Source organism: Littorina saxatilis, linkage group LG13, assembly GCF_037325665.1.
Source record: "Littorina saxatilis isolate snail1 linkage group LG13, US_GU_Lsax_2.0, whole genome shotgun sequence".
In the NCBI taxonomy this organism is placed as follows: Eukaryota; Metazoa; Mollusca; class Gastropoda; order Littorinimorpha; family Littorinidae; genus Littorina; species Littorina saxatilis.
In genome coordinates, this window is record NC_090257.1 from 42,201,984 (window position 1) to 42,269,333 (window position 67,350).

The 67,350-nt window shown below is 41.9% G+C and overlaps 1 protein-coding gene across 1 annotated transcript; it reads left to right on the forward strand.

The window, feature by feature from the left end:
* Positions 1-14,036: 14,036 nt before the first annotated feature.
* Positions 14,037-59,966, forward strand: LOC138945903 (uncharacterized). Its single transcript, XM_070317422.1, has 11 exons — positions 14,037-14,056; positions 14,702-15,124; positions 18,809-18,996; positions 19,082-19,224; positions 19,724-19,934; positions 28,079-28,224; positions 28,414-28,906; positions 29,327-29,451; positions 33,505-33,601; positions 34,447-34,614; positions 58,419-59,966. The coding sequence occupies exons 1-11, from the start codon at positions 14,037-14,039 to the stop codon at positions 58,673-58,675; spliced, it is 2,271 nt and encodes a 756-aa protein (XP_070173523.1). The 3' UTR covers positions 58,676-59,966.
* Positions 59,967-67,350: the final 7,384 nt, after the last annotated feature.

The window sequence follows — 67,350 nt, forward strand, 5'->3', positions numbered from 1 at the left end:
TCTTATCTTCTAGTTTTCTTTTTTAAGTATGAGCGTCCTGGTACGACCTTTGTTTTTGTTGTACTGACATTAAATATTGTAACGAACAAATTTATAAACGAGAGTGTGGCCGGCGTTTTTCTGATATTGATTTCATGTGCCTGTATGGCTCACGCTGGACAGCCTATGGAGTTTTCCCCGGAGAGCACGGGACGCATGTTTTGCAACAGTAATATTGTAGTAACGCGCAGTATTTTTAGTTCACCTCTGTGGTGGATAGCCTGTATTCGTCGTCACTTACTGGGAAGCCGTTCACGGAACAAGATGTTTTAGGATAGATAGATTTTTTTGCTCTGTTCCGGGGCCCAGTGTTTTCTGCCAGCCTCCAGTTTTGTTTTAAGTTATTTTGTAGTTCAGGTTCAGTTGCTCGCCTTGAGTCTGTTTTAGATTATTGATGCTGTCAAAGTTTCCACCGCTCCGCGCTTCTCGCTCCGCGCTTCTCGCTCACCGCTCCGCGCTTCTCGCTCCATGCTCCACGCTTCACACTCTACTGTTCTGCACTCTCACTCAAACTAGTCCTTTCTACTTCACATTTTAGCTTTAATTCACTTTCTAAACTTAGATTAGTTTTTCCGCCACGCTCCGATATAGGTTACTTAGCCTCTCCATAGATTTATGTTTAGCCTTTTATATATTGATATTATGAGCTGATTCCGAATTACCATGACATCGACAAGTATTCAATAAACTTTAATTAATTTTCCAATTCTAGTGTTCGTTTTGTTTTGTGAGCGCGTCGGTTCTTTATAGCACCAAAATTACATCCTCCAGAATTTATATAAGCCATCACAGAATCTTACAGCTACTCAAGGGCAAGCACAGTGGAAACTATGATATTTTTTGGAACATTTTGGATTGTTTTCGACAAAGAGCTTTATGAACTTTTGTAGGCCTGTGATTAGGGCCACTGACTTTTGAACTTCTTATCCTTACGAATCTTGTGAAGAGATCATGAACCTTTTGTCTTAAAGGAACTGTGTTTCGTATCTAGCGAACAATATTTTAATTTATTTTTGTCGGGCCCAGAGCAGAGCAACTTAGGCATTATTTTAGGTTTGTTGACCATAGCATTGCACACTTCGTACTTCGTATTTTCTTCCCCTCTAGTGAGTGACCCGAGGTGTGCCGTTTTGAATTTTGTTTCTCTATATTTCGCAAGTCTTTGTTAACCTCTACGTTTTCACTTGACTTAAAGTATGGATGAGAAATTACCTTCTCATGAGAGTGCCGAGCTATCCCCTTACACTTTGAAGTTAGAGAGGGATGAACATTTTGCTTCGGACACTGATAGTCGTAAGAATGAAGGCGACCGTGATGGCGCTCAGGGAGAGTCTCTAGCTGAACCCACTCAGACCCAAGACACTTTGAATTCAGATAACTTTCCCTCTCAAGCTGAACATTCTCCTAGACAGGAAGGTTTAGGTACTGAGCCTTCTCAACAGGCTGCAAGTGCAGAGCATCTCGCTCAACGAAGTAGAGAAGAAAGAGGCCCCGCCATTGTTAGGGCTAGACTTAATGCTGAGGTGAGGGAACTGTCAGACAAGTACTGGGCCATAAGCCGAGCTCATAAGAATATGATCAGCGAGTTGTGCACAGCTTTTAGGGAAACACCAGACCAAAGAAGAGCCCTTAAAGCTCATAAAATAGTCCTCTGTGAGCACCTAAACAAGCTGAATGTAGCGAACTCGAGGCTTTGTCAAGTGGCTGAAAGTGATGTAGCTATAGAAGAGGATCTGAGCGATATGCACATGCAAACGGAGACGCTCAAAGAACAATATCACAGACTCTTTCCCAAGTTAGACCCGTACGCCTCCAGCTCGGACTTGACTTCCACAGTCGCTTCTGGAGGTGCTAGAGAGGTTTCTCTAGATGCTTCTTTGGCGGTTAGCGCAGCAAGATTTAGGTCCCAGCAAATGGTCGCAGATGAAAGGGCTAGACAAGAAGAGACTCTTTTGCTTTTAGAGGAGAAGGCTTCTAGGTCTAAAGCTTTGGCGGCAGAGAAGAAGGCAGAGTTGGAAAGAGAGTGTGCTGAGAAGAAGGCAGAGATGGAAAGAGAGTGTGCTCGTTTAGAGAGAGAAGCTCAAGATGAAAAGTCAGCTTTGAAGAAAAAAGGAAAAGAAGTGCAGACTGCACTAGAGAGGGTGGAGAGAGAAGGCAAGATGCAAGAAGAGCATGACGTTTTTAAGATCCTTAAAACTGACATAGAAGACCAGCAAAGGGCTAGAGAAAGATTCATGCCCCAACTACCTCGTGACAGCCCCATTGATAGGTACCTAGGTACTCACAACACCCTGCATGTAGGTACACACATAGAGAGCATAGGAGATGTGGCGGTAGGGTATGATAGGCACACACAGCACACACAAGATACATATAAGCCTGCGACAGCCGACACCTACGCACGCCCGCGTCACCCGCCGGGAGCCAACACCCTCGTCTCTGCGCAACACCAGCCTGCGGCAGCCAAGCCTGGACTCCCGCCACTTCAGAAGCCCACGGAGGTCAGGGCTTATGCCCCTTCGCATCTCCAGTCGGCCGCCGAGGATATCCGCGACACTCTTCGAGGCATCTCCAGGACCCTTGCCCAACCTGTCTCCGCTTTTCACCCACTTCCAGCAGCAGTCACAGCCACGGCTCCTACCACTACGACGATGACTACAGCAACCACGATGACGACAAGAGTCGGAGGCCAATTCGCGACCTCCTTTCGGCCTCAGTTTGTCAAAGCTGAGATTCCAAGCCACGAAGATCGTCCTCGCCAGATCTACGCGCCTTCCCGTTTCCCTCACAAATCCCTCAATCCCTCAGCGAGACCTTTTCCCGGGCCTTTCCCTGGTCCTTTTCCTGCCATGACCTCCCGAGAGTCTCCGACCTATGTGCCAAACTTTGCATATGGGCCTTCTGTCATGCATCCTCCCATGCAAACACAGCAATATGACCACGCTGCAAGCTTTGCTCCTGACACTGACTACACACAGCATGGTTTTCAAGAGACTCCGGTCACGAGTCCTTCAGACGTCTACTACGGGCAAGATGCATACCTTCCTCAGATGCAAGGCCAGCCAGCGCTCTCCGAGGGTTCTGCCCTAGCTCGTACTCTAGCTGAGGCTCTCCTGATCAACAGGTTACCGACGCAGGAGCCCACTACGTTTTCAGGAGATCCTTTGACGTACCCTCTCTGGAGGTCCTCATTCACTCTTTTGATTGAGCGGCAGGGCGTTTCTGCAGAGGAAAAGCTCCTCTACTTGGAGAAGTACTTGGACGGTCCGGCGAAGGATGCGGTCAAGGGACTCTTTCTGATCAGGGATGCCCAGGCCTATCAGCAGGCCCTTCAGACGCTGGAGGAAAGATTCGGCAGTTCTTTCGTCGTTGCCAGAGCCTTCCGAGAGAAACTAGATGCATGGCCGGTAATCAAACCCAAAGATGGACAAGCCCTCCGCGCCTTCTCGGACTTTCTTGGACAATGCCTTGTGGCGAGCCGAGTGATAGGCCAGCTACAGAATCTGGAAGACCAAGCCTATCACAAGACACTCATGAGCAAGCTTCCAGATTGGTGAGAAACTGGGTGCGGAAAGTAAACAAGACCAAGAACGAGAAGAAACGCTACCCTACCTTTGAGGAGTTGTCAGCTTTCATCAAGACAGAGGCAGACATCCTTTGCAAGCCCCTTTTCTCCTCCAGCAAATCTGCCGCCTCTTCCACCTCACAGACCGCCAGTTCAGCAGTCCCCAAGAAAACATCGTACAGTACGGATTGTTCTACTACATCTACATGTCAAGAGTGTGACAGATGTCAGCACCACGCTAAAACTGTCCTGAGTACGAACTGCGACGAAGTCTGTCCCTTTTGTACCGTTCGTTTTCCGACCAGCTCTTCTTCTCATCCTCTACTCAGATGCCAGAGGTTCGATGAGATTCCCGTTGAGGACAGGAAACACTTCATGTACGAAACGTCCTTGTGCTTCTCCTGTGCCAGAAAGACTGACCATAGAAGTGTAGACTGCACTACCAGGGCGATATGCGGCAAGTGCCAAGGCCCACATCTCACTATGCTGCATGGAGCGCCTAGCTACAGGAAGAAGATTCCCAATCAGCAACGGAATGCACGGGGACCGCCAGATTCTTCAAGGTTTGTCTGTCTCAGTCAAGATGCCCGTGTTTCTGCCTCTGGATCAGCATTCGCGACGACCAACAAGTCAGACAGACCAGTCAGAGCTACCATGATTGTTCCGGTCAGAGTTTCAACGAAAGAGAATCCCACGGTAGAGCATACGACATACGCGCTGCTTGACACCATGTCTTGCATCTCCTTCGTTACTGAATCTTTGAGTGACAAGCTGAACACTCATTCCGAGCCAGCGTCATTGAGGCTGAACACTATGACTTCTCAGAACACTCATATCGAATGTCAGAGAGTGACCGGATTGTGTGTTAAGGCCCTCAACTCCAATGTTTCCCACAACCTGAAAACGCTCTACACGACGGACCATCTCACCAATGACACTGAGAACATACCAACATCAGAGACCGCTCGTAACATCAAGCATTTGAGTCATATTGCCAGCGAGATTCCCCCGTTGCTCGAAGGCTGCACTCCCGGGTTGTTGATTGGCTACGATCATGCAGAGCTATTCATGCCAGAGAGAGTCATCAAGGGAGACCCATACGCCGTTCTCACACCGTTGGGTTGGACCATACTGGGACAAGTGTCGCCAAAACAGTCTGTCCATGACGTGATGCACGTGTCTCTAACAGAACATTGTCTCAGCGAGTACGAAGGTGAATCAGTCGCTTCCGTATATCGCACGACACTCGCCGAACCCAGAATCTCCGACGCCCTCCATGTCATGGAAAGGACGAAGAAGACCAGTACGAAGAAGACCACGACGAAGAAGACCACGACGAAGAAGACCACGACGAAGAAGACCAGTACCAGAAGACCAGTACGAAGAAGACCACAACGAAGAAGACCACGACGAAGAAGACCAGGATGGAGAAGAGTTCAGCGACTTGCAGACGAGTTCTTGAGACTGTGGAGGCTAGACTTTTTGGCCTCTTTGCGACGAAGAAGAAAGTGGCTTCTTCCCCAACGTAACGTTGCTGTCGGAGATGTCGTCGTGCTACGTGACGAAGCCGTATGCAGAGCAGATTGGCCTCTTGGGCTCGTGACGGAGGTTCGCCCCAGCGACGATGGACTCGTGCGAACCTGCAAGCTCAAGACTGTCAAGGTCACCTCGAAGACGAGCCATTCCACTTTCTACTACTGGCGCCCCATCGCTAAGCTGACCGTGCTGGTGAAGGCAGACCCGGACACTCAATGACTTTCCCAGTGAACTTTACTGTTTCCGACAGACCGTTTGTGCATGTTTTGGTCTGACGTAATCCGTTCGCCTTTTTGACAGGTGGCGCTGTTTTGATTTGGGGAGAAAATTTCGTCTTAATGCAAATATTTTTTGTGACTTTGTGGTTTCTCTCCATTTTGTATATATGTTTTTGGTTCCGCATTTTGGAACGAAAGCTCTTGACAGAGGCAAGCGCTTAATGAATCGGTTTTGTTTAGTCCTTCCCGCGTGCGGATGCCTGTGCTTATGATTAAGACGACTGAAGATGTTTTTCTTTTGTATTTTGTAGGTTGCGACTACAGTCTTTTATACTGAGTTGCGGGTTATGTAAAGGTGTAAGAATAGTGTTGACACGATATGTTGACAGTGACGGACTGACGAAATATGATGTTACATTTGTTGAAAGAACACGTGTGATTTTTAGATTGAGACTCATAGAGAGTGCGTTTCGAACAGCTACGTTTTGGATAATGCCGAAAGGATTCTGTAACGTTTCGGATTTTTTTGTATTTTGAACCACGTATGAGAGTGCGTTTCGAACAGCTACGTTTTGGATAATGCCAAAAGGATTCTGTAATGTTTCGGATTTTGTTTTTGAACCACGCATGTATTCGATGATTTTTGTTGATTTTTTATGTCGACTTTTGTAAAGACTAAGATGTCTTCGAGGGGGGAATGTGAATGCCCCTGCTAAGGAGCCTTCTGTGTATTTAGATTCTTTTTGTTTTGCTTGTGTTTTTTAGTCATGCTTCTAGCTTGACTCGCATGCGACTTTCCGTGGTGGTGGCTTCCCCTTTTTCTGATCTCCTTCTCACCTCTTTTCTTTCACTTTTATTTCCTTATCTCACTTTTGCCCCTATTTGTTCCCATTTTGTAGCCACCTCTGTTGGTTCGCGTGCGGGTCTAGCTCGCTCTTATCTTCTAGTTTTCTTTTTTAAGTATGAGCGTCCTGGTACGACCTTTGTTTTTGTTGTACTGACATTAAATATTGTAACGAACAAATTTATAAACGAGAGTGTGGCCGGCGTTTTTCTGATATTGATTTCATGTGCCTGTATGGCTCACGCTGGACAGCCTATGGAGTTTTCCCCGGAGAGCACGGGACGCATGTTTTGCAACAGTAATATTGTAGTAACGCGCAGTATTTTTAGTTCACCTCTGTGGTGGATAGCCTGTATTCGTCGTCACTTACTGGGAAGCCGTTCACGGAACAAGATGTTTTAGGATAGATAGATTTTTTTGCTCTGTTCCGGGGCCCAGTGTTTTCTGCCAGCCTCCAGTTTTGTTTTAAGTTATTTTGTAGTTCAGGTTCAGTTGCTCGCCTTGAGTCTGTTTTAGATTATTGATGCTGTCAAAGTTTCCACCGCTCCGCGCTTCTCGCTCCGCGCTTCTCGCTCACCGCTCCGCGCTTCTCGCTCCATGCTCCACGCTTCACACTCTACTGTTCTGCACTCTCACTCAAACTAGTCCTTTCTACTTCACATTTTAGCTTTAATTCACTTTCTAAACTTAGATTAGTTTTTCCGCCACGCTCCGATATAGGTTACTTAGCCTCTCCATAGATTTATGTTTAGCCTTTTATATATTGATATTATGAGCTGATTCCGAATTACCATGACATCGACAAGTATTCAATAAACTTTAATTAATTTTCCAATTCTAGTGTTCGTTTTGTTTTGTGAGCGCGTCGGTTCTTTATAGCACCAAAATTACATCCTCCAGAATTTATATAAGCCATCACAGAATCTTACAGCTACTCAAGGGCAAGCACAGTCGCTTTAACTCACTCTGTCTCTCGCAAAGATGTATTTTTTTTAAACACATTTTTGTTTAAAACAAGAATATAATGTTATATCCCATGACCTCCCTTCTTTGTCTCTGTTACTTCAGTATGGGTATATATGTTGTATTTTTATAGCTCAATAAATACATCATGGACTCAAAAAAATATATGATAGTGCAGATTCCGATTTGGGCGAAGAACTACTTTGCTCCCGACCTTTGACCTCGCGCCGAACAATGTGACACATTTGTATGAAGTTCCAAAATCGTATTGCACGGCTCAGAAAACCATATCAGTTGCACGCAAAAATGAATCTCAGAACTGATCTGATGTATGAGATGCAATAAGCAAACGTTTCTTTCATTATGAAAGCAATGCAGGTGGGAAAAAACGAACATTCAACTTACAAGATAACCAGATGCTAGCGAACCAAAACAAAAACACGAGTACCCTCCCCTTGCTTCGTTAGCAGACGACTTTTGAGAATCTGTCAGACCGTCCTTACCTGGCACGGTTGGGCTTCGCTATCATCAGCTGTTTCACGTGTTTTGCGAGCAAGTCTACTCTTTTGCCTGGCTCTGCAGTAAGTCCACATTGGCGATGAAGGTATCTAAGAACTTAACATGTGTGTATTTTTCCGTAATCCAGTCATATTCTTTCAAAATGCAATCAAGCGGCGGTGACAGACTTGGGTCCTTTTTTCCTCGCACCCATACCAGTTTAGGTTCATGCAAACACACTCGCAAAACATGTAGATACATTTCAAATAGGGAGCAAATGGTTAAATCTACATATGTGTTCCCTAAAATTTGCATCTCTGTCAATAAGACTAATTGTATAATAATGCGTTCGAAAAAAACAACGTGGAATCGATTCTGAATCGAGTCGAGTAAGCCAAATGGGGGCCAAACCGGTTTCCCCGTTCCGCCGACCTGAAACGCAAAAGAATTGTGCGCTTCAACTAAATGGATTTCTATACGACTTCATTACTTTCTTGCAACTTATGAACCTTTACTTAAAGCTTTTAAACGGTCTGAAAGTAGTGTTACCGCGTACTTATAGATGCACTCATTCGTTTTATTTTTTCAGCGACGGTCACTTAGTTTAAGGTTGCAAAAAGGCCAAGTCTCGCTGAAAACACTGTTTCACACTCCACAGATCGCAACAGTGCCGCTAGTAGTCTACACTTTGTGTTTGATGGTAGAATGGGATATACAGATTACAACACTCGTGGTTTTTTATATGGCTTGTATTTCAGTCAAGACCCAGCGGGAATATCAATCGAGAGCCACTCGCCAAAGGCTCGTGTCTCCCGATGATATTCATCCGCTGGGTCTTGACTGAAATACAAGCCATATAAAAAACCACTCGTGTTGTAACCTATACATATATATATATAAATATAGAAGAGGTCATGTAGTCACGTTTTCAAAAAGCCACGTAAGCATTGATTTATATAAAACCAGGTGGGCGTTTTCACCCTCTTGTAATTCTTGACCATGTGGGGCTTATGTTTAAGGACGAACATTTAAAAAATCATTCATGTTTGATGTCACCGGTGATTGTTTTCGTGGCATGTCTGGTACGCGCTGAATACATGTTACTCGGTACTTTCTTTTTGTTTGACATTACCGCTTTGATTCTCTGAATTGTTAGGGTGTGGTTGTTTTTGACAAGGTGGGTTGGTTTAAACAAGATTTTATTAAAGAAATACAGGGTGGCATGTAGATGCGATACAGACATTTGTGACCACACAACAAGCTAAGCTTATATTAAGTGTGGTTATAAATATGTACATCTAGATAGGAAATATTATTTCACGTGATGTCAAGGTCAGAGAATTGCTCATACCCTTATTAGAAGTGTAAAACAGACAAGATACATTTTTTACCAAAACAAAAAAGAGAAAAAATACAACAAAAGAATTATTAGGGAGATATGAGTCGGTAAGGGTGGTATACAGTGGAGGGGGGGGGGGGGGTCAGAGAGACGATGACTGTCACAGACTTGCCAATTAAATGTTTCTGCAGCAGCAATAATTTCGTCCAAAGTGTTGTCCAAACTAATTAAGCTGAGGTTAGTCATGTGATACACTGAAAAAAACCTTAAACAAAATTCACTCAAGCTTGACTTTCAGTAAAATCGTTAAACAACATGACCTACCAATAATCAGATACTGGATCATTAACATGGTGACCACTGGGAAGTCAAAATCTATCACTTAACCTTATAAAACTATGTACCTTTTCGAATATTTCAATGTTTTCCGTAAGACGTAGGTTTGGCAGACCAAATAATAAACATTGTACATTTTGATAATCATTCGGTAATGTGTGTATTGTTAGCCTTCGGACATCATCGTAATTGTCACAAAATAATAAATAATGTTCAACATCTTCATTACGATATCCGCACTCACAAGTCGGGTTATCACTTAAATGGCGTTTCATCATATCATCATTTAAATCGCTAATTTCTAATCTTAATCTACAGTGTATAATTCCTTACCATATTTTCTCTTACCATAATAATATTGAGGAGGAACTTTACTATCTGAACGACCAAGAAAATGTTTAAACTGGCTAATTGATTTTGTTGATTTGATATTGTCTGGTAGAGAATTCCATGTTCGGGTAGTGCTGAGAACAAATGACTTGTTATACAGTTCAGTTCTGTGTGGTGGTACGACCCGTTCAAGTGGGTTTCGTCTATGATAGGGGTTTACAGTCGAGACAAGAGGAGGCAATAAATCAGCTACGTTCTGTGAACATTTCCCGTGTACCATTTTGTGATACAAAATTAATTTATGTCTTTCCCGTCTTAGTTTTAAACTACTGAAGCCTGATTCGTCATATAATTTTTGGTGGCTTGTTCCTTTAACTGCTCCGACAATTACCCTTAAGGCCTCGAGGTGGAGCTGTTCCAAAATGTTTGATAACCCTTCTGTACAACTGTCCCAGACGACATCGGCGTAATCAAAGTGTGGTAATACGTAAGATTTATACATAATTTCTAAAGATTTTCTACTGAGCCTGTGCTTGTAAAATTTCAAACAGTTAATCAATAACATTACTTTACTTGCAATATTGTTAATATGAACATTCCACTTACAATCATTTTGTAAAACAACGCCCAAGTGTTTGTGGTGGGCAGTGTCCTGAACATCAATGTCATTAAATGTCAAACAATCAAAATCACTATCACGTCGTTTAAAATTTAACAGTTCAGTTTTTCCATTATTAAATTTTACCTTCCAGTCATTGGCCCATCTACTTAATTCCTGTAAATCCGAGTTCAAAATGTCTTTACGCAATTGGGAATCGTTCATTGACAGGTACATACTTGTGTCATCTGCGAACAATTTTACAGTGGATTGAACATTTAAGACAATATCGTTTATATATATCAAAAACAATAGTGGCCCCAGCACAGATCCCTGGGGAACTCCAGCTGGTACAGTCTGTGGGGCCGACATGTGCCCTTTAACAACAACACTCTGTGATCTATCATTTAAATAACTTCTAATCCAACATAATAAGCGTCCTCTTATGCCAATGGCCTCTAATTTGTATAATAGGCCTTGCCACACACGGTCGAAGGCTTTTGATATATCAAAAAAAATGGCTTGTGTTGGGAGTCCCTTATCAGCAGCTATGCATTGTAGGTGCAGAGTAATTGGTTTACAGTCGAGTCACCTGGGTTTGGACATACTTTTCTCAATCTCTCAATGCCGCCAGTACCCAGCATTGATTTATTTAAAACCAGGTTGGCGTTTTCACCCTCTGTAATTCATTAACATGTTGGGATTATATTGTTATTTAGTACAAAACGTGGTACATAAGACAGCGTTGTTTACTTGATTTCACATGAACTACGTCTCCATCTTTCTCATATACATTGCTTATTCTGTCACCCTCGTAAAATAAAGTTGGTTTAAGCGTGTTTATTCAAATTCTCATACACACGTTTCAAACAATAACAACATTAAGAACGTTAACAAGCAGATTGCTTATGGACACGTTCTTGAAATTATAATCAATACACATTCAGATAGAAAAACATGGCGAACAAGTGATAGCTTCAACACTTATCTTGATAATCTTTAATTATATTTTATACAAATAGGGTAAAGAGAGAGACAGGGAGAGAGAGAGAGAGAGAGAGAGAGAGAAAGAGAGAGAGAGACAGAGAGAGACAGAGAGAGACAGAGAGAGACAGAGAGGGAGAGATGCACCCATTGCACACCGGTACGACCGAACTAAGGTAACGTTAAATTACTGTTGTGCAGCGGGTTGAAAGAATACCCTATACCTCGGAGATATAATACCTTCACTCGGTCTCAACGACGTCACGTGACATGTTATGTGGTACGTGGAAGAGAATGCTGTCGCTTATTTTCCTTTTGAGGATGAGGGTTTAACATGGATCGGGAACTTACAGGACAACCGCGGCTGTGCTTGCAAGTTTGGATAGTTCTTTCCGTGACTGAGCATCGTTTCAGTCTTACCGAACTGAGGGTGGAAAATAAGCGACAGCATTCTCTTCCACCATATAACATGTCACGTGACGTCGTTGAGACCGAGTGAAGGTATATCTCCGAGGTATAGGGTATTCTTTCAACCCGCTGCACAACAGTAATTTATTGATACCTTAGTTCGGTCGTACCGGTGTGTAAGAGAGAGAGAGAGAGAGAGAGAGAGAGAGAGAGAGAGAGAGAGAGAGAGAGAGAGAGAGAGAGAGAGAGAGTGAGAGAGAGAGAGAGAGTGAGAGAGAGAGAGAGTGAGAGAGAGAGAGAGAGAGAGAGAGAGGGAGAGAGAGAGAGAAAGAGAGAGATGAAGAGGGAGAGAGAGAGAATAAGAATAAGAATAAGAATACTTTATTATCTCATAGAGAAATTCAGGCGTGGTACATAACAATAGTACAAACAAGACATTGATTTTACATAAAACATATAGCACTATATAACAGGGCAGGTTATAGAAACACCTTCCACATACCTCTCTGGACATTCCTTGCATTGTTCTTACGCATTCAGACATGAACACATCCATGTCTCATTTACACATCGCACACATGGACATTCTTATACGCTCAACTTACCCATTCACACATGGACATTCCACCACGCTCCACTTACACATTCTTATACGCTCCACTTACACATTCACACATGGGCATTCTTATATGCTCCACTCCCACATGGACATTCGACTACGCCCACTTACACGTTCACACATGGACATCTTTAAAGCACTGCGCTTACATTCTCGCACACCTACGCGTATAACGAACTATGGCTAAACATCATTGCAAAATATCATAGCATACAATATATCAGAGAGAGAGAGAGAGAGAGAGAGAGAGAGAGAGAGAGAGAGAGAGAGAGAGAGAGAGAGAGAGAGAGAGAGAGAGAGAGAGAGAGAGAGAGAGAGAGAGAGAGAGAGAGAGAGAGAGAGAGAGAAAAAAGTCATAAGACAACACACACTAAAACATCAGACAAACAAAAACTCCATTGTGCTATGGAAACACCCAGGCTCTTAAACTTCTGATACGTTTTGTTTTAAACAATTGTATACGCAAGTGCAACAATATTTGACGATCGTGCATACTTCATGCCCAATAGATTATTATATTCGCTTCATTCCACAAACATTCAGTGACACACAATTTTTGCACCATGCAGTCATTGCCGCTTGATTACTCAATTACACAATTTCTCTCGCCGAAACTGTGTTAGTTGTGGCAGTCGACTTCCAATTAGAGCAATTTTCTGCCCTTATTCATGCCGCGAGCTTGTATGATGATGGCTGTCAAATCGGTCATGACATTCTGGCCATTAATACAATGACTTCCGTTTCTGCGCAGAACACAGGACCTTCGCATTTGATGTTGAAGGTAGCCTACAGGGGTCTGAAATTGATTGCTTGTCAACGCTTGATGCGTTTACAATGCCTCGTAGTACCTGTTGGTGTTGGTCGAGTTGTTCTTACTGTTGTTCTTACTGTTGTTGTTGTTGTTGTTGTTGTTGTAACCCCCCCCCCAAAATGCTAATAACTTCTACATCTGTTGACCAGATTGTTTCATGTTTGGTGTACATTGACTTCAGCCTATGCATGGCCTGTTCGCAGAGTGGTAGTTTTGTAGATTGAGTGGTCTGACCTTCGTGCGATTTGAAATGTGTTTGCCAAATTCGGGGGTCGACTCAACAGAACGAGGTTTGACATTGAGCAGTGGCCATGCTTGCCTGATTTAAATTCTTCAGACTTTTACCCTTTAAATTCTTTTTTTATTTGAATGTCTGAGTATACAAAAACACCTCCTTCACCCCCCAAAAAAATTGGTGACCCGAAGAAAGCAGCTACAGCTAGGTTCAAGGCAATCCCTAGACGTTTGTGTCATTGACAATTTCTGAGGTGTAATTTGGAACACATTTTGGAGAGAAAGTAAAAGTCGGACCATTTTACCTACATACTGGAAACTTTGTGGAATGGTCGTGAACAAACGGAAGTTCATGTACAGAAACTTTGAAGATATTAGCTAAACTCAAATGACTTGACAAATCACCCCCTTCGTTGTAAAGTTACACTTGCGCAATGACGGTCAAATTCATCAATGACATGAACGCATTCCCAATGAAAATGGCCCTGATACTGTCATTAATTACTGTATTAAAGTCACTCACTGTCTAATGTTGGTTATGGTGTACTAGGTCATTCGAATAAACCCAGAGGTAACAATCTAGAGGGCTTGAATCGGGTTGGTTTGGCCACCGCTCAATGTCAGTCCTCGATCCCCAAGATTGGAGACTTTTTTTTTAGATGGCACAAACCTCGGGGCATTTGGACTACACAATTGCCACTCTGTGCAATGGTCATGCATGGGCTGAAACAAAGGTACATTAGATATAAAGTTGTTCGGTCAACAGATGTAGAAATAATTAGCATTTTTTGGAGTGGCATGTTTTTGGGGTCACCCTGTGTGACCGTTTTAATAAGTTCATGTACATAGTGACAAGATCTGTAAGAACGCCATTCAAAGGATTTGTTTGAAAAGATTTCTTTTGCAATAAAAAAAAATAATAAAAAAAAGAAAGAGAGAGAGAAACACCAATCACTGCAAAAATCAAGCTATCAGAAGTTAAATTTCAAAAGAATGTTTAATGATAATAACTGCAAGATACATTAGTTTTGCCACCAATTCCTAAACCCGAAATATGCATGAAGCATGACACGTTATGCGTTAGTCTTACACAAGCAACACCAGCAAATCAGTTCTATGCATGCAGCACAAGGATAATTATACTAAATGGGTAAATGATTGTGTGTGTGTGTGTGTGTGTGTGTGTGTGTGTGTGTGTGTGTGTGTGTGTGTGTGTGTGTCTCACTCTGTCTATGACTGAGAAAATGTGTGTAACTTTAGTCTACACACACACACTCACACACGCGCGCGCGTGTGTTATAGTTCTCAAAGCCGCGTACAGCTCAAACATGGCTCCCTGCCAACATTCTTAGAGAAAAACACGGTGCAACGTCTGACAGACTCAGAAGCGTTGCCAACATTCTCAGAGAAAAACACGGTGCAACGTCTGACAAACTCAGAAGCGTTGCCAACATTCTCAGAGAAAAACACGGTGCAACGTCTGACAAACTCAGAAGCGTTGCCAACATTCTCAGAGAAAAACACGGTGCAACGTCTGACAAACTCAGAAGCGTTGCCAACATTCTCAGAGAAAAACACGGTGCAACGTCTGACAAACTCAGAAGCGTTGCCAACATTCTCAGAGAAAAACACGGTGCAACGTCTGACAAACTCAGAAACGTTGCCAACATTCTCAGAGAAAAACACGGTGCAACGTCTGACAAACTCAGAAGCGTTGCCAACATTCTCAGAGAAAAACACGGTGCAACGTCTGACAAACTCAGAAGCGTTGCCAACATTCTCAGAGAAAAACACGGTGCAACGTCCGACAAAGTTAGAACCTTCGCTATATCTGTGCAGAGCTTTCCATTTTTTTCTCTCCGTGGATTTGGTAACTTTTCATCATGCATAAGTGCGGTCTTGTTTTACCTCTTCTCACCTTTGGCTTCTGCTCGGGTGAGTTTCTATTGCATTTATTATTGTAGTGCTCACATTAAAGATGGTAAGTGAGCCTTGACTGTGATCAAGACAATACTGTGTTGCGTGTTTCACAATGTTCTTTGTCAATGATGGTGTGCTAAAAAATGCTTCTGTGGATGGCTTAAAAAGGCATATGTAGAGGTTAAATGCCGAGTCTCAGTGAATACTAAAAATAGTGGTCGAAGTTTGCAGATCATGAAAAATGCAGCGAGTTTTATCATTACCGCAATCTGAGACCATTATTTTTAATATTCACTGAGACGAGGTATGTACGAGGATAACCTCTTTATTCCTCCTTTCTTCAGTTATTCAAAGAAAAAAAGGAGGTTCTGTGCTAAAGTTTGATCGATACCTATTCATTCAACATGTCAACCTGCGCAGGTGATTGATAAATGCGCGGTTGTATAGTTCCGTGAAAACTATTCAATTCTGTTAACACTTCATGTCAGTTTCCCCGTTTTGGACTAAAATCAAGTACACAGATATGTTGTTATTCTGCTGTGGCGGTAAAGGCAGATAGTGTGTGTTCTATTCATGTTTTGGTTTGTTTGTTTGTTTGTTTGTTTATTTGTTGCTTAACGTCCAGCCGACTACGCAGAGCCATATCAGGACGAGGAAGGGGGGGATGAAGGGGGCCACTTGTCAAGCGATTCCTGTTTACAAATGCACTAACCCATTACTTGTGTCCCAGCAGGCTTTAGTAAAACTAAATTAATACCTACTGGAAGATTACCAGTTTCCAGTATGTTAAAATAGGCTTAACCTATCTACTGCTGGACTTACATCAGAACACTAACAGATTAAACTATACATGAATCGCGAGACAAGCGGCAAGAGAAGAGATTTTTGGAAAAAATATAGGTGAATGAGCAAGAAGGCAGAAAAAAAAGAATTCATGAAGAAAAAGAGAGCATGACAGGAAAGAGGAACCAAAAATCTACCTAACAGCAAACTAGAAAGCTCCTGCGGTTCCAAAAACAGGAGGGGCCTTTAATTTCATAACCGCAGTGCCCCACTGCGGGACATGTTTTGGTATCGCTAAGGAAATGTTCTTGCGTCAAATAGAAGGAGCAGACGTACTTTTGCACCCTCGACCCTTTTCTTTCCTCGACCTTTTGTCCACTCGACCTTTTGTCCACTCGACCTTTTGTCCACTCGATCTTTTGTCCACTCGACCTTTTGTCTACTCGACCTTTTGTCCACTCGACCTTTTGTCCACTCGACCTTTTGTCCACTCGACCTTTTGCTGTCGACCTTTTGTCCACTCGACCTTTTGTCCACTCGACCTTTTGTCCACTCGACCTTTTGTCTACTCGACCTTTTGTCCACTCGACCTTTTGTCCACTCGACCTATTGTCCACTCGACCTTTTATCCACTCGACCTTTTGTCCACTCGACCTTTTGTCCACTCGACCTTTCGTCCACTCGACCTTTTGTCCACTCGACCTTTTGCTGTCGACCTTTTGTCCACTCGACCTTTTGTCCACTCGACCTTTTGTCCACTCGACCTTTTGTCCACTCGACCTTTTGTCCACTCGACCTATTGTCCACTCGACCTTTTGTCCACTCCACCTTTTGTCCACTCGACCTTTTGTCCACTCGACGTTTTGCTGTCGACATTTTGTCCACTCGACCTTTTGTCTACTCGACCTTTTTGTCCACTCGACCTTTTGTCTACTCGACCTTTTGTCCAGTCGACCTTTTGTCTACTCGACCTTTTGTCTACTCGACCTTTTGTCCACTCGACCTTTTGTCCACTCGACCTTTTGTTCACTCGACCTTGTGTCCACTCGACCTTTTGTCCACTCGACCTTTTGTCCACTCGACCTTTTGTCCACTCGACCTTTTGTCCACTCGACCTTTTGTCCACTCGACCTTTTGTCCACTCGACGTTTTGTCCACTCGACGTTTTGCTGTCGACATTTTGTCCACTCGACCTTTTGTCTACTCGACCTTTTGTCCACTCGACCTTTTGTCTACTCGACCTTTTGTCCAGTCGACCTTTTGTCCAGTCGACCTTTTGTCCACTCGACCTTTTGTCTACTCGACCTTTTGTCCAGTCGACCTTTTGTCCAGTCGACCTTTTGTCTACTCGACCTTTTGTCCACTCGACCTTTTGTCCACTCGACCTTTTGTCCTCTCGACGTTTTGCTGTCGACATTTTGTCCACTCGACCTATTGTCTACTCGACCTTTTGTCCACTCGACCTTTTGTCCACTCGACCTTTTGTGCACTCGACGTTTTGTCTACTCGACCTTTTGTGCACTCGACCTTTTGTCTACTCGACCTTTTGTCCACTCGACCTTTTGTGCACCCGACGTTTTGTCTACTCGACCTTTTGTCCACTCGACCTTTTGTCTACTCGACATTTTGTCCACTCGACCTTTTGTCCACTCGACCTTTTGTGCACTCGACGTTTTGTCCACTCGACGTTTTGTCCACTCGACCTTTTGTCCACTCCACCTTTTGTCCACTCCACCTTTTGTCCACTCGACCTTTTGTCCACTCGACCTTTTGTCCACTCGACCTTTCGTCCACTCGACCTTTTGTCCACTCCACCTTTTGTCCACTCGACCTTTCGTCCACTCGACCTTTTGTCCACTCGACCTTTTGTCCACTCGACCTTTTGTCCACTCGACCTTTCGTCCACTCGACCTTTTGTCCACTCGACCTTTCGTCCACTCGACCTTTTGTCCACTCCACCTTTTGTCCACTCCACCTTTTGTCCACTCGACCTTTTGTCCACTCCACCTTTTGTCCACTCGACCTTTTGTCCACTCCACCTTTTGTCCACTCGACGTTTTGCTGTGTACAGTTTGTCAAACTCGACCTTTTGTCGTACTCGATATTATGACCCTCGACCTAAAATGTCCTCAACCTTTTGTACCTCGACCTTTCGGTTCTCACCCGTGCAGTTGACTGACCCACACCCTGCCCTCATGGCTGCCATATGACCCCCAGCTCCCACTCTCTGTCTCTTTCTGATTTTCTGTCTTCCCCTCTTTATGTCTCATTCTCTGTCTCTTTCTCATTTTCTGTCTTCCACTCTATATGTCTCATTCTATGTCTCTTTCTCACTTTCTGTCTACCCCTCTATATGTCTCATTCTATGTCTCTTTCTCACTTTCTGTCTACCCCTCTATATGTCTCATTCTATGTCTCTTTCTCATTTTCTGTCTTCCCCTCTATATGTCTCATTCTATGTCTCTTTCTCATTTTCTGTCTTCCCCTCTATATGTCTCATTCTCTGTCTCTTTCTCATTTTCTGTCTACCCCCCTATATGTCTCATTCTATGTCTCTTTCTCATTTTCTGTCTTCCCCTCTATATGTCTCACTCAATGTCTCTTGTTTGTCCCTGCATCTGTGTGTCCGTGTGTCTGTGTGTGTGTCTCTCATTCTGTCTATCTACCCGCCCATTCTCTGTGGGATGTTCGTCTTCTGAGCTTGACGAACAACAACAAAAGATAGTCCGAAAGTTTATTCATTCTATTCATTTCCTCCTTCTCCTCCTCGTCGTCGTCGACAGAGTCATCGTCGTCGTCGGAGTCGTCATCCTGCTGCCCTCCTCCTCCTCCTCCTCCTTCTCCTCCACCTCCTCCTCCTCATCATCATCATCATCATCGTCATCATCATCATCGTCGTCATCATCATCATCATCATCATCATCATCATCATCATCATCATCACCATCATCAGCTCTTGCGTACCGTCAAGGCCAGTGGTAAGGGCAACATCAACTCCCAACAGAAAACTGTTAAATGTCAGTCATGTCGTCAGCCTCCCCCGCTTTGTGTTGCAGTACTTCAGGCCTACAGATGGTCCCCCAAACTAGAGGACAACGCGCATGTCAGCGCATGCGTAGACAGCAACGTGTTTTTTCCGTGGTACATGGTAACGGAGGGAACGGGATTCAAGATACTGGACATTGACTGGTTGTTTCAAGTGAGTTCACGACTTTCACTTGAGTAATGCAACATACATTTCAAGATTTTCTTTTCAATTTCAAACTCGATCGAGCAAACATTGGAAAATGGAACTATATTATAAATTTATATTATAACTATTCTATAAGCATTCTATTACTACATAACTATACTATAACGTACGATTTTTTCTGTCCGTCTGCACGTTAGTATGTCTACCTGTCTAAAGTTTGGCATGTTGAAAAAAACAAAAACACGAATATTATCTTAATGGAAAATAAAGCGGTAAACAGTGTTGCACGCGTACGCAAGGCTTAATAAACAACACAACAACAACAAATACAAAACGCATAAGAATGGAGAGGACAGACATTCAGTAGGCATGTGTGCAAGTAAGTGTCGTCAGTCAGGGTGTGTGCTATCAAAGTGTGCACAAACATACGAACATTTCACGTATAAAATCACACACACTTCGCTATAACCAGATTCACAGCATGGTTATCGTTCTCATCTCAAAGGAACACGGGAAAGAAAACGTGTCGTTCGCCACCTACGTGGACGGCAACTTTCTGACCACCAAAGATCGCTTCACCTTCATCCCTAACGCGGGACTCTTTCTGCACGGCGCGCAGACACATGACGCTGGCCGTTATTACGTCATAGTCAGTGTGCAAGACCCCAAGTGCCGCCTGACGTCAGCACAGAGGATGGTGACGTTAACAGTGGCAGGTACAGTACAGACCAAGATTTGATTTAAGGATTTTGCTTCAGGTAGGAAATACGGCGTAAAATGCGTCACCCTAGGGAATCATCGGACATGTTTTCCATACCTTAGGTCCAAGACAAATACGAAGATCTCATAGAATAACGTGATGAACAATTGGCTAAATGTACACTGAGCACAAAAAGTTAAGGATTTTTTTTAGTGGTACAGCCCAGATGTTAAACAGCAGTTTTTTGGTCAGAAATACACGTGTATTTGAAGATCAGTCTTTCTTCTGCTCAAAAATGTGTTTCTGGAATCTGAGTAATATTTGGGTATGACGTCACAGGCCCGTGACCACGCCTACCCTCATAAACGGCGTTTTTCGATGGCATGATTCACGGACTTCATGGACTCGGCCTCCATCTGTTTAAAACTCTCAGTGTTGCGGTGGGAACCATCCTGTCGGTGCGTAAGCTCCCTGGTGGTCGCGTACTGGTAGGGTGTGTTTCCCCCGCCCAGCAACAAAAACTGATCGCACGGTCCAAGATCGGCGGAATAACCATAAACTGTTTTGCCCCCGAGGCCACTACCGAGGGGGTAATCAAAAGAGTCCCCCTCTCCCACTCGGACGGGGAACTCATGGAGATGAACATCTCTGTCCGAGTCAGGTCAGACACAGGTGGCATCATAGAAAAAGGAAAAAACACAGTTAAAAACATGACCAGACTAAAAACAAAGGATCAGAAACCATCCACAGCAGTACGCATAGTTTTTAAAGCTGCAGTCCTTCCCGAGTGTATCGTACTCGAGGGGGAGATATATGGTGTAGAACCATACTCAATGCCAGCCAGACGATGTGGCAAGTGCCAAAGACTAGGCCATCTGAAGTTTCAATGCCGGAGCAAGAAACCCACCTGCGCCCGGTGTGGTACCCTCGGTCACGAGGGTAAAGACTGTGTGAGAGACAGACACTGTATCAACTGTCAAGGAGAACACTCTGCCGCCTATCAGGGTTGCCCCGAAATTAGGCTGAGAGTTGAGGCAAACAGAATAAGGGCCTCCTCCTATATCCCGTACGCTGAGGCTCTGCTAAGAGCCCGTAAGCAGAAGGAACAAAAACTAGTAAAACAGCAAGGTCCGACCCTCCCCTCGGAGAAGAGGGATGACTACTGGCGGGCGCCTGTCACCCGAGCCTCCACACCGCGCGAGGGCTACGCCTTCGCTGCGAAACGCGGCCAGGCGATAGACCACGCCCCCCTACTAGAGTCGATAGGCGGTGAGGCGGCGATACCGCCTTTCTCCCAACGGCCGCGCCCCCGACCTAAACCCAGAACCCTTAAGCCAAACATCAAACAAAAGCACCCGAAAGACACACACACACAGACAGAACAGTACACCAATACAGAACCAACACAAACACTCCCGTACACGGACACGCAGAAAGACGACCTCACTACACAAATACTCACTAGGGTCATGAAAGAAGTGGAGGAGGGGATACTTAGCAAGATCCAAGCAGACAGACGTAAAGCAGAAGAAGAATTAGCGCAGACACTCATACAGAAAATCTACACCACAAAGAAACACGTCCCACAAGAGCAATCAGAACTCCAAGCATTCTTGGAACAAACTTTGATTTTTATGATGCAGGCAAAACAACAACAAAACCCAAACGCACTGATAGACTCACTAACCACAATCTACAACTCCATCACAAAGTTAAATATCACCCCCATCAAACCTGATGACACAATGTTGGCCCTAGGCTCGCTGGCTGGGGCAAGAGATCTGACAATAAAGGAAATCTTACAGTACAAAATGACCCTATAATGGAGCACACCAGATACCAAGTTTTAACCGTTTTATTTTTAACCTCCCTAATTCACCCTTCAATGGAAGGACCAGGCACAGGAAAAACTCAAAACCTGAGAATCATGCAGTGGAACTGCAGAAGTATCAATACTACAATCAGTTATCTGAAAGATTTCTATATAATGAATCATGTGATATATTGGCCCTGCAGTCAACCAATGTCCACTACAGCAAATTACCCAAACTAGATGGCTTTTATTACCCACCAGTAATTGACATTAAAAACAAAGGGAAATTAATAAAGGTCGCCACTTATATTAGATGTGGACTATCCTATGACGTTGAGACTTCACCAGTCTCATCTGAAGAAAATGTATGGTCCTGCCTGGTTCAGGTGCATATGAAAGGCAGCAAAAACCTAAATGTCTTAAATATTTATTATCCTACAGGCTGTGCGAAGAGTGGTCGAACCGCTTGGATCAGTAACATCTCTCACAAAAACAAAAACTGGCTGATAGCTGGAGACTTCAATGACAGGCACGTAATGTGGGAACGAGATTACCCCCCAGGGAAAAAAAGCTACCTAGCAGACTGTATTATGGACTCGGGCTTTCAACTGTTAAACGACGGGGAGATAACTAGAATACCGGACAGTCACGTCTGTAAAGCTTCGGCGATTGATCTGACTCTCATTAGCAATTCCCTATTCTTGCAGACAGACTGGCATGCCTTCCCTGACACGCTTCACTCGGACCACATAGTCATCTTAACCTCTATTCATAGCTCCGAACCAGACAAAATAAACACCCTCCCACAACAACCATATTCCTATAATAAAGCCGACTGGCAACATTTCCAACAAGTATTGAGTGAAACTAAATTGGAAGACGTTAAAAACGAAGACATTAACATTTTTTATGAAAACATACGGACTAAAGTATTAACAGCAGTCGACCTATGTATTCCAAAGAAGGTAAATAAAGTTTTTAACGAAGCTAAGGTATCTTCGTGGTGGAACGAAGAATGCAGCAAAGTGGTAGAGGCTAAGAGAGCACGCATTAAGGCCTTTTCACGAAACCAGAACAGTATAAATTATAACCTCATGAAAGAGGCGGAGAGTACGTGTGCCCTGACCATAGCTAAAGCTAAACTGTCCCACTGGGAGGAGTTTGTAGACTCATCCGTCAAAGATTATAAGGATTCTGGTAAAGTTTGGAAAAAATTAAAACGTCACAAGAGGCGGACTAGACTACCGGAGAAACCCCTGACTGTAAACGGAACTAAAACAGCTACCGATTTAGACAAGGCACATTTGTGTTAGCAGAGACTTTTTCTAAAGCCAGCCAATCAGCCCACCTAAATCCGGATGATTTATTTTTCCGCACACAAATGGAGGAGGAATTCAGCGATCCCCCCAGTGACAACTCCAATCCTATAAATAGTCCCATTACGTCAAGGGAGTGTGGCAGGGCAATAAAAGAAATAAAGGACGTTAAAAAAGCATCAGGAGTAGACATTATATCTTACAGATTAATAAGTAAGTTCCCACAATCGTTTATTAACATTTTAGCAGATTTTTATAACTTTATTTGGATTAAAAACACTATTCCCCAAGCCTGGAAACACGCACAGGTCGTAGCTATTCATAAACAAGGTAAACCTAAGGATGTGCCAGGTAGTTACCGCCCCATATCATTAACTCCCCACCTAGGTAAACTGTATGAAAAAGTTATAAAAGAAAGATTAGAGTTTTACCTGGATAAACATAAAATCATCCCCTCATGTCAGGCGGGCTTCAGGAAAGGCCGATCCTGTACAGACCATATTGTCAAACTAGTGGAAACTATGAAAAAAGCATTAGTGCATAAAAGCCACGCCCTTCTTGCCACCTTCTTTGACATACAAAAAGCTTATGACTCAGTGTGGCACGCTCGCCTCCTAACTAAATTACAGCGTATTGGTGTCACCGGGCGCCTGTACCACTTCATAAAGAGTTTTATCTCTGATCGTGAAATTTCAGTTAGAGTTGGCTCCGCTACATCAGCCCCACAGAAGATAGATATGGGGGTGCCCCAGGGTAGTGTGATTGCCCCAACTTTATTCATGATAATGTTACACGACATAGATCTTGTGGACGTGGGAGGAGCCACCATTATGCTATATGCCGATGACTTAGCCCTGGTTGACAACACAAAACCACGTATCCTAAGTAATAAAAAACCAAATATGACCCCCTATCAAACTAAAATAGATAACCTGGTAGAGTACATGAACCTAAACGGATTCCTACTGGCAGCAGAAAAAACGGTCTTTATGGTAGTCTCAAGGCAACAAAAACTGGATAAATGTAAATTAAACATAGGCGAAACAATCCTATCCCCCAGTAAACAGGTGAAATTCCTAGGCGTCATTATCGAGCGGAACCTATGCTGGTCACCCCACATTCTACACCTAGTAAATAAGGCGAATAAAACAATCAGCCTAATCAAACTTTTAAGAGCAGAGCCGTGGGCTTGTGGCAAAAAGATCATGACAGACATAGTTAGAGCCCTCGTCAGGTCTAGGCTCACTTATGGCCAGGAGGCTTTCTTCACGGCACCGAAATCTGTTTTAAAAAAACTAGATACAGTAGAACTAAAGGCACTGAAACTGGCCCTCGGCACATGTAAACACGCTAAAAACAAACTTGTTTACAAAGAGGTAGGCTGGACAACACTACAAGAAGAAAGGACACTGCGCGCCGCTCAATACGGTGTGCGCTCATACACCACTGACAACCCCACAAGTGAAGTCGTACGAGAATCCTTCACCAAAAACACTCGTATTCACATGGACACATTAAAAAAAAAACTAAAACCATCTATGATAAGACCACACCTCTCTGTGATTTTGTTAAACCACTACTTACTGGTAGTAACATCACCCCGGAAAACATAGTAAAAAAAACCCCACAGGTATACCCCCCTGGTTACTGGAGGCCCCAATTATAACAGGCTCCCTTCACCCAACAGCCACTAAAGTAGACAACCCCCTTTTATTAAAGTCAATCGCCCAACAAGAACTTAAAACAACATATGTCAATTATTTACAGATTTATACAGACGGATCTAAACTACAGGACGGCACCGTCGGCTGTGCCTTCGTTATCCCCGATATGAACACTGTAAAACATTACAAATTGAACCCCAACATCTCAATCTTTTCCGCTGAACTATTCGCCATTATTATGGCACTTACGTTTGTTAAGGATTTACATAACAAACCAGTTGCCGCGGTGATTTGCACCGATTCCAAATCGTCTTTACAAGCCATGCAAGGAAAAACTAACAACCGTCTAGAACTCCAAAACGAAGCACTCTTCCTATCACATCAAATTATAACAGCTGGGACAGACCTGAGATTCCTATACGTTCCGTCCCATACGGGCATAAGAGGAAATGATTTAGCCGACCAGGCAGCCAAAACAGCTACAGAGCTACCGGATGACTTTATCATCAACATTAAATTTTCCAAATCTGAAGCTTACGCTAAAATAAAAAAGACATTTTTTGCGGCCTCGCGAGTCAGCCTGACGGGGGATCATTTCCCCCCCTCCCTCCCGGCCTCCTGAGAATGTTCCACAGAACCCGCACCGAGGGCTGTATCCATAACCTCTTCCTGCACCACTGCGAGTGCGGAGAAGTTTTTAGCTTTGAACACATCTTTCATAACTGTCATTTTAACAAAGTAAATTTTAACACAGTGCATGAATACCAACACACCCACAAGCTCACACCAACACAATTTCTGCATCACCACACAGAACTAGGCTGGAAACACAGTTCCCTGCTTCTTAAGTGTATTTACAAGTCAAACATAGCTAGATGGTTTTAACCAGTGCAAATAATTTTAAGAGAACTCAATTTTTTCTCGGTATTGGGATGCTGTTTCCCAATACGGATACCTGCTTTTAACCGGTATTAATCAAATGTGGCTCTGACTTTTATAACTTTTAAACATCAATTGGATGAAATAAACACTCGTTTTTATCGTCCCATCCCCCCAGAATACGTATGTGGATCCCACCTATATTCAGGTGATACAAAGTACTCGACCTTGTCCAATCTTAACAGATCCTCTTAAATATCTTATCACCCCCACTCCCGTCATCCTCCCTCTTTTAACCAGCCCCACCTTTTTTTTTGTTTGTTTTTTTTTGTTTGTTGTTGATCGTATAAACCAATTCATGTCCAATATAGGCAATTAAGACCTGACGGACAATAAGCCCCTTAAATTTCTTCTCTTCTTCTTTGCATGATTCACTTTGAACCGTCGAAACAGTGACTTAAACTGAATGATAATTTACATTGTTTACACCAAAAAGTTTATTTGGTGTCCTCTGACATCATACCCAAATATTGTTCAGATCCAAGAAACACATTTTTGAGCAGAAGAAAGACTGATCTTTAAAGATATAAATACACGTATATTTTTTCTGCTGTTTAACATCTGGGCTATATCACTGAAAAAATATCCTTAACTTTTTGTGCTTAGTGTACGTATGCTGAGTAAGTCCATTTTGTCAAAAATGAGATTTTTTCGTTTATCAAAAAGTAGAAATCAAGGCGCAGCTTGTATGAGTATGTAAATGTTGGCTTTGTAAAGTGCTTACATAAGGAGATATGAACAAGTAAGTCAACTACTTAAAAACTCATTGAGTACATGAATGTTATGGCAAAACCTAGCAAGTCCAAGGGGTTCACAATCCTCGTATTATGCTGACACTCCACCTTGTCGGATTATGTACCAGTTTGCTGGTAAAACCAAGCAACGCCGTCCGCCAATCACAGCAACCTTTAGGACGCTAAAACCAATCAGAATGTTAGTTTCAAAACAATTGTCCGACGACTCATAAAACAAAGAACGCCATATCAAGTCTGGAACAGGATAATGACGTCATTTTGAAAGGTGAGAGATTATGATGTCACGTATTGTTCAAGCAAAATAAAGCCTCGGCCTTAAATATTTTTTCTCCAAATTCTTCTTATGATCTCCCCCTCCCCTTTCTCTCTCTCTCTCTCTGTCCCCCCTATCTTTTTTCAAGGAATGATATGACATCGTGCGTGCGTGCGTGATGTAACTAGCTTGTGTACGCTGTACGCGTGTGTGTGTGTGTGTGTGTGTGTGTGTGTGTGTGTGTGTGTGTGTCTCTCTCTCTCTCTCTCTCTCTCTCTCTCTCTCTCTCTCTCTCTTCATAAAGAGACAGTTTCATACATTTCAAGGAATATCTGCATTTTAAGAAAATGTTCAGCACCAAACACCATAAACTATATATTTTTGAAATCAGCAAATGAGAAGGAAAAGAGGAATGATCATTTTATGTGTCTTTTTCCAACAATAAAGAGAGTCGCTATTAAACGGTTTTCCTAATTTTAAGCCCATTTTTCAATCAAACACAACAAAACTATAAAACTATTTTCGAATCCAAGAGGCAATACAGAATACAACAATGTCACCATTGTGATTCAAATATTGAGATTTAAGAAATCGAAAAAATTGGCTAATTTTTAGTGAACATTACCCTAAACGAATTTTTAAGGAAAAACCAAGTAAGTCCACACAATTCCCAACAAAACCAAACCCATCCATCAGGTGATTATAAAACTCGGTTTGTAAACGTAATTATTCCCCCCTCTGCTTCTTTACAAATGTAAGCTGCAATGGCTAGTTATTTTTCGGTAACTACCCAACAACCAAACAAATAACTAGCCAGCAACAGCACGAATATTCGATAGCTCACGGGTTGAGAAGCTACTCTTTGTCGGCACTGCTGAAAAGTTCCGAACGCTCTAATGTACGAAATATACATATCTGGCGTGGTCAGTGTGTGTGTGTGTGTACGTGTGTGTGTGTGCGCGCGCGCGCGCGCGCGTGTGTGTGTGTGTGTCGCCAAGAATATGAGAAAGAGAGAGAGATAGAGAGAAGCTCGCATTTTTCATGATCTGCTAAACTTGGACCATTATTTTTCATGATCCGCTAAACTTGGACCATTATTTTTCATGATCCGCTAAACTTGGACCATTATTTTTCATGATCCGCTAAAACTTGGACCATTATTTTTCATATTCACTGAGACTCGGCATGTAACATCAATGTTATTTATTTTATCATTTCTGTAATTTGATCGAGATAATCGTCACTGTTGAGACATTTACTCCAACAGAAAAATTCGTTTTCTCGGAAGTAGCTTTGGTGGACATGGTCGGTTTTGTCAACACACAGCAGATCTAAAAAGAACACTTGATTCACACGTGAGGTAGGACGTCGATCCAGAGTAACTCATTGATAGAATGTGTGCATGCCATACCTTTACCAGACAGATCACCAGCCACACAGGATGGCGCCCTCCACGTCACGCTCCGTGACGCAGTACGAGATGACGTCACAGAGGACTGGACTCTGCAGCTAAACTGTGGTCTGTTTGTGGACTTTGGTCATCCCCCTGCTGATGTCGTCTGGACGGTCAGTGTGCAAGACAGAGAGAGAGAGAGAAAGAGAGAGAGAGAGAGAGAGAGAGAGAGAGAGTGTGTGTGTGGGGGGGTGTGTGCGTGCGTGCGTGTGTGTGTGTGTGTGTGTGTGTGTGTGTGTGTGTGTGTGTGTGTGTGTGTGTGTGTTTGCTGTCACAGTTGATTTTCTTCACTTATCTGACAGACGCCATCTGGTGAAGTCTTGAACAGCAGCTACGAGGTCAATGGCACGTTCGTCCTGTCTGTGTCCAGCCCTGTCCAGGGAGGTAACTATTCCTGCCAACTGCCCCCCTCCGCCCCCGCTGCCCGCTGTCTGACCGCAACCTCCCCGCTTAACGCTGCAGCCCAGCTCTACGTGGACGACAAGGTTGTCAGGTTGTCGTTCTTGGAGGCCCGCCAGAGGGAGCTAGTGCAGGAGAACAAGGACCAGACGAACCTTCTTGAGGACCAGGCGATGCAGATCTCGCAACTGACTGGAACCATGGCAGATATGGTGCAAGAGAACGAGAACCAGGAGAACCTTCTTCAACGCCAGGCGATGCAGATATCGCAACAGAATCGAACCATGGCAGAAATGAAAGCTGACCATCTCAATCTGACCAGACAGTGTTCTACTCTGACTAATAAGACTTTGGACGACGAACTAAGTGCACAAAACGAAACATATTTAACACAAGGTAAGATAGCGTTGTTGATTTGAAAAATGTCTTCTTCTTTACTTAGATATTATTGTCTGGTTGGCTATATCTTGCCTCTTGAATTTTGTTTACAAGATGAAATTAGGTGGCCTTGTCCGTTTACTTTAGAACACTATTTTGTGCAGTCTCGTTGCTCAGGCAGATAGAAAGATTGGGATTAAATTAGTTTCAAAATAACCATATATTTAATTGGTCAGCAGGTATGTCAATTGGTCGGCCGGGTAACTGGCTGCATGGTTTCCTGGTAAAGCAGTGAATCGGGCATTTTTTCTTCTTCTTCTTCTTCTTCTTCTTTCTTTTGTTTGTGTTCGGCGGATGCAAATTCCTCGTGGGATTGTTTCGTTGAATGGTTAAAATATCGTCACTGAACAGTGGTATTTTGTCTAATTTGATTTCCAGGAAATATTACAAGCTGTGTGGACTGGTTGAAACTCGATCCAAGAAGCGGAATCCGCAAAGTCTACATCTCAGGAGAACCAATCACTGTCTACTGTGATCAGACCACGGACAACGGAGGATGGATTGTATGTGTGTGTGTGTGTGTGTGTGTGAGAGAGAGTGAGTGAGGGTTGCCGCGTTGGTGATTGTGTGTGATGAGTGAGTACAGTGTTCTAGATGATGGAACGTGTAGCAAAGACCTATACGTGTACGTGTAGATATTGCGTCACCCGTGACTCACTTTTTCTCTCCAATGTTCCAAATGCATATTATACGTTATTTGCGTGTTTGACCAAAATATGACATTTTACACAGATCAAGACAGTCATTGTTCTCCGAGACCGCGCTAGCGGTCGAGGTGAACAATGACTGTCGAGATCTGTGTAAAATGTCATATTTTGGTCAAACACGCAAATAACATTTATGTATCGATCGAATTCCTTTCAGGTACTATGACTTTGTTGTTGATTTGACGATTGAACGAGCACACAAACACATGCATGCAATCCACATGCAATCAAACACATAAGCTTCATATTTGGGCGTTTCAGGTTGACCGAAACTTCAAAGGAACTACAAAACACACGTCATGTACTCACTTTGTTGTTGTTTTGACATTGAACAGCACACACACATGTATGCAATCAAACACATGACGTTATTATTTTTTTTAGTTCCTTTGAAGTTTCGGTCAACCTGAAAAGCCAAATTATAAAGTTTTGTCGGCCTCTGACGTCACATGACTCAAAGAAGGGAAATCCAATCTCCAATCGATACATAATACGTTGTTTTGCTCCCACCAAGAATGCAGATCTTGGCAAACGCGTGACGTAAAAACTAGATTTATAATAATAATAATCATAACTGGACATTTGTAAGTGCCTAACCTAGGGCTCTAGGCCCTTTACAAAAGAACATTTACAAAATAGAACAATTAAAAGTACAACCTACATAAAACAAATTAATCATACAGACACAAATCACCACATGTACTGTTCACACAATAATCATATATGCAATACACACTATTACCAGCTATTGTGTTTTCAGCGTAGCAATAGGGCCCGATATTTAGACGAGACAAGTATAATGCCGACGAGTCGAAGACGAGTCGCATTATACTTGTTCGAGTCTAAATATCGGACCCTATTGCTACGATGAAATCACAATAGCGTTTATATAGCTATTCTGACATTAAATTCTGTGTTAAAATCATGTTTTTGTACCAGAATGGTCCATGTCGCTGATTGGAGACGACGGTTCCCTTTCCGCATGAAGCCACGGAAATAACCGAACATTGAAAAACCCACGGCCATGTATTACGGAGAAAACTCGAGATAACCGGATGTTTAGCATTACGTCAATATGCTAGGAATCATCATCACAGACATCATAGTCATGACGTATCATGCTTGCCTACGTATATTGTATGTTCGAAAGTCTGACTTCTGTTGGGAATTTGCGTGGTGAAGACTGCGGTAAATCTGTAGATGATAAGAGAACAAGGATTGTCTCAGAAGAAACGACTAAATGTTTCAGACCGGTAACTTCATTTCAACAATGGACGTTCTATGTGACAGGAGAGTTTGCTGATTTTGTGTTAAACATTGGAGAGATCGTCTGCTAGAATCAGAGATAGGTCGCTTCAGATTGCAGCTTCTGGAAATTTGCAAGGTTTGTTGCCTGTTAAAGAACTGGATTTTACACGTAAAGTATGTCATGTACAGTAAGCAACAACAAAAACACACACAAAGCAAATGGCATCGTCTGTCGACTAGTCACAGAAACAAACCTGGCGAGGTATGCGTGTACTTTATACACGTGGAAGAAACCGGAACCATGCGTCTTTGTTATTGACAATATGCTTTTGGATATTGAGAAAAATGGCCGACTTCCGCAGCATTATGCTTTGATGATCGGAAGAGACCATCCAATCACAGCCCCCGAATTCCCCCACGTTTGTTTTGTTTATTTGGTGTTTAACGTCGTTTTCAACCACGAAGGTTATATCGCGACGGTTCCCCCACGTGTTCATCAGAATAGCTATATATATATATATATATATATATATATATATATATATATATATATATATATATATATATATATATATATATATATATATGTATAGGTTACAACACGAGTGGTTTTTTATATGGCTTGTATTTCAGTCAAGACCCAGCGGATGAATATCATCGGGAGACACGAGCCTCTGGCGAGTGGCTCTCGATTGATATTCCCGCTGGGTCTTGACTGAAATACAAGCCATATAAAAAACCACGAGTGTTGTAATCTGTATATCCCATTATACCATCAAACACAAAGTGTAGACTACTAGCGGCACTGTTGCGATCTGTGCAGGGTAAAACAGTGTTGCCAACGAGACTTAGCCCTTTTGCAACCTTAAACTAAGTGACCGTCGCTGAAAAAATAAAACGAATGAGTGCATCGATAAGTACGCGGTAACACTACTTTCAGACCATTTAAAAGCTTTAAGTAAAGGTTCATAAGTTGCAAGAAAGTAATGAAGTCGTATAGAAATTAATTTAGTTGAAGCGCACAATTCTTTTGTTTTGCGTTTCAGGTCGGCAGAACGGGCGAAACGGGTTTGGGACCCATTTGGCTTACTCGATTCAGAATCGATTCCACGTTGTTTTTCTCGAACGTGTGTAATTAGGCTTATTGACAGAGAAGCAAATTTTAGGGAACAAATATGTAGGTTTAGATTTAACCATTTGCTCCCTATTTGAAATGTATCTACGTGATAAACTGTTTTGCGAGTGTGTTTGCATGGATGAACTTAAACTGGTATGGGTGTGAGGAAAACGCGACCGACACGTCTGTCACCGCCGATTGATTGCATTTTGAAGGAATATGACTGGATTACGGAAAAATACACACATGTTAAGTTCTTGGATACCTTCATCGCCAATGTGGACTTACTGTAGAGCCAGGCAAAAGAGTAGACTTGCTCGCAAAACACGTGAAACAGGCGATGTAGCGAAGCCCAACCGTGCCAGGTAAAGGACGTTTCTCGGTCTCGCTGCGCATGTCACCAGTGACAGTGTTGTTGCTTTGAGTTTGACTAACAAACTCGAAACTGTCATTTAAAACATGAGCCAAATGTGTATTGATTGTGTGATTAGTCTATGTGACAGGGCTTCTATTATCTGTGCTCCCTAGCTTCTGTCAGTTCCCACACCGACACTGCCAGAGAAACTGAAGACGCACACCAAAACACACCACTGACAGATTCTCAAAAGTCGTCTGCTAACGAAGCAAGGGGAGGGTACTCGTGTTTTGTTTTGGTTCGCTAGCATCTGGTTATCTTGTAAGTTGAATGTTCGGTTTTTTCGACCTGCATTGCTTTCATAATGAAAGAAACGTTTGCTTATTGCATCTCATACATCAGATCAGTTCTGAGATTCATTTTTGCGTGCAACTGATATGGTTTTCTGAGCCGTGCAATACGATTTTGGAACTTCATACAAATGTGTCACATTGTTCGGCGCGAGGTCAAAGGTCGGGAGGAAAGTAGTTCTTTGCCCAAATCGGAATCTGCACTATCATAAATTTTTTGGAGTCCATGATGTATTTATTGAGCTATAAAAATACAACATATATACCCATACTGAAGTAACAGAGACAAAGAAGGGAGGTCATGGGATATATATATATATATATATATATATATATATATATATATATATATATATATATACACACATACCCAGCTAACACTTTCAACAATCATACCGACTTTATGGTGGTACATGTTCCCGTTCACGTCCTCAAAAGTGCTGAAATAGATTTTGCTAGTATGTGTACATGGACAGCAAATTCACACCAATTGTTACATGCAAATGAAACTTTGGTTGTATCTATCATTTGTCTGAAGACATGCGTACTCTTGAATTTTGTAACGTAAGTGAACAATGATATGACGGCTTTTAAATCTTTTTGGGGGGAACATTGCATAAGGATAAGATTGCATGATATATTCCCGTGAGGTTGCCCTCATACAAATCCAGGCAGCTTTTTTACTGTGGAAAGCGAGCTGCACACCCATGAACACACACCCGTGCACGCACAACCATGCACACAATCGTCATCTAACTTCTACTGCTCTTTGTTTGCAGGTTTTCCAGAGAAGACAAGACGCCTCTGTGGACTTCTATCGGACTTGGAAGGAATATCAAAATGGGTTTGGTGACCTAGAGGGCAACTTCTGGCTAGGTTCGTTGTTAAATTATACACATGAGTTGGAACAAAACTGTAAAAGAAGTATTTTCTGCAAAACAAGCGTGTTTGATTAATTGTTTCTGTTTTGTGTTGGTGTGCGTGTCCGGTAAGTGTCAAAGTAAACTCGTGCAAACAAGTTAAGCATCTCTCATACAAAATCTTAAACAAAATATTTAAAATTATTCACAAAGTGGGGGAAGGTTGCCTAATTTGGACCGGCTCCAAATATGGACCACCTCCTGTTCTGACAAACTAACGATGCTAGAGCGCTCAAAAGAATTGTATTCCCTAGAATGACCCGCTCTGGATAACCTGCACGTATCAACGGTTGCAGAGACACAAACCACAAAACCGTTGGGCTTTTTTCTCTTTTTTAACACTTTCAGCAGCGTTCACTCCAAATGTAACGCTTAATACGGACTAGTTCCTGTCTATAGCCAAAGCTGTTATCGCACCAAAATTGCTATATGTGACCCTCCACCACGAAATGAGTCGCATGTCACCTTTGCATGATTTTCATATTTTTTACATTTTCCGAAAGAGTGTTTTATGCTTTATCCAGTGGTGAAAACCGTTTTAGAAAAGAGCGAAAACTGTTTGAGTTATAAGCCTGTGACTAAGGTGACCCTCACACTGTTACCAGACACTCCCCGGACTTATCTAGCGCAGAACCGTGCGAGGTGACATGCGACTCATTTCGTGGTGGAGGGTCAGAACGCCCTTATTGGTGACATTCATGCAGAGGTTTAAAATGAACGATGTTTCTATTTGTCGGTCGGGGTGTGTACGTCTTTGGTGTCCAGGCTGTAATCTGAACTGTATGTGTTGATACTTTCCAGGTCTTGACGCCCTGCACATGTTGACGTCCAGACAGAGGTATGAACTACGCGTGGACTTAATGAAGTGGGACAACACGACGGGTTACGCCACCTACAGCAACTTCACCATCAGCAACAGCAGCGATAACTACCGTCTGACATATGGCAGCTTCACAAGGGGCACCGCTGGTAGGTAGTGATGCTACACTAATCAGAACGAAACGAACACCAATAGTTTCAGTTACTTGGCTTTTGAAGTGTATTGAACAGACACTACCTCCGATCCACGAAGAGACCAGGAACAGGTTCAGAGTCCGGGCTAAACACAAATGTCATGTAACTGCTCCTAGCAACAATGTCATCTCTCTATACTTGGGACAGAATGAGGCTGATATGAAAAATATCTTCCTTCCTGCATAATTATTATCATGTTCACATTAAAGATATGTCCAGGATGTCCTTATACTTGGACACATACCAAACATCCATGGTTTAGCTCCGTCATCTAGCAGATTGACATTGGACACATACCAAACATCCATGGTTTAGCTCAGTCATCTAGCAGATTGACATTGGACACATGCCAAACATCCATGGTTTAGCTCAGTCATCTAGCAGATTAACATTGGACACATACCAAACATCCATGGTTTAGCTCAGTCATCTAGCAGATTGACATTGGACACATACCAAACATCCATGGTTTAGCTCAGTCATCTAGCAGATTGACATTGGACACATACCAAACATGCATGGTTTAGCTCAGTCATCTAGCAGATTGACATTGGACACATGCCAAACATCCATGGTTTAGCTCAGTCATCTAGCAGATTGACATTGGACACATACCAAACATCCATGGTTTAGCTCAGTCATCTAGCAGATTGACATTGGACACATACCAAACATCCATGGTTTAGCTCCGTCATCTAGCAGATTGACATTGGACACATACCAAACATCCATGGTTTAGCTCCGTCATCTAGCAGATTGACATTGGACACATACCAAACATCCATGGTTTAGCTCCGTCATCCAGCAGATTGACATTGGACACATACCAAACATCCATGGTTTAGCTCCGTCATCTAGCAGATTGACATTGGACACATACCAAACATCCATGGTTTAGCTCCGTCATCCAGCAGATTGACATTGGACACATACCAAACATCCATGGTTTAGCTCAGTCATCTAGCTGATTGACATTGGACACATACCAAACATCCATGGTTTAGCTCAGTCATCCAGCAGATTGACATTGGACACATACCAAACATCCATGGTTTAGCTCAGTCATCTAGCAGATTGACATTGGACACATACCAAACATCCATGGTTTAGCTCCGTCATCTAGCAGATTGACATTGGACACATACCAAACATCCATGGTTTAGCTCAGTCATCTAGCAGATTGACATTGGACACATACCAAACATCCATGGTTTAGCTCAGTCATCTAGCAGATTGACATTGGACACATACCAAACATCCATGGTTTAGCTCAGTCATCCAGCAGATTGACATAACTACTACATGAAGAATTAATGTGTAAAGCCGAGCGGTCTTAGCTTCACATTTCTGACACCATTTGTAAAGCCGAAAGTGAGACGAGCTTCACATTAACTCTAACTGTCTGTCCTAAAATGGCTGAAAATGTGGGCATGACCCGTAGGTACCCCTAGCAAAATACGCTACTGAAAAAAATATTCCTAAAATGGGATTCGGGGCCTGAACAAAAATAAAAGTAAAAGAGCAAAGCGACGCCACTTTACTCGCCGTGTGGTAACCTGGGACTGCGGAACGTTTTTTTTTTAATGTTTTATCCCTGTTAGTTCAGTCCACAGGGCGGAATCTGGTATACACTTAGTCAGGTTGGTTGCTCAGACTCCGGAGGACAACTTCGAGTTGACAACAAATACTATACTAGGTTGGGTATTGGGACCCGCCCACAACCGTTTCTCGAAGTACTGCTGTAACTCTAAGCGGGAAGCCTGGTATACCATTTAGACACTTAGTCAGGTTGGTTGCTCAGACTCCCCCGAACCAGTAAATTTTAAGGGGCTTATTGTCCGTCAGGTCTTAATTGCCTATATTGGACATGAATTGGTTTATACGATTCGAGTTTTTACGCCCTCACGGCTTTTGATGTATGCGTGTTTAGGTGGTATCAGCCATCTGCACTTATGGTAGAATGACCAAGTTCTTTAACGTGCCATTGTGGTGACACGGGGGTAGGAGATGGATACCGTCTCTGGGTCTGCACATAAAGTTGACCCGTGTCTGTCCCGGCCCGGATTCGAACCAGCGACCTTTCGATCACAAGTTCAGTGCTCTACCACCTGAGCTACCCGGGCCCCTCCCCCGAACCATAGATGTGTATTGACAGGATCGCCAACTCGTTGCGCGCGCTCACCAAGTAGCGGAAAGCGGAAAAGACGATTTTGACAGAACATTTACTTTCGGTACAGTCTTCCAACACATAGAGAAGATGGAGAATTTCGAAGGGGAGGTGGAGTTTGTGGCTCAGGTAAGTGAAAAGCAAACAAAGCAATACAAAAAGATCATTGCTGATGATTGAAATGAGTCATGTGAATCAACAATAAAGATTGATTGTGGACGGCACGTCATTATTTTTGTTTTTAACACTTGAAACGCAAGAGCATCTGAACCACTGGTAAAACCGAAGTTGTGCACGCAAGCTGACTGCATGAAGAAAGATCATACACAACACACAACAGAGATCCTTCCTGATTGTTCTCAACATTGTATGTTTTCAGCTTTTTCCTCAGTCTTTTCTTTCCATGTACATTTCATTTTGTCCATCATTGTCTTCAGTTTGTTGTGGAGTCTTATTTAAAAAAAACCAGAACATTTTGCAAAGTGTCTTCTTGAACAGCTTGTGAAAGATCAAATGAATACAAAGTGTCATAAAAACACACCGGAACAGCATCACTGTTCCTGCATGGTTCAATAAAGTCATCTGCTTTTGCCTGTGTGTTGATGCACAGGTTTCCCAGAAAATATGTTCCATGGACATCAAATCACCAAAGGGAAGTAATCGCTCTTTATGCATACGACATGTGTAATAGATTAAGCGAGAGTTGTACGGAACCTTTTCTCCTGGCACGAGAGGCTGAAAGTCACTTGTATATTTCAATGCTTGATATTCTCTCAGGTGCCAGGAGAAAAGGTTTTGTACAACTCTCGCTTACTCTATTACACAGTCATTTCGTATGAATAAAGAGCAATTACTTCCCTTTGGTTATTTGATATCATCAACGCTTTGCCTCATTCTGTTTAAGATTTCTTCTTTGTGTTGCATGGACAGACACACCTGCAATACATTGGGCTTGACAAAGGTCAGTTTGCCCTTATTCAGCATGCTTGTCATGTCAGGGGTGGTTTCACTCTCTTCACTGTAGGATTCAGGTGCGCAAGTCAGGGCTTCCAAACACTGCAATTTCCCATCTCTGTACGCACTCTTTTGGAGACACCAAACTCTCTGTTTTAGCTTTTTGGCAACACATCCTCCAACATACTTTGCATTGTCCTCTTCATCCTCTTTGATTTCTAATGCACTTACTGGTTCCAAAGTTTTTCTTCAAAGGCCTTTAAGGCACCAACAGTATAAAAATGTTTAAAGCAATCCAGGCTGAAGCTGCAGGGAAAAAGCAGAGTAGTACCTGGCCCACGCATTCCCAACCTTGCCTCAGGGAACTAGGCAGTCATGAAAAAGCAGAAGTTTCTCTTCCAGATATGCACCTAAAACACAGAAAATAAAGTATTATAATTAAAACAACATACAAATATAGCAGAAATCAACCCAAGAGTGAAACTGAAGATGTAGATGCTTGCACACAATCAAAACCAACAACACACGACAACAACCCAAAACTACACTTTACATGAATGGATGTGAACATATTAAATTTTGTATTCCATTTGTAGAGGTAGAGGGAAATTTCACGGGGAACAACATGAAGAAGGCATGGGAGGGGTTGAATGTCATGAGTGGCTACAAGGGGAAGAAGGGTGGGAGTAAGGAAAAAAGCAACGCTACGCAGTCAGATGCAAATGATCTCAACCAGTTTTATGCACGCTTCGATAAACATGACTTCAGCGGGGAAAGGAAGGCAATGCGGGACAGGTTGACCAGTGATAGTGGGCTTACGGAAGGAGATTCCCCAATAGTGGTGACGGAAGAAGAGGTGGAGAGGGGGCTGAAGAATGTTAATGCTAGCAAGGCGGGGGGACCAGATGGGATGATGCCCAAAGTTTTAAAACTATGTGCAGAGCAACTCAGTTATATTTTTTCAGTCATTTTTAACATGTCGCTTGGAGCTAGCAGGGTACCGGCCCTATGGAAAACTTCATGCATTGTTCCTGTGCCAAAGAAAAAGACTGTGATAACCATGAATGACCTGAGACCTGTGGCACTTACTTCTGTTTGTATGAAAGTCTTTGAGAGAGTTGTTTTGTTCAAACTGAGTGATTGTGTGAAAGATTTTATTGATCCATGTCAGTTTGCATACAGGAAAAACAGGAGTGTTGATGATGCTGTGTTGAATGTTTTAAACAAGATCTACTCTCATTTAGAAAAGCCTGGCTCTTATATTCGCTTGATGTTCTTTGATTTTTCCAGCGCTTTTAATACTATACAGCCTCATTTAATGGCGGAGAAGCTTTTTTGCATGAATGTCCCAGCAGCCACCATCCTCTGGGTTATGGACTACCTGACAAACAGGCCACAGTATGTTAGGGTGGGGGGGCAATCAGTTTCAGACACAATCTGCACAAACACAGGGGCACCACAAGGCACAGTACTCTCACCTTTTCTTTTTTCTCTCTACACAGCAGATTTCAGAAGTTCTAGTGACTCCTGCCCCATAACCAAGTTTGCTGACGACACTGGACTGACCGGACTGCTGACTGTTGACGACGACTCTGACTACAGGCAGGAGGTAGATAGGTTTGTGGGGTGGTGTGAAAACAACTATTTAGAGCTTAATGTGGGGAAGACAAAGGAAATGATAATGGACAACAGGAGGGGGGAACATGTACACAGGGAGATAGTGATCAAGGGGGAGGTCGTAGAGAAGGTAGAGCAGTATAAGTATTTGGGGATGATTATAGACAATAAGTTGACATGGAAACCAAACTCTGATGCCCTTGTGAAGAAACTCCACTCTCGCCTGTACTTTTTGAGAAAACTCAGGTCTTTTAACATCAGACAAGAAATCCTTCAGATGTTTTACACTTCAACGTGCAATAGTGTGTTGTACTTTGGCTCCGTGTGTTGGGGTGGCAACATCAACAAGCAAGACAGGGATAGATTAGATAAATTCATCAGGAAAGCAAGTGGGGTGGTTGGGAGGAAGCAGGACAATTTCACATCAACACATGAACGACGACTGACTGACAAGGTACAGAAGATTTTGGCTGACGACTCGCACCCACTCAGACCGGAATTTGACAGTAGACGGACAGACAGGAGCAACAGATTCAGACAACCAACCGCAAGATCCACACGCTACAGAAATTCGTTCATTCCATCTGCAATTCACATCTTCAATTCTCAGGTGGGGCGGTAGATGCTGGTGTTGTCGCTCTGATGCACGGGGTCAGTGTTCTGTATTGTTTCAGTATTGTTGATTTTGTTTTGCATTCTACTCTCTTAGACAATATGTGATAACCGGCAAGGTGCTGACTTTCTTTTGTGCATTGTTGATGGTGAATGCATGTTAATTTATTTTTAATATACTTTCTTATGTGATAACCAATGTACTATATTTTCTCAGGACAAAGAACAAATGTTTATTTTGAATGTTTTATGTATGTTATTATTACGGACACAAACGCTCAGCAATGTAATTTCTCTTTTAGAGATTAATAAAGTTATTGTATTGTATTGTATTGTATTGTCGTTATAGAACGTGTTGACAAACCACTTTCATGAATCCTTATCATGTCTTACAACTATGACATGTGCTATTAATGATCTTAAAAAACACATGAAATATTGTAGTGGCAGGGATGTACCTAAAATATTTTTAAACAGTAGCCTCTCTGTGCAACGAAGCAGTATTTTTGCTCGAAAACTATGATGGAAAGTGATCTTTCAGGTACTGGGACTTTGCAAGCTGATTTTGTGTTATACCGCCTTACTCAAAAACTTACTTTTCAATTACTGAATTGGTCGACAAGCTCTCTGAGCTCCGGTGAAAGGCAGTTGTCATTCTTGATAGATGCACAAGCGTTCTGCAATAAAGCATGCAATTTAGAAGTGACAATGAATTTAAAAACAACAGAAGACATCAAGCATATATCAAAACAGAATTATGCTGGAGGGGAGAGAAAACAAATATATTGCACTGATCTTTTTGATGTGTTGATCTGACTTCAGTTCCTGCACCATTTTTAACTTCCATGAATGGTTCAGTTATATCACTTATCGGTTATTTCTTGAATATCTGTTGTTCCAGTTCTAAATTTTCATATAGTCTTTTACACAGATCTGTCAATACTTTTACTTACTTTTGGCAATTCTTGCAGTTTCTTTTGTGGTGCAGGCATGGGAATTGTCCGCCGAACGGCGGATTTCCGCCGAATTTTTTTTTTGTTCCGCCGAAAATGCAAAAGTGTCCGCCGAAAAAATAAAAGGGGGAGGCACACAAAAAAAGCACCGGTTACTTTGGCCTTTGCGCAAAAGCCCGCGAAAACTTTCTGTACTTTGTTCACGCACTGCTACCGCCCGCCTCAGTTATTGAACTTTTATGTCTTGAAAGTAAACCAGATTGCACAGATTATGTTACAAGTTACATTTTCCTGTTTGTCTCAAGAAGATCAATTTTTTTACAAATTTAAACCATATAATACATGTATATATTTTTTTTCTTCAAAAAAGCAAAAATTGGTACATTTTTGTACTAAAAAATCTGATTCTAAAAACAGAATTTAATGGCAAACTTGGAGCTCAGATGACACCAGATTGCACCATCTGGGTTCTTTGGAGAAATTTTTTTTCCGGGGGCGCATGCCCCCGGACCCCCCTAGTAAGGCTAGGCGCTTCGCGCCATCGATTTGACGCTTCGCGTCTTCAGTTATAAATTTTCCGCCTTTTATACAATTTTCAATTCCCATGCCTGGTGGTGATGCTGTCATCTTTTCAGCGATTGAGATGTCGGTACTTTCCCCCTGAAAAAACAACCCATGGAATAGAAAGGGTATACATCTACAGCCGAATTTCAAACATTCAGAAATTGTTCTGTTGCAAATTTGTCTGTTCGCTGAGCTAAAATAGTGGCCGATGTGAGTGAGAATTCTGCAGAAAAACGATCTGCTGATCAGCTTGCGTGCACAGCTTCGGTTTCAAGTGTTAAAAACAAAAATAATGACGTGCCGTCCACAATCAATCTTTATTGTTGATTCACATGATTCATTTCAATCATCAGTAATGATCTTTTTGTATTGCTTTGTTTTCTTTTCACTTACCTCAGCCACAAACTCCACCTCCCCTTCGAAATTCTCCTTCTTCTCCATGTGTTGAAAGACTGCACCGGAAGTAAAGTTACTGTCAAAACCTCTCGCAGCCGCAGACGGGAGTTCGAAACAGGGCCAGCGTTGGCGCACTCGCGGAGTTGGCGATCCTGTCAAGGGATATCTATGCCCGAACCGAGAGAAAATGTAAGTTTTACGCCCTCAGGGCAAAACCATTAGGGGCATGTTACACGGGAAAATCCGGCTTTGTATGAAATTAAACAATAACAAGTCGCGTAAGGCGAAAATACAATATTTAGTCAAGTAGCTGTCGAACTCACAGAATGAAACTGAACGCAATGCCATTTTTCAGCAAGACCGTATACTCGTAGCATCGTCAGTCCACCGCTCATGGCAAAGGCAGTGAAATTGACAAGAAGAGCGGGGTAGTAGTTGCGCTAAGAAGGATAGCACGCTTTTCTGTACCTCTCTTTGTTTTAACTTTCTGAGCGTGTTTTTAATCCAAACATATCATATCTATATGTTTTTGGAATCAGGAACCGACAAGGAATAAGATGAAAGTGTTTTTAAATTGATTTCGACAATTTAATTTTGATAATAATTTTTATATATTTAATTTTCAGAGCTTGGTTTTAATCCGAATATAACATATTTATATGTTTTTGGAATCAGCAAATGATGGAAAATAAGATAAACGTAAATTTGGATCGTTTTATAAAAAACATTTTCTTTTTACAATTTTCAGATTTTTAATGACCAAAGTCATAAATTAATTTTTAAGCCACCAAGCTGAAATGCAATACCGAAGTCCGGGCTTCGTCGAAGATTACTTGACCAAAATTTGAACCAATTTGGTTGAAAAATGAGGGCGTGACAGTGCCGCCTCAACTTTCACGAAAAGCCGGATATGACGTCATCAAAGACATTTATCCAAAAAATGAAAAAAACGTTCGGGGATTTCATACCCAGGAACTCTCATGTCAAATTTCATAAAGATCGGTCCAGTAGTTTAGTCTGAATCGCTCTACACACACACACACACAGACAGACACACACACACACACACGCACATACACCACGACCCTCGTTTCGATTCCCCCTCGATGTTAAAATATTTAGTCAAAACTTGACTAAATATAAAAATGCAAGGGGGGTTGTTGACAGCTGGCTGCCGGCTGCTAGAGGAGACCTGAAATTGCCTATGGACCGGGTTGGGTCATCTTGGGTCTGTGCTGAAATGTTTACTTTATTGGCTGTTGGCCGAACGGACACCCGGTACCCGGGCTTCATATTTTTGCATGCATTCGTGTTTCCAAGGCCTGAGGCTTTCGCTGTGACCCTGGGATCTTTATCGTGCGCATGCGTGCACACGGGGGTGTTCGGACACCGAGGAGAGTCTGCACAAAGTTGACTCTGGGACACACATCCCGCGCCGAACTTGGGGGTTGAACCCACGCTGATAGTAACAACCGGTTTTAAAGCCAGCGCCTCTACCGACTGGGCAAACACCCCCCCCCCCCCCCGGAGGGCGGGGGGTATGGAGTAACACACAGTGTTTTGCTCAGAACATTCCCACCCAAGCAGAGCCGCGCTAGGGGTGCGCATTACCGTGAAGCTGGCAGTCAGTGCTACCAAATGTCGTTGTCTACCACTCGGTGGTGACTTAAGGGGTTACTTGTGTGTTCAAATCGCGTGAAAGAAACATTACACATTTTGTGCACAGGTTCCTTTAAGCAATATGGACACATCTGTGCAAAGAAAAAAGGGGGTCGACGTATTAACTTTTTTTTTAGAATTTTTTTACTGGGGGTTGTCAAGTACGATTTTGCGAAAAACACTGCGATTTTTAACATGATCCCAACTGACATATTTAGCTCTACAAATAATAAATGAGACATTAGTTTGTGTATATAAATGAATGGAGAGTATAACTTTATCATAAAACGGTACTTATCAACGTGCATTTTCAGAAAATGATCGAGGTTTATCGAGGGCGTACACATAAAATTATCACTCCTTTAGTAGTAAAAACGTATTTAAAAAAAATTCGCGTGAAAGAAACATTACACATTTTGTGCACAGGTTCCTCTAAGCAATATGGACACATCTGTGCAAAGAAAAAAGGTGGTCGACGTATTCATTTTTTTTTTAGAATTTTTTTACCGGGGGTTGTCAAGTACGATTTTGCGAAAAACACTGCGATTCTTAAGGGGTTACTTGTGTGTTCAAATCGCGTGAAAGAAACATTACACATTTTGTGCACAGGTTCCTCTAAGCAATATGGACACATCTGTGCAAAGAAAAAAAGAGGTTGACGTATTACCTTTTTTTTTTAGAATTTTTTTACTGGGGGTTGTCAAGTACGATTTTGCGAAAAACACTGCGATTTTTAACATGATCCCAACTGACATATTTAGCTCTACAAATAATAAATGAGACATTAGTTTGTGTATATAAATGAATGGAGAGTATAACTTTATCATAAAACGGTACTTATCAACGTGCATTTTCAGAAAATGATCGAGGTTTATCGAGGGCGTACACATAAAATTACCACTCCTTTAGTAGTAAAAACGTATTTAAAAAAAATTCGCGTGAAAGAAACATTACACATTTTGTGCACAGGTTCCTCTAAGCAATATGGGCACATCTGTGCAAAGAAAAAACGTGGTCGACGTATTCATTTTTTTGTAGAATTTTTTTACCGGGGGTTGTCAAGTACGATTTTGTGAAAAACACTGCGATTCTTAAGGGGTTACTTGTGTGTTCAAATCGCGTGAAAGAAACATTACACATTTTGTGCAAAGGTTCCTCTAAGCAATATGGACACATCTGTGCAAAGAAAAAAAGAGGTTGACGTATTAACGTTTTTTTTAGAATTTTTTTACTGGGGGTTGTCAAGTACGATTTTGCGAAAAACACTGCGATTCTTAACATGATCCCAACTGACATATTTAGCTCTACAAATGATAAATGAAACATTAGTTTGTGTATATAAATGAATGGAGAGTATAACTTTATCATAAAACGGTACTTATCAACGTGCATTTTCAGAAAATGATCGAGGTTTCTCGAGGGTGTACACATTAAATTATAACTCTTTTAGTAGTAAAAACGTATTTAAAAAAAATTCGCTCGACAGAAACATAACTAAACTTGAACACAGCTAAGTTCACTGTATACATATACAATACCTGTAAACAAAATAAGTTGTTGCCTTATTGTCTGCTTCACAATTATTCCCGTACCAACCCCACCCCCATTATCTTGACTGACAAAAATGATAAAAAGAAATAATTTGGGAGCGCTGTAGGTCAGTTGGTAGAGCGCTGGACTTGTGATACATGAGTTTGAATCAGGGTGAAGGGGTGGGGGTCAGAACACTTGTTTGCAAGGTTACATAAACATCTGTCCCGTAGTTTTGCCTGAATCGCACTACAAACAATTAGTGTCCTTAGTGCCCCGGCGCAATCCCAACCCACCAACCACCCCCCCCTCCCTCGTCAACTTTTGATCACACACACACACACACACACACACACACACACACACACACACCCCTACTCTCACACACACACAAATACACACACACACACACATTGACACACACAAACACGCGCGCGCTTTCAAGCGCACACACAAATTGAGTGAGTCTTTGCTCGCCACTGCTTGTACTAAAACGCTGAAATCCACCTAACAATGAAAAATAGAAAAGAAAACACTTTTCTATAACGCAAGTCATGATTTACAGCTCAAAGCGATTTACAATTCCAACAAGAAAATTGGTTGATTAAAGTGTTATTTAGTATAAATATAATTTAAACTCTCTTTTTACTGTGCCTGTGGCTGGTGGGTACCACCAGTCACAACCCCTCGGTCTGCATGCTTTTATGGTGCATTTGTGTCTTAAATTGTGAGCTGATGTCAGGCATGTTTGACTGACCAGCAGTGGGCCGCTCACTTGGCTTTTTACCTGCGCCCGCGTCGCAGCAGCGCTCTTCACAAGCTCTTAGAATGGAATCCAGCCGAGATCCTTTTCGGTTCGACAAATGGTCTGCGCAGCTCCCCAGCACGGTGGCGGAGGAACTTTCTAAAGAGGGCTTTGACAGCAAACTAGCCCTCCTTCACGCCACCAAGGAGGACATTAATTCGCTCAAACTCAAACGCGGCCACCATGTCGCTAAAATCAACATGGCCGAAGCAATGTTTTCATAAAAGCAGCGGTATTGTACGGGCACATGTTGAATTTGGGTTACATGTGTTGCAGAGTATTTGAAAATCCGTGGGCATAAAAACATGCAAAGCAGAGTGATAGGTCCCTGTTGTGAATATAGTCAAGTGGATAAATTGATTACTTATGTTTCACACAAGTTTTGCTGTTACAGCAGTCACTCTCATGAACGGCCGTTTGCGCAGCGTTCCATTGTTGTGGCAGCAGCCCTTGGTTGGTACGGGAACGGGACAAAGAACGGTTGTGTGGACTTTTGACACCGACAAACTGAAGAATGAACAGATCTATGAGGTAACCGTCTCAATGGTCCAGGCTCAGGAAACAAAATTTAGTATATATATGGCCTGGGGCGATTGTAGCTTCCCTTCTTCGTGTCCAGCTCTCTCTCTCTCCCTCTCTCTCTCTCTCTCTCTCTCTCTCTCTCTCTCTCTCTCTCTCTCTCTCTCTCTCTCTCTCTCTCTCTCTTTGCGAATATGATTTTGAAGCGCATTACATAGTCGGTATCTGATATCTAAAGTCCTGATATTTTGGATGCGGAGGAATTTTTCCTGGTGATGATCTGAGGTAACGGAATTGTTCATGCATTCTGAGGGAATTTGACAGGTATCGGGTTGTGTGTGTGTGGGGGGGGGGGGGGCTTTTGGTGTGGGGTAAATGATTAAAACGCTTGCACCCTAACTATGAAAGCAGCCACACGCATACTCACAGAGGCACAGAGGCACGCATGTTTGTGTGACGGTTTGCACGAATGACCATTGAAAATTAGTTTTAATAAAAACAAGCGACATTTCCTTTGAGCACACAGGTGCTCAGCCAATGTGTATTGAAACTTTTTCAATTATCCCAAAATGTCATAACGTTTGGCAATATAATTATTTAACAACAACAAAAAGACTACCGGATTCCGTACATAAAAAAGTCAGGGGCTGTAACAACAATTCGCGGCATTCTAATGGCTGGCTGGCTTTGGATCTAGGTCACTTTAGTGGGAATATCGGTCAACTTCGAAACCTGAGGACCAGCCACTTCCGGTTCCCCTTTCAGAGTAATGAGATTGCTGGGGCCGTAGAATTTTTCATCCAGTTTTGTCCTTTTTTTTCTCCAAAATTGATATTAGTCGGAAGAAACAAGCACACGTGTGACACGTGTGGTGGGGGTATTTCCCAGCGAGTTTTCAGTGTTGTTGTTGTTATTGCGAAGCGAAGCGGCTTCCCAGGGCGGAAGGCAGTCAGTTTGTGCATCAAACAGTGTTGTTGTGATGGATGGATGAGTGAGTGATGAGGGTGAATGAGTTAGTTAAACTGTGACTGAATATCTATTGATTGATTGATATTAAAGTGAACATTAGGGGGGGGGGGGTGTCAAGACAGCAGCGGACCAAGAAAACCTCCAAACAGACCTCGACAGACTGGCGTCCTGGGAACAGAAGTGGAAGATGGCATCCCATCCTGCCAAATGCACCACCGTACACATGACCCGACGCCGTACCACCCTACCATACGAGTACCAGCTCCACGGCCAGAAACTCCAGGAGGAGACCCAGGCTAAGTACCTCGGCGTCACCCTGACCAAAGACCTGAAGTGGAACACCCACATCGCCAACATCACCACCAAGGCGAACAGAGCACTTGGCTTTGCTAGACGCAACATCAAGCTCAGCAACAAGAAGGCCAAGGCGGCTGCATACAAGGCACTAGTACGACCCATCCTAGAGTATGCCAGCCCAGTATGGGACCCACACACCGCTGAAGACAGTGCCTCTCTCGAAAAGGTCCAAAGAAGAGCAGCCAGATGGGTGTCGCATCGCTTCCGCCAGACCTCCAGCGTCAACAACATGCTCGAAGACCTTGAGTGGCCTACGCTTGAGAGCAGACGGAGGCGAGCGAGACTAACAACCTTCTACAAAGTCCACCACGACCTTGTCGCAGTGAAGAGCAACCACGCACCAAAGCCAAGCCCACCCAAGTGCACGACCAGGCAGACCCACGCTCTGTCCTACGAAATCCCCCACTCTAGGACAGCCTACAGGCAGAAAACATTCTTCCCGCGCACCATTCCAGAGTGGAACCGCCTGCCTGTAGAAACTGCCACAGCGCCATCCCTGGCATCCTTTCAGGCCAGGCTGGCAACTCTCCACTGACCCATCATCCCCCCCTCCCTACCCCCAACCTCCCCCCCCCCCTGAACTTCACCCCTGACCAAGCAATAGACCGGAACCACCATCACCCAAGCGTAGCAGATTCATCACCATGCTGATGTTGGCTACCTATCACTAAGAAGAAGAAGAATGCACCATTGTGCACTCGCCTTGATGTAAGGAACACTACTGCAGTCTCCAACAGCTTCAAAGTGGGTTAGACAGGCTCTTGATAAAGACTGAGGCAAAATGTGCCAAATCACACATTGTCTTGAAAGAAGGAAAAATCTTCATTTGTCACCTTTCTGCACTTTTTTGACTTTGAGTGCATAGCCACAATGGTCACAGACAAGATGCATCAACCAGATTTGAAAAAGACCCCAAACTGAACTTGTTATGATTATTTGTAACCCCTCTCACCTTTTTGACTTGGCCGTACCCAAGCAAAAAGGCAAAAAAATCATAACTAATTCCATGTTGACTTTTTGGTGGGGTGGACCTATTGTTCCAGACTCGCCTTGATTAGAGCAACACTAGTGCAGTGTCCAACAGCTTTTAAAATTTGTTTTGACCTCTTGACAATGTACATGTCAACAATCCTTGACTATCCCTGACTGTTGTATAGTAAGAACAAAATCTTCATTTTTCCCCTTTCTCCACCTTTTTGAGTGTCAGTGCATAGCCACAATGGTCACAGAAAAGATGCAGCAAACAGATTTGAAAAAGACCCAAAAGTGAACTTGTTATGACTATTTCTAACCTTTCCTACCTTGTTCACTTGGCCGTACCCAAGCCAAAAGACTAAAAAAAATCATAACTAATTCCATGTTCACTTTTTGATGGGGTGGACCTATTGTTCCAGACTCGCCTTGATTAGAGCAACACTAGTGCAGTGTTCAACAGCTTTTAAAATTTGTTTTGACCTCTTGACAATGTACATGTAAACATGTAACCCTAATCCCTGACTGTTGTGCAGTGAGAAAAAAATCTTCATTTCTCCCTTTTCTCCACTTATTTGTGTGTCAGTGCATAGCCACAATGGTCACAGAAAAGATGCATCAAACAGATTTGAAAAAGACCCAAAACGGAATTTGTTATGAATATTTCTAATCTTTTTTGGACTTAGAAAAAAACAACACCCAAAATCTTCCTTTTTCCCTTCTTCAAAATTTGTCCCAAAAAAAAACCAACACCCAAAATCTTCATTTTCCCCCTTCTTCACTTTTTTGACTGTCAGTGCATAGCCAGAATGGTCACAGAAAAGATGCAGCAAACAGATTTGAAAAAGACCCCAAACTGAACTTGTTATGACTATTCACCTTTTTGACTTGGCCGTACCCAAGCAAAAAGGCCAAAAAAATCATAACTAATTCCATGTTGACTTTTTGGTGGGGTGGACCTATTGTTCCAGACTCGCCTTGATTAGAGCAACACTAGTGCAGTGTCCAACAGCTTTTAAAATTTGTTTTGACCTCTTGACAATGTACATGTCAACAATCCCTGACTATCCCTGACTTGTGTAGTAAGAAAAAATCTTCATTTTTCCCCTTTCTCCACTTTCTCTTTCATGAGGAAGGGATAATCACACATAGTGCGCCAGTGAGGTTAGAATGGTGAGGTGGGGTCTGAGGCTGGTAAGGGATTTGGGGGTAGGACCGACGAGAGGGCACGGATTCGGCGGTTCGCCGTGTCGAGTCAACTTCATATAGATCTGTGTAGGCGATCAACAGCCCCAGCCGATCTGGATCTGTTCAAGTCAAAAGTAAAGTCAAGGATACGAAGAAGTTTACCGAAAAACATCGATCCCAAGGACTCATGTTGTAACTTTTCAAAGCAGTTACATTCAATCAAAGCTCTATCCACATTAAACCGAACGGGAATCGTCGAAGATCCACGCAACTTCACTGCAATGTCAAAAACGAACTCATAATGTCACCGCAGATCTATAGTTGGTTTTGGTTTTGTGTCGCAGCAAAGAAACGAAGCAAATCTCCGGCTTTTAGACTATTTCACACTAAAAAAACGTTCATTTAGCGGGTTATTAACATATATTTCTTTGAGGTTGCAAGGCAATGGCATCGCTGAGATGTACTCCTTCGAACACACGACACAGGTTAGAAATTGACTTCATTTGAGCGCTTTTTACGGCCAAAACAGAGTGAGCTTTTTGACGGGTTTATGGAAAAATTCTCATTTTCAGAGCACAGCATCGACAACCCTGCACTCCTCTCATGAAAGAACTTCACTGGCTTCCTGTATCTGAACGTATTAGGTACAAGGAACTTAGTCGAAAAATATCGACAGGGGGCCGACAAATGGTTTAAATGTGAAATGTGTGTATAATAATGGGTGTGGGTCTGAAATCAAGTTAGGTAGTAGTTAACATTTGTTTAAAGAAAAAGAAGACAAGTACAGTAATGCAATATTTATTGTGAAAACCAACGATTGTACAAAGAACATGTGAGGCAACATTATGTCTATGATGGTGTGAAGAAAATTAGTTATGATTTATACTAATATTATTTAGACTTGAGACGGCCCTTGACTCAGACGACTCTGTAGACGGATTGGTTCCGTCCTAACGCAGAATGCAAGTGCGCAGTAGAACTGCTTACAAAACGATTATAACAAAACACTGATTCCATTATTGAAAAGGGGGTATCAGGTAATGCTATAGTTTTTACAAATTGTAGCAAAGTCGACTAACTTTACTATGCACGACGTTTGCTTGCAAATTACAACACAAACGCGAAAAACTTAACTATTTGTAGAGTTGTAAGGCATTGCAGACAAAGCAACTGCAAGAAAGTGAGGTTTTAGCAGTGTGGAAATCTGCTAAAAACGGTCTTATATATGGCAATCCGTTTGTAAAGAAATTACGTTTTTTCCTGTTGATCTAAATAATGAATTATTTAACTAAATAATTCATTATATAGCTAAATAATTCATTATTTAACTAAATAATTCATTATTTACACAAAAGTAAAAAGTGTGATTGTTGTAATTAAAGAAATCTTTTATTTACTAAACAATTCATTATTTAATAAAAAAAAATCCATTATTTACTATATAATGCATTATATACTATAGAATGCATTGTATACTATAGAATGCATTGTATACTATAGAATGCATTCTATAATATAGAATGCATTCTATAATATAGAATGCATTCTATAATATAGAATGCATTCTATAATATAGAATGCATTCTATAATATAGAATGCATTCTATAATATGGAATGCATTCTATAGTATACAACAGGGCCGGACTACCGGGGGGGGGGGGTTATGGGGGTTGCGCAACCCCCCCCCCCCCCCAGCCTAAACATGTACCTCACTTATTTAAAACATTTTTTATTATTGTTTATTTTATGCCGTTTCATGCAAGGAGCGACCATTTTGCTATCTCAGAATATGACCTACCCATCAGCTTCAGGGGGCTTTGCCCCCTGACCCCCACTGGCAACCCCCCTCCCTCCTCTTCGACTAGTCCGGCCCTGTACAATACAGTAACAGAGAGAGAGAGAGAGAGAGAGAGAGAGAGAGAGAGGGAGAGAGAGAGAGAGGGGGAGAGAGAGAGAGAGGGAGAGAGAGAGGAAGAGAGAGAGAGAGAGGGAGAGAGAGAGGGAGAGAAAAACAGAGAGAGACAGAGACACAGAGAGAGACACACAGAGAGACAGCCAGAGACAGAAACAGAGAGAGAGAAACGGAGAGAGAGAGAGAGAGAGAGAGAGAGAGAGAGAGAGAGGGAGAGAGAGAAACAGAGAGAGACAGAGAGAGAGAGAGAGAGCCACACAGAGAGACAGAGAGAGACAGAAACAGAGAGAGAGAAACGGAGAGAGAGAGAGGGAGAGAGACAGACAGACAGACAGAGACAGAGAGAGACAGAGACAGAGAGAGACAGAGAGAGACAGAGAGAGACAGAGAGAGACAGAGACACTGACACAGTTTAATTGAATAGAGAGAAAGAGAGAGAGAGGGAGGGAGAGAGAGAGAGAGAAACATAGAGAGACAGAGACACAGAGAGTAGTTTCGTAACGTTATAGAATGCATTCTATATTATAGAATGCATTCTATAGTATAGCATGCATTCTATATTATAGAATGCATTCTATATTATAGAATGCATTCTATAGTATACAATGCATTCTATATTATAGAATGCATTCTATAGTATACAATGCATTCTATAGTATACAATGCATTCTATAGTATATAATGCATTATATAGCAAATAATGGATTTTTTTGATTAAATAATGAATTGTTTAGTAAATAAAAGATTTCTTTAATTACAACAATCACACTTTTTACTTTTGTGTAAATAATGAATTATTTAGTTAAATAATGAATTATTTAGCTATATAATGAATTATTTAGTTAAATAATTCATTATTTAGATCAACAGGAAAAAACGTAATTTCTGTACAAACGGATTGCCATACTTATATCCCTTCCGTTAACATGGTTTCGTCCGGCCATACATGTAGGCTCTTTATGACACTGACCCTGAGCTGACCCTGAGGCCCTGAAAAGGTTTTCACGCAAAAATTCTCTCGAAGAACCAAATGGGTTCGGTGCATTTGTGAGTCTGTCACATGTTGAAGGGCCCCATACGGGTTGAAAGAGATAAGGTACTATGATACTATCGTGTTTTTTTGCAAACCTAGTGCACTACCGTTCTCACGAGATAAGTTACTTCTGTTTTGTTCCGTGTTTTTTTGTGTCCAATTGACACCATGTATGAGAGATGAAACAGAAAAGCCTGTTGTGAAAATGCACAAATTTGGAGCAAAAAACCAAACAAAACAAAAGTAACTGTTCTCATGAGAACGGCAAACAACGACACATGTTGACTGCCCTTATAATTAATTGAAGAAATCACCCCACTCCCCTCCCCCCTGCTGCTAGGTACACGTGTACTGAAGTTAACCTCTGGTTTGACCTGTGTGCCAAGAGTCAGATGAGAGAGACAAACCGAGAGCGAGAGCGAGCGAGAGAGAGAGAGACACACACACACACAGAGACAGACATAGAAAGACAGAAGCGGGGATTCTCAGAGGGAGACACAGACAACTGACATACATACAGAGAGAGAGAGAGAGAGAGAGAGAGAGAGAGAGAGAGAGAGAGAGAGAGAGAGAAAATTTAACTGATCTCGTGAGAACGGTTGACGGCTTGCAAGGTTTTGACGGCTCACAACACTGTCACTGAGCTGTCAGCGCTCGCAATGTTTACTATTTCGACAACACGCATGACAGCAACATAAAATGTTCAAGTTGATGATGTACGTTAGCACACATATACACTTTTCTCTTACCTTGTTGTACTTGAAGTTTGTAGTTCCACGTGAACAAAATCTTCTCGCGCAAAAAGTATCCAGTGACCGGATGTTGTGCAAAAGACTCGCCTATTATGATATAAGGGTGCGTCGGTGTACACTATAACGAACGCATCTGTCAACCAAGCAAACATTGACATGTACAACACTTATGTTGACAATAGTTCTCATAAAAAACACGTTTTGTCACGCTTGAGAGCATTTCTATGCAAGTGGTGACTACATTATACGTGGTGACGCGCAAACATTATTGTAGACCCCTTGTGCATAAAAATAGATTCTTCCACATTCTTCCACACAAAGCTTGAAGGCCTCAATCTTCACGCGCAAAAACCGTAGACCAGATTAATAGGTGCTTGATTTTGGTATTTTGAATTACATAACATTAAACCTTAGTTGGGCTTCACGGTCATGGCAACAGCCATAATAATATTATATAATGTATAGTATTATATTTCAGCATATGTAAATTGCATGTCATCATACCAAACTGTCATACATTTTTATTCCTTCATTATTCTGATTGATCACAACCAAACCTACTATCCCCATTGGACACATCCAAATGCAAGCGCCTGTTCTTGACAATTTGCTGGGTGGGACTTTGCCAGACACACTGTTTGGCGCATGGCCTGTAGGTAAAATGTAAATAACAATGTATTTTCTAATTTGTGCACAAAAGCTTTTTTTTCTTCTTTTTTTTTAACATAACAATGTTTAATGTCACTGTATGTTTGAAAGACCATGGTCACATTTGTAAAATAAATGTTAAATTAGAAAATAAATAACACTTTGGTTCATGATTTTTTCTACACCTGTGCTAAAAATAAGACATAAAAATGTTGGTATATAAGTCACTCAAATACAACTAGGTATGAATGGCTCGGTTTGAGTTTGTTGCAGTTGACCCTGCACAATGCGACCTATTATGTTTTTGCGATTTTGCCGTCACCCCTCCCATAGGGTGACGTATTTCACAACTTCCTGTGTTACACAAACTCTGTGATGACCAATTTCGCCTTCACTCCTCCCATAGGGTGACGGATTTCACAACTTTCTACAGATGAACAATGTTGCCTCCACCCCTCCCATAGGGTGACGGATGTCACAACTTCCTGTGTACACAAACTGATGACGTATTTCACAACAAAATGGCGCTGCCCATGGTCAACCTCGAAACTATCCGTATAGAATGGGGGCGTCCTCGCCCCCATAATAAAGCTGCCTGCTTCTGCTACAATATCATCTCTGAATCGGCACCTGCCTATCTTTCTGAACTGGTCTCTCTCTACACTCCCTCTCGCACCCTTCGTTCTTCTGATGATGCTCGACTTCTCTGTCAAGGTCGCTTTAAACGCAAGGCTCATGGCTTCCGCACGTTTTCGTATTATGGACCTCAGTTATGGAATTCACTCCCCTTTCAATTACGTCACTCTCCATCCATTTCATCTTTTAAGTCCAATTTGAAAACTCACTTGTTCCAACAACACTACGGATAGTTCCTTAGTATAGAGTCTGGGGATGTGAGATGTGCATGATGTGTTGTTTGAATCTGACAGTGATTGTATGATTTTTGTATACATGTATTGTTGTCACGCGCTTTGAACTTCTGATAAGGCGCTTTATAAATGCCCGTTATTATTATTATTATTATTATAAAATCACTTCGGGGGCAGGTCTAAAATCCTGTGTACAGTGCCAAATCATACATCATTCAAAAGAGCAAAGTATGTTCTTTATTCTAACATATGGGCTAGGGTAAGTCATAGATATAAATAGACAGTGTCTGTCTATTATATCTGTAGGCAAGTGTATTCCATTCCTTCGATAGTCTCGTCATCTAGATCTACACTTGCGTGAACAATGCAATTTTGAGTCTGTTTTGCATAAAAGACCTGCGAGATTTGTAGAAGTCAAAACAACAACTTACAGTCCAGCCTCTCAACTTTCGTTCCATGCAATTTGTTTGTCTGTACGTATAGACTGAGGGGTGCCCCGAAATGATTTGTAATCACAACATTCACAGACTTCAAATACGCCATTGAAAACTCGTCCACGTGCGTTTTAGATATATATATACTTGGGACTAAAACTGTCGTACCTACCAAAGGCCGCTTCGCGTAAGAAAATGACTTCCAGAGTCGCAAGGCTCGGGATTTTTTTTAGAAGAAATTTATATTTCGTTGTTCTAGTCCGAATGAATATGAAGATATGGCGAGTTGAAAACGCCGATTCTTTCGCCAGAAACACGTCTGTTTCCACACCGGAAAGAAGGAATGGACTGAGCTACTAGAAGCACGGCGCCGTGCGTACAATCGATCGAATGATGTTATTCACACAATACCACTTGGCGATCTCTAAAAAATCATTTAAAAACGAACTAGCTGACATGTAATGAAACTATTTACTGAAATCAAGAAGTATCTTAGTTCTAGCCGTGCATATGACACACCCTTTCGCGAAAGCACACTGAACCGTGCGTATACGCATTCGCACCCGCAAACCACCAACCCAGGCGGGTTATCCAGATCCAGATCCAGATCCAGATCCAAGGGAAGTAACTCAGTGAGTATAAACATGAGCAAGAACCGCAACCCGAACACACTCGTAACACCTTAATGTGGGTCTATGTAAGCAGATGCCAGCGCAAGCAATCTGATGCAGTGTCAGGAGGCGGTTTGGTACAAGAGAACCTTAGAGGCCACAGCCTCGGCCGTCTAAGGGATCTGTGTGTCTGGAGGCACATTTGGTTTCTGAGGTTCAAGCGGAGCTGTTGCCTCTGCTCCCAAGTTCCCGTGTCTGGAGGCGTTTTTGGTATGGAAGCAAACCTGTAGGTTGGGGCCTCTGCCTTTCAGGATGCCAGGACTACAAAATGTGTGTCTTGGGACACATTTAGCTTAAGATTCCAGAAGTGGATCTGTGCTGTGCTGGGTCTGCTGCAAGCACACTAGAACCAGCTCGCAACAGTTGAGGTGAACAGATTGGTGATCACGAACCTCAAAAAATAACAGCTTATATACCTTCCATGACTGTCCCTGACGTCACAGCTAAGGAACCAATGAAAACGTTGCTCTGGGACCACAGAACAAAATGGGGAGTGAGAGGGAGAGTTTCGAGGCTGCTGTCAACCTCCTTAAAAGCTACAAACTTTATAAAAAACGAGTACTCTTCAGACTGGCTCGCTCCCCCAGTATGAAAGTTTTTGTCTTGTGCACGTGGATTTAAATTTTTTTTTTAAATTTATTATACACAATTAAAAAAATTATTAGAGTAAAATAAAACATTAAAACGTTCATAATAAACAATAACAAGAATTAAAAAAAAAAAAAAAAATAGACCGCCCATGCCGGGAATCAAACCCGGGTCACTTGGATTTAAAAAAAAAAAAAAAAAAAAAATTATTCATTTATTTTACACAATTAAAAAAACTATTAGAGTAAACTTAAACATTAAAACGTTCATAATAAACAATAGTAAACAAGAATTTAAAAAAAAATAGAACGCCCATGCCGGGAATCGAACCCGGATGATTTTGGCCATAGACTCTCTTGTGCTCTCTGTCTCTCTTTCACCGAGACCAAACCCTGCATTGTCATTTCTTTGCCGAGACCATTTCCTCACCCGTTGTCTGGCTTGCAAATCATGCTTTTCTCGTCACGTGTTCGCCGCTCAAGTGTCCCCTTTAGTTCAGGCTGTTCACAAAGTGACCAGCCTCCCACCGCAAAAACTCCCACCGTTAAGAGTGGCTTTTGTGATTTATTTCGCATTTAGGTCCCAGGTAACATTATGAAGTTTTAATACGATCAATCGGACCTATTATCAAGTTAGTGTATCAACTTTTGAACGAACTGCGCCCAGTAGTTTCCCAGCAATAAGCTGTTAAGTCGAGACAGACAGACAGACACACACACACACACACAATTAAAGTCTGTTGGACCCTAGTACTGCGTACTCGGGGAAAATCCCTCAAAAATACACAAAAATTCCTGCACTAAGAAAACTACATCAAAAACGCTATTAAAAAAAATACATCAATAAGATGGAAATTCTACGACGCATCATTTTGATACCAAACACTCATAGGTGATCAACACTGCGAACAAAGTGCAAAACCTCTGACTATTACCTCGCAAAATAGTCATGTCACACCAAAAAACGTAGGCAGTTATAAGTTAACCACAATCAAACACAGTGTATGTTCAACAGGCTTCTCGTATGTATATGATAAACATAAAATCCACATTCTACAAAACAAATAATACAGAATACATATTTATATCGAATACATGGGTAAAAGAAAGATCGATAAAGGTTGCTAACATCCGGTATATAAGCGTTATCACACCTGAAGCGGTGAACCTAATCGCTCACAAAACAATGACATTGTCATGCTTAGACCGCATTTAGAAGAAAAAAACCCGATTCGGATCCAAAACGGCATTTCAGGTGATTTCAGTTTTCGCGGCAGTTAATCATAAATCTCGTAATAACTACACCCACACCTACACACACACGCATGCACACACACACACACCACACACACGCACACACGCACACACACACACATACACACACATACGCACACTCACACACACACATACACTCACACACACACACACACACACACACACAAACACAGACACACAAACACACACACAGACACACACATACACACACATACACACACAAACACACACAGACACACACACACACACACACACACACACACACACACAAACACAAACACATGAACTAACGAAAGTACAACTGTCTCTATCCAGCTGACAGCATGGTCCATGATAACGGTATGCAGTTCACCACGAGGGACAGGGACAACGACGCGTCGACCTGGCAAGACTTCAACTGTGCAGAGAAAATGCACGGCGCCTGGTGGTACTGGGACTGCTCCAATGCCAACCTGAACGGGAAGTACATGCCCAACAGCAATGATCCAGATACTCACGGGATACTTTGGGTCCCGTTTGGAGGACACGAATACTCCCTTAAATTTAGCGAGATGAAAATTAGAGTAGCATAAAAAAGAGAGACATACCTACCACAGGTATTAATTAACCTGTCTAAGATGTTCATCGAATCGTAAAATATAGGTAAAGCTAAATCTCAGTATCGATACACGCTTTGTAGGGCATATCATACGCGTAAGGTGTGTTGATAGTTAAGGTAATGTGACATACTTAAACTAACGTGATTTATATTCTAAATAGCGGATCTGTATTAACGCTATACATAGTTGAACCCAAACTTATTTTGGTTATTACAAATCTGAAAATTCTACATTGTATATAAAATTAGAATTGGTGTATTTGATCCAAAAAGGATTCCATCTGATTCTTAATCATTTCCTAATTATAAAAATATAGATATGTTATGTTTAGATGGAAAAAAAGCTCAGAAAACGGAAAACAATAGAAAAAAGCACGCTTTGCTGTGAAGCGCTGCGAGCATCTGCGCTATACTAGCTTTTCGTTTCTGCACGCTTATTTCGTGCACGTGTTACAGAATACAGAATCTTTCATTGGCCAAGTTTGGGAATTTGTCTTGACACTGCAGTAAGAAACATTCAATCCTGCCATGTACGCCAACACACGCATCTATACAAACTGATCCACGACATCAACTTATAAAGTCTCGTGAAGCGATATAAAAACATTTAGTCAAGATCAACACCACAAACCAATCATCGCCGAGACGACATTCAGATAGTCTGGGCTGAAGACCGAGACGGGTCACGCTCGCCGCCGCGAAGCACGCGTCCGTACTACTTACTGAACCTATTTTCTTTCATTCTGAGCACATTTGTAGAATAAACATGACATAATCTGTATCGTTTTGAAATCAAGAAAAGATGAGGAATAAAATGCAATCGATTTTAATGAAAACTTTAATGAACAAACTCTTTAATTAGTTTTTAAGCCTCCAAGCTGAAATGCAATACCAAAGTCCGGGCTTTGTGGAAGATTACTTGACCAAAATTTCAACCAATTTGGTTGAAAGACGAGAGCGTGACAGTGCTGCCTCAACTTTCACAAAAATCCGGATATGACGTCATCAAAGACATTTATTTAAAAAAAAGGAAAAAAAGGTCTGAAGATAATATACCTAGGAACTCTCATGTGCAATTTTATGAAGATCGGTCCGGTAGTTTTGTCTGAATCGCTCTATACACGCGCACTCACCCTCGTCTCGATTCCTAGTCTATGTTAAAACATTTACTCAAAACTTGACTAAATGTAAAAACGACGCTGAAGAACATTTGAATATACATTCACTAAAACGAACAACATGCACTCCAAAGCTGCCTCACCTCAAATCAGACACACGCACACATACACACAAACCGACACACACACCCACACACACACACACACACACAACACACACACACACACACACACACGACAACACACACACACGCACACACACACACACACACACACACACACACACACGACAACACACACACACACACACACACACACACACACACACACACACACACACACACAACAACACTCACACACACACACACACACACACAATGTTTGTTTTTGTTTTTTGTGGTGTGTTTTTTAACAAAGTAGTCTGTTCATTGTATTTTGAACATATTGACCAAAATGTAGTAGTTGTTTATTTTTTGCATGTAACGATTTGACATTGTTTCTTTTTGTACCAAATATGCTCAACGGTAAAAGAAAGTACACATGTTTAAATTGTGTGCCACAGACGTAATATAAAATGTAATGGAATGTTAAAAGGAGCACAGTTTTAGATGGAAATTGTGCTGCAAATAGCACTTGCTTTTTTACGCATTGGAATGACGTCACGTTTTTCACGTGTATTTTCGATTTGTCGACCCAGCAACAAAGTAAAGAGACAGAATGAAGAAAAAACTTATCCAGTAATCTGGTATGCGTGATTTGTTTTATAGCAATGTAAAGTTAGCAAATAAACAATGGCGACTGCACGTGAGAGCGAGCAACACAAAGCACTGTACTCACGTTAAAATGACGAACACGGAAAGTTAGTTCAATGAATAAGAATTGTGGGGGGTACTAGGGAGTGAAAAGTATAGGACACAAGTCACAAACCCTGAAAATCAGCATGCATACTGGTACACTGTGTTAGGTTATAATTTATAATAGTTATTTCGAGAATCTATTTCGTCTGCAATGTTGTGTACTCATGGTAGGAAAGGGACTCAAAGAATCATTAAGGGATTGTCTGCAATGTTGTGTAGTCATGGTAGGAAAAGGACTCAAAGAATCATTAGGGGTTGTCTGCAATGTTGTGTACTCATGGTAGGAAAGGGACTCAAAGAATCATTAAGGGGTTGTCTGCAATGTTGTGTACTCATGGTAGGAAAGGGACTCAAAGAATCATTAAGGGTTGTCTGCAATGTTGTGTACTCATGGTAGGAAGGAGACTCAAAGAATCATTAAGGGGGTGTCTGCAATGTTGTGTACTCATGGTAGGAAAGGGACTCAAAGAATCATTAGGGGTTGTCTGCAATGTTGTGTACTCATGGTAGGAAAGGGACTCAAAGAATCATTAAGGGTTGTCTGCAATGTTGTGTACTCATGGTAGGAAAGGGACTCAAAGAATCATTAAGGGTTGTCTGCAATGTTGTGTACTCATGGTAGGAAGGAGACTCAAAGAATCATTAAGGGTTGTCTGCAATGTTGTGTACTCATGGTAGGAAGGAGACTCAAAGAATCATTAGGGGTTGTCTGCAATGTTGTGTACTCATGGTAGGAAAGGGACTCAAAGAATCATTAAGGGTTGTCTGCAATGTTGTGTACTCATGGTAGGAAAGGGACTCAAAGAATCATTAAGGGTTGTCTGCAATGTTGTGTACTCATGGTAGGAAGGAGACTCAAAGAATCATTAGGGGTTGTCTGCAATGTTGTGTAGTCATGGTAGGAAAGGGACCCAAAGAATCATTAAGGGTTGTCTGAAATGTTGTGTACTCATGGTAGGAAAGGGACTTAAAGAATCATTAAGGGTTGTCTGCAATGTTGTGTAGTCATGGTAGGAAAGGGACTCAAAGAATCATTAAGGGTTGTCTGCAATGTTGTGTACTCATGGTAGGAAGGAGACTCAAAGAATCATTAGGGGTTGTCTGCAATGTTGTGTACTCATGGTAGGAAAGGGACTTAAACTAAGAATCATTAAGGGTTGTCTGCAATGTTGTGTACTCATGGTAGGAAAGGGACTCAAAGAATCATTAAGGGGTTGTCTGCAATGTTGTGTACTTATGGCAGGAAAGAGACTCAAAGAATCATTAAGAGATTATCTGAAATGTTCAACTAAGCGAGAGAGGGAAGAAGGGATAGAAAGAGAGATGGAGGGAGGGAAAGAGAGAGGGAGGGAGAGAGGAGGGGAGGGAGAGTGAGGGAGGGAGACAAGGATCGTCAAGAGAATCATTTGGAGAAGACAAATGTTTGAAATAAAACGTTATAATTGGACGTCATTATGTCTCGCTTTATCGAATGACGTAATTAGTGTGTTCTAGACTTGAAATGACGTCTTTTTTGCATGAGTCGTCTGACAATAATTTTGAAACTACCATTATACGAAAATTGGGATTCCTTGGACTTACTTGGTTTTGCCAAAACATTCATGTACACTCAAAAAGTTGTTTTTGGTTGTGGACCTACTTTTTCATATCTACTTATTTAAGCACTACACAAAGTCGAAATTAACAGAAAAGATGCGCATTGATTTCCACTTTTTGATGAACGAAAAATATCATTTTTGAAAAAAATGGACTTCCTGGGGTCTTACAGAATTAAAAAAATTCCAAAACTCCAAAAAAATTTGGAATTGGGTGGGTGGGTTAGCCATCAATTTGGAATCTTGATTTTTTTTGGAAACTCAACAAAATATTATGTTGCAACCTTTCCCGCGCCTGTAGTGAGTGACAATCCTTGGTATCATTAATACAACGTTCAAAGAAAGGGTAAACAGTGTTCAGTATCATGTCAACTTGCTAAAATAAGAAATGTGAATACCCCCCGCGGGTTAGGGGGAGTTCCATATTGGTTGGGACGAGAAAGAATTTGCCCGATGCTCCCCAGCATGTCGTAAGAGGCGACTAACGGATTCTGTTTCTCCTTTTACCCTTGTTAAGTGTTTCTTGTATAGAATATAGTCAATTTTTGTAAAGATTTTAGTCAAGCAGTATGTAAGAAATGTTAAGTCCTTTGTACTGGAAACTTGCATTCTCCCAGTAAGGTAATATATTGTACTACGTTGCAAGCCCCTGGAGCAAATTTTTGATTAGTGCTTTTGTGAACAAGAAACAATTGACAAGTGGCTCTATCCCATCTCCCCCCTTCCCCCGTCGCGATATAACCTTCGTGGTTGAAAACGACGTTAAACACCAAATAAAGAAAGAAAGAAATGTGAATATAAAGCAGTGGCTGAAGGTTGAGAGGGAAGAGAATAAAAGACAGCAATTGAACTGTACTCACCACTAAACGTCCATTTACGGTAGTGGCGAGTACAGTTCAATTGCTCTCTGTTATTAAAATAAGAAACCCGAGTTTAATAATGTTCACTACATGGTGTATGTGTGGCCGGTGGATTTGGACAACTTTTCCCGCATAGACGAATATCAAACCACTGAAAATGTCGACTTCAGAATTAGAGTGCATCTTTCAAACACCATCTTCTCGGTATGAATCCTTCGTCAATATGTACTGCCAACTTCACAAAAAGTCGTCGAGACAAGATCGGTTCAAGGCAGCACAGGCCGAGTGGATTGCTGCAAAGAAATCTGGCTGTGTTGACGCTGTGTTTGACACCATGGAAAAGGAAATTAAGACGACAGTCGACCCGGACACCCAGAGGAATAAGTTCATTGATTTCTTCACAGTAAAGAAAACAACGACTACTGCCGAGTGCTCGGTTTTGTCAGCACATGGCAGGGTGGCTCCACACCTGTCCACCGTAGTATCAGTCTATACGTTCAAACTACAGTGAAAGCGGAATCAGTTGGCTCAGAATTCTATGCTTTTAATTACATTTATAACAGAATTGATGTTTGGGTTGTTATTGTTGATAATTTGGAATTTCGATGTGTTGTACTTTTAAATCGGTCATCATCATCATCATCATCATCATCATCATCATCATCATCATCATCATCATCATCATCATCATCATCATCATCATCTTTATTATTATTTCTAGTAGTAGTAGTAGTAGTGGTTTTTTTTTAATTATTGCTATTGCTGTTATTGACGGTTTTTACGCGCACGAATGTTCTTTATCTATTTGCATGACACAGCCATTTGAGCTCAGCTTTTTTGGTCAGATATGTCATTACAAACACACAAGATTTTCTTGACAACTTTTCTTGAGAAAAAAAACGAGGAACACTGCAGTTCGAGAAATAAACAAAACAGGAAAACACACTTTCGTATTCAAATGTTTTTCTATTTCTTTGCAAACATCAGTCCAACAGCCTTGCATGGTTTTGTCAATCACACAATAGAAAACTAGACAAAGATTGGAAGGGGTTGAAAGTACCTGTAAGCCAACAAGACAAAAATCATCAAAACAAGATGGTTGCCAGTCGCTCCGAGAGAAACAAAAATGTGCAATACAAAAAATTGCAAAACATCTGCTGTCACATCTCTTAGCAGCGACAGTACGAGTAAAACTTGACTTTTTGTTTCGATTGGAATTCGGATTTTCACTGGAACCCTCCTGATCTCATATATTAACAAAGAAACACACATGATTAACGATTGCTGATGTTTCGTTGTTGTTTATTCTCATAAAGCAAAGTAATGCTCAAAAGTTTGCCTTAACCGGAAATGTTTGGCAGCAAACTGAATACCGAAAGACAAGTCACCGACCGAGCACTGCTATATGACAGTGTTTGTTTGTTTCTGTTAAAACAAAGTATATTGCTACGTCACCACATTGCTATAGTTTGACCGATGACTGCGACCGAGTGACCACATTGCTAAAGTTTGACCGATGACCGCGACCGAGTGACCACATTGCTATATTTTGACCAATTACCGCGACCGAGTGACCACATTGCTAAAGTTTGACCGATGACCGCGACCGAGTGACCACATTGCTAAAGTTTGACCGATGACCGCGACCGAGTGACCACATTGCTATAGTTTGACCGATGACCGCGACCGAGTGACCACAGTGCTATAGTTTGACCGCGACCGAGTGACCACATTGCTATAGTTTGACCGATGACCGGGACCGAGTGACCACAGTGCTATAGTTTGACCGATGACCGCGACCGAGTGACCACAGTGCTATAGTTTGACCGATGACCGGGACCGAGTGACCACAGTGCTATAGTTTGACCGATGACCGCGACCGAGTGACCACAGTAGATAGTTTGATCGATGACCGCGACCGAGTGACCACATTGCTATAGTTTGACCGATGACTGCGACCGAGTGACCACATTGCTAAAGTTTGACCGATGACCGCAACCGAGTGACCACAGTGCTATAGTTTGACCGATGACCGCGACCGAGTGACCACATTGCTATAGTTTGACCGATGACGGCGACCGAGTGACCACAGTGCTATAGTTTGACCGATGACCGGGACCGAGTGACCACAGTGCTATAGTTTGACCGATGACCGGGACCGAGTGACCACAGTGCTATAGTTTGACCGATGACCGCGACCGAGTGACCACATTACTATATTTTGACCAATTACCGCGACCGAGTGACCACATTGCTTTTGTTGTGTATCCTTGTTGTCTCTCTACCAATACTTGGTTTTAGAACACCCCGCCCGATTACTGTGCTCTTTAAATCATGTTCTGCTTGTTTTTAACACAGCTTTCATTTGCTAATTTATTTCAAGGAAGATTGTTACCTGAACCATTATCCTTGTAAAATAAAGTAAGATCAATCTCAACTTCAACTTCTCAATGTTCTCTCTGAGATTTTCGAAAAAGAGTCCAGTACAGGGAAATATTTTCTTTCTTTTCATGTACGGCCCTCTCGACGTCTCGCTCTTATATTACGGCTTAACTTCACTAAGTATGTTTTCTCACATTATTTGAGCTTGTTTCAATCTGTCTCTTAATGATCTTTCTCTTTTTACCCGACATATAATAACGTATTAATATTGGAATACTGCCTATGATGAGCGAGGGCTCTATGGTAAACAGCACCTGTTTGCATTCGCTATCAAAAGAAATACCTGGGTTTGTTTTTAATCTTATATCATCGTATTGTAACCTATCGTAATTACCTTACCTTATCTTATCTTAGCTTAGCTTAACTTAGTTTATCTTATCTTATCTTATCTCTTATCGTATCATGTCTTGTCTTGTATTGTATTATTATTATTGTTATTATTATTATTATTATTATTATCGCATTTTGTTTTGTTTGAGGGGGGGAGGGGGGGGGACCTCTTTAGTATATGAAGAGATTACTTTGTAGACCTGCCCGTCGTTCTGTCTCTCCCAACTTTATACTAAGTTGCACCTATACTCTGCCTTATTCTAACACTAATTTATGAATAATAAATAATTAGTAAATGGTACATAATAAATAATACATTTCTTATTTAATGGTGTATAATAGCTATTAATAACATAAAGTAATAATAGTCTTAAATTAAAGAACAAGCTTGGTGGAAGAGGAAAGTTATACACTTTGAAATATCATTCCACTTGCATCAAGAGTCATGTGAGAGTAATTTTTGCTTACAGTAAAGAAGTGATCATGTGTAAACGCATTAAGGGGAGAGCACCAACCGTTCTGATCCCTATTATTCAATTCGTACAATTTACAATGTATGCACTTCTCTCCCTTGGATCGTTCTTTTGAAGTCAAGTTTATTCTTGTCCGAGTCTAATCTCTGGACTTCACTATACCTTTCACAGGATTTTTTTCTTAAAAAGGAATTAGAATTGAATGTGATTTTTGTGTATAAATCTTACATCTTAATGTTGTTTAGTTAACGTGGTGTTTGGTTAATACTAATTTAAATGTTCCTGATGTTGTAGTGTCTCGACTGTTTTAAGCACCACCACCGTTATTTCTCATATAAATGTGTCAATTGACTTTTCATAGAACATTCAGTTCTTACTTATATTCAACGCACCAGGTGATTTACAATAAGTTGTTTAATTCTTACCTTGCATTTGAATGTTACATGTCCCTATTCATTGTTTTCATGGCATGTATCACGCCAACGTGATAAACGAATGATCCTTGTTCTTTCTTGTTTTTCTTAATTATCAATTTAATTATCTGAGTATGTTGTTGCCACATAAATTCCCGTATGCTTTATCTAATCTATTTCGATTATTCATATAAATGGGGTTGCTTTTCTCCCAGCAAATTTAGTAAAGTCACAATTTGTTATGTTTGAGGGATTTAGCCAAATGTTGATTAAAGTAAAATAACATTCGTTATCAAAGAGATTGTTTAGTGTGGCAATCGCCAAGACAAACGGTTGTAGTGAAAAGGGATTCCACTTCCTACTACAGCAAGACAGTATCATTGGATCTTGTGACTTGGACATAGAAAGATCGCTGTGAAAAACGAAGATATACAGATATTCAAAGGACAGATTTTTTTCAGAACAGCAAGTCTCAACGCTGATATATAAATGGGTTTTGCCTGTTTACAGAAATTACCTGTCTGACAACAACAAGGACATTTCGAAAGTGCTGGAAAGCGT

Coding starts and splice junctions, on each gene's coding strand:
- LOC138945903 (XM_070317422.1), top strand. CDS start 14,037: ATGCATGGGCTGAAACAAAG. Junction 14,057..14,701: donor ATGCATGGGCTGAAACAAAG/GTACATTAGATA, acceptor AACGTCTGACAG/ACTCAGAAGCGTTGCCAACA. Junction 19,935..28,078: donor GGTGACGTTAACAGTGGCAG/GTACAGTACAGA, acceptor TACCTTTACCAG/ACAGATCACCAGCCACACAG.